This window comes from Salarias fasciatus, chromosome 6 (assembly GCF_902148845.1).
Source record: "Salarias fasciatus chromosome 6, fSalaFa1.1, whole genome shotgun sequence".
In the NCBI taxonomy this organism is placed as follows: Eukaryota; Metazoa; Chordata; class Actinopteri; order Blenniiformes; family Blenniidae; genus Salarias; species Salarias fasciatus.
Genome location: NC_043750.1, coordinates 4,881,452 through 4,952,274, shown reverse-complemented (window position 1 = coordinate 4,952,274; position 70,823 = coordinate 4,881,452). Strand labels below are relative to the sequence as shown.

The window sequence follows — 70,823 nt, the reverse complement described above, 5'->3', positions numbered from 1 at the left end:
GTGTAAGAGCCATTGTAATATAGTCAGTTCGGTGCTTGCTGCATCATTTAGGTAATGGATTGATGTTATAGTTTAAATGAACATGTAAGTGTGGAGGCAATATTTTATGTTAAGCTGGTGTCCTGCCTCTAGCAATCAGCTTGATTCTCTACAGGTTGCTGCTGCCTGCGAGGCCCGCAGAGGGGCAGGCTGAAAGCTTATTTGTAATGGTGCTGGATGGGGGAAGGGGCTCAGTTGAAAAAAGTTTTTGACCGTGTAACACAAGTTTGGAAGAAGAGCTCACCTTAAGGTGATTGTGGATTCAGGAAAAGGAATATTTTGGTTCTGGTAGTGGACCAGTAACATTTAGATTTTTTGTAAAGCCTTAAGTTGTTCATTTTTTGATCTGAATAAACCTTCTGTCGAGCTCAATCATCTCATCTGGATTTCTGGAAGCACGCGTCTAAAAACATGACCCCCTCCCTCTATGTGGCTGTAAACAAGATTTTGGAAACCCTTAAAGAACGGCCGCAACACTTTTGTATTACTACTTTTTGTACATAAATTTTGCCATTCTGTCCTTGAGAGAAGCAAATTTCTCAATGATGATAAACTATTTATTTTATGATTTAAAGCTAGGGTAGACGATGTTGTCCAAAAGTACTTTCAGTCATACTGAGTGAAATGCTCCTTGCCCCCTGGGAGCAGAGTTTTGCTCTCGGTCTGCTTCTCCCTCTGCCGTCACAACTCTCTGATTGTTGACAAAGCGCTGACATTTCTGGATCTCGTTGCTCTTTTCTTCAGCTTTGTGGCAGAAAAGAGAGCTGTCATGACCAAGAACCTCTCTGGAAGACTCCATCTGAGCATTCTCGTGTCTCGGAGTGGAGACCTTTCTGAGCTTGTCATTTAAACTCTAAAACTCTTGTTGAAGGTCGGCTTTCTGGTGGCAGATCTCTTGTAGCTCTATTTTGAGCTCTTTGTGTTTCTGGACAAGAGGAGATGCCTCTTTGTACTGCTCTGTGAAGGCTCGTATTTGGAACTGGAGCCTCCTATTTTTTCCTCCAAATTCCTGCACTTTTTCTGCTCCAGGATTGAAAACTGAATTTTCATTTGCCTCTCTTCTTTTAGTTTTCCCTTCAACTCCTGAAGCCGCCGCTGGAGCTCTTTGTTCATTTCCTTTAAGTCTCGGGTTGCCTTCTGCTCATTCATACGTTTTTCTTCCAAGTTATCCGTCTTGGAGAGTTTCAGCCAGGGGTCTTTAGCGGTCTTCTTCAGTGCCTTATTCTCTTGGCTCAGAGTTATATTCTCTGTTGTTGTGAAAGTTAGGATACATAGATATGTTTTGTACCCTACTCTTGATAAATCTAATAAAATTTCAAGAAGGTTGACCCCATATAATGAGAAATAAAATAATAATGTTTGCACCACCTGAGCCAAAGTAAACACCTCCCACAGTAAACTGTCAGAAGTTTAATTCAGTACAGTATAAAGCTGTGATTAAATGCCCCCCCAGTAGTTATCGTCCATTTATCGCCATCGAGGTGAACTGCTCAATATATCGTGATATTGATTTGAGGCCATATCACCCAGCTCTAGTCCGTATCATTATGTTGAGAAGAAGTGAGGACATAACACTTGCTGATGTGTTGAACACTTTCAGGCTGTAGTAAGTGAGTAAATGAAGTGGATCAAGGACCCCAGGCCGTGTTTAAGTTGTAAAACACACAGCGTTCTTCCTGCTCCAGAGCCAAATGGATCGGAGGTGCGCTGCTTCAGCCTTCCCGAGTTTCCTCTGTTTAGCTGCAAAACAATAGATTTCACTGGCTGATCGAACTTCAGGGGTGAATATTTGTATTTCATTATAATCCTATTGTACTGACATTTTAACAATAGTTTGAGTCATATCAGGGGTCACCAACACGGTGCCCAAGGACCACATAAGTCTCTCGCAGGCCTGTTCTAAAAATAGCACAACTCACTAAAATTGCTTGTTGTTTTGTTGATTTTTTTTTTCAAATCACACTTGTATTTATGTAGATTTAAAAATGACAGTATCTTAAAAATATGTTCATTATAAATGAACTTTAGATCAGTTTAGGTGGCGTCCGTGGACAGTAGCAGCACAGCGCAGCTGTTGGGTTTCATCCGGATGGTGTTTGAAGATTTCTCCTCATGACTCCCATTGTGACAATCCTGAACATCCGCTCCAAAGCGAAACAGCACGGGGTTTTCAGGGTGCTGTCGGAGGAGCTGTCAGCTGAATATGGAGACCCGCTGCTGCACAGAGAAATCCGACGGCTCAGCAGAGGACGAGTTTTACATCGTTTTTTTCTCACTTTTGGCTGAAATCAAAGAGTTCATGCAGTCCGAAGGCGAAGACGTCTCACTGCTAGAGGACACAGAGTGGACTCTTGACCTTGCATTTTTGACGGACATTACTGGGAAACTAAACCACTTGAACTGCGAGCTGCAAGGCAAATATAAGGCTGTTGGTGATATGATAAGTGCTTTAAATGCATTTAAGATGAACATTTTCTCAGTGGATGTACAGAGACAAAGCGTGCTGCACTTTCCCTCTGTGCAGTCGGTGCTGAAAGACAATCCTGCATCTGAGACATTTGACAAAGTGGCAGAAAAGTACTGTTGAGTCATAAACAGACTTGGGCAAGAGTTTGAGAATAGGTTTTGTGACCTTGAACGGTTGGTGACCATCCTTCACACAGCCACTGGAAACAAATGTAGGCGAGTTCAGTCCGACAGCACGCCACCGGGAGCAGCATTTTACGACGCCACGTGCTAGTCCTCATGGGAACTGTAGTATTCGTTCAGGCAAAACACTACCGCTTTTGTCCACTGGCGCCGCCAAAATCAGCGAAAACTGAAAGTTCCTTAGTGTCGCTTTAACAGTATTAATCCTGGCAGCATCAGACAAATGAAGAAGGGACCACCGATCAAAATCTTGTTTAATTTGTGCAAGAAGAGAGATAACATTTTTCTGATTAAGATTATGTAAAGTATCTGCCTCGTATACACTAGGGATGCAACGGCACACGGCAAAATATAAACTCCTTAAACTGCCATAGTGAGGAAGGCAAACGCATAACGCTGCTCCAGAAGCGGGAGCAGCAAGTCTTGAAGCAGGGGCTCTGGAGGACCGCTGTCAAACATATAATCGCAGCAAAGCTCCATCTGAGGACGCTGCTTGAATGAGGGTCGCTGCTGGTGGTAAGCAAACACAGGGAAGGTGTTGCACACTTGAAGGAATGACCCGACTCGTGTGGGTTTTTTTAAAGATGAGCTTTAGTGAACAGTTCTGTAAAACACGACACATGATACATGGCTGTCACTTCTGTCTGGGTGCGTTTCACAATCTTGGCCCAGACAGGATTCCGTAGGACCCTACTCACTTTTGGGGATACTCCCTCTGGTGGTGAAGTAGGGGTACAAGCCTATGTGTCTTATTTGGTGGGGATGGGAACACAGTTTTAGGGATTGAAACAAATTACAATGGGAACAAATAAAAGTAAACTAATAATAATATGGGGGGGGGGGGCCTATGTTCCCCTCACACTCTCCCCTCAAAAATTACATGGCGTCCCGACATGACACTACAACCTTATGCAGCAAATAATCAATTGCATTCAAGCAGGTTACAACTAAGTAGGAGTCAGAGTTCAACAATGTCCATCAGAATGCTTGGCTGTTGCCACGAGTTCATATGACAGGTATCTCCCATTGGTGTCATATGCTTGCAGGAGGTGTCATTGTGCACGATGACAAACCACTGCCACTTCCATCTTTAGCATGGGTATCTGCATTCTCTCTGAGTAAGGCATCTTAACACAGTTCCAACCTCTCTTTAGCATATGGTACTGTAGTCCAAGTTGGATTCCAAAATCTTATTCTACATTTCAAAACCAAATCAGCATATCACAACATTCAATGAGCTTATCAGCTAGTATATCAACTAACAACAATGAAAATTCTGAACTCTTTACAACGTTACTTTCATCTTTGAGTTACATCTCTATGAAATGTTTTAGTCAGATGCTACAGTAGGCTGTCCTAACTGATGATAAGTAAACCTCAACTTTGGCTTTCTTATTCTGAAAGGATACTTTCTTTCTTCAACAGGCGATGATTCAGCATCTTCTTGATCACCGTTCTCATTTTCAGAAAAGTGATACAGGATGGCTGGTTGAGAGCTGTCATTTCCTTGGGTCTCAGAATCTGTGTCATGTTGATCCCCTTCGCTCTCTTGATCACCTCCTGCCGTACCATTTTCTGGGTCTGGATCAGGTTCCCTTGGCCACTGATGCTGGACACCTTGTTCCTGGTGATCTGCTGACCACTCCATTACTCCTCTCCAGTCGTCATCCTCTTCTGAACTTTGTTCTTGCACAAGTTGTTCATGTCTTCTTTTGTTTATTTGTTTCTTCTTCCTTGCTTCTGTACGTGTGTTTTCTGTTTCGAATGGTAAGAAGTTACATGGCAGCAGAAGATTCCGGTGGACCACCCGGACTCGTCCTTTTCCATTTTCCGGCTTAATTTCATAGACCGGGCTGTCCTTGTATTTTTTTTGTGTCACCACAAATACCTGGTCCTCCCAGAATGACCTTAGTTTTCCTGGTCCTCCTTTCTCATTTAAATTTCTGACCAGTACTCTGCATCCTGTGTCCAGTTCTGCACCATGTACTTTTCTGTCATAAAGCATTTTTCCTCGCCTACTCTCTTTGTATGCTGTCTCTGAGGCAAGTTTGTAAGCATCACTCATGCGAGCCCTCCACCTTTCAGCATAATCTCTGTGTGACATGCTTTGCTCTTTCACTGTGAGGTCAAACATCAAGTCAATGGGGAGTCTGGGGTTTCTCCCAAACAACAGAAAGTAGGGTGCATACCCGGTGGCCTCACTACGTGTACAATTGTAGGCGTGGACCACTTTTGAGAGTGACGCTTTCCAGTCTGCTTTTGCCGTCTCCGGGAGGTTTCGGAGCATCCCCAGCAATGTTCTGTTAAATCGTTCCACCTGACCGTTTCCCTGGGGATGGTACGGTGTGGTCCTAGACCCTTTTACTCCACTGCACTCTTGAAGCTTGGCAAACAGCTTGTTCTCAAACTCCCTACCTTGGTCATGGTGGAGTCGTGTGGGAAAACCAAACCTCAACACAAAATCCCCAAAGACTTTCTCAGCAGCTGTTTTGGCACTTTTATCTCTGCAGGGGTAAGCCTGGGTGAACCGTGTAAAGTGGTCCATCACGACCAGGATATATTCATATCCCCCCTTACATTTTTCCAAATGCAAGAAATCTATGGACACCAGTTCAAACGGGTAGGTGGTTTTGATGTTGGTTAGAGGTGCTCTGGTGGGCCTATTAGGGCGCTTGTTTTTCAGACAGCTGCATTCTTTTGTGACATAGTGCTCAATGTCTTTCTGCATGTGGGGCCAGTAAAAGCGGTCTCGGATGAGGGTCACTACTCTCTCAACTCCTAAATGGCCCATGTCTTCATGCAGTTCTTTGTACACCAGTTTGTGAAACTGCTTCGGCAGGAGGAGTTGTGACCGGCTGTGTGTTTTTCTGTATAGTAAACCCTCCTTGTCCAAGTACAGTTTGTGTTTATCTCTTACCAACACAGCAATTTCTGTGTTGCAGATCTGTTTTCCACCTTTCGGCCAGCGGTTTGTAGTGACATACTTGAGTACTTGACCAATTACGGGGTCTTCTTGCTGTGCTTGTCTCAGATTGGCTTTTGGAATCTCCACCACTGACAACTTTGCTTCACTGGGCATCTCTGCTACTGCATTTGCGATGGTTAGAGGACACAGCCATGGCTCTCCCTTCTGCAGCTGAACAGCAACAGCCTCCGTCACACTGTTCATTACCTCAGGTGTCATGGCTTCTGTACAGGTCTGGATGTACTGCTCTATGTTTAGAGGCATGCGTGAAAGGCCATCAGCATCCCTGTTGGCACTGCCTGGTCGATACTTAATGGTGAACTGAAAGTCTGCAAGTTCCGCTACCCATCGGTGGGTTGTTGCATTGAGCTTCGCCGCTGTGAGCACGTATGTGAGCGGATTATTGTCAGTGTAGACAATAAACGGAGGGGAGTAATAGAGATAGTCTCTGAAACGCTCACATATGGACCACTTAAGGGCAAGAAACTCCAACTTCCCTGAATGGAGATGGCAGTTTTTTTCTGGAACAGTCAGAGTTCTCGACCCATAAGCAATCACCACCAGTTTTCCCCCCTGTCGCTGATATAACACAGCCCCAAGCCCTTCCTGTGAAGCATCACAGTGTAGGATAAAGGGTTGCTCAAAATCAGGGTATCCCAGCAGGGGAGGCTGAATGAGGAAATCGACCAAATGACAAAGCACCTGCTGGTGTTCGGCAGACCACACTACTGGGTAGGATGATGGTAACTGACCCCCTTTGCTTTGTGTCTTTTTGTCATGTTTTCTCTTTGCATCTTTCCTCTTTCTTGCATTTTCTCCCGAGAGAAGGTCATAAATGGGTTTTGCTATCCGTGAAAAGTTGGGAATGTAGTTGCGGTAGTATGAGATGAACCCAAGCAACTTTCTCACTTCTCCAACGGTGGTAGGATTCTTTTCTTTTAGAGCTTGGACTGGGGTGATGTCGGCTGGGTCCATAGTATGACCATCTGGAGTTACTAGCCTCCCCAGGAATCTCACCCGGTTTTTGAAAAGCTCGCATTTTTTTGGTGTCAACTTCACTCCATGGCTTTCATAGCGCTGCAGGACCTTTCGCAGATCGTTTAAGTGATCTTCAAAAGTCTGAGAGTGAACAAGATTGTCGTCCAGATATGGTAAGCATATGTCATCCCTCAATCCAGTCAGGCATTCTTCCATCGACCTCTGAAACTCAGCAGGAGCGGATGTTAAACCAAAGGGGATTCTGACCCACTCAAAGAGTCCCCATGGTGTGATAAATGCTGTGAGGGGACGGCTTGATTCTTCCAGGAAGGCCTGATGGTAAGCCTTCCCTTGGTCGAGGACGGAGAACCAAGAACTTCCTTTCAGGGTGTTCAGCATATCTTGTATTCGCGGGATGGGATGCCGATCAGGGATTGACTTCAGATTTAGCTCCCTGTAATCACAACACAAGCGGAGGTTCCCGTCCTTCTTTCGTACACATACAATAGGGCTGGAGTAGGGTGATTTGGATTTTTTTATCCAACCTCTGTTTAACAAATCTTCAAGGTATTCTTTTACCTCTTTATGTAGCGGTTTTGGGACTGATGTATATGTTCGTCTCACTGGTGTGGGGTCACTGAGGCGAATCTTGAGTTGCAGAGAAGGTATAGTGCCAACATCATATTCATCCCGTGCGAAGACTCTGCACTCTTCTCTTAACAGCTTTTTCACCTCTTGCTGCTGTGCTGGGGGGAGGTGGTCAAGGGGAACAGGAGGGTCCCAAGGATTATCATTACCATTGTTTATCCTTCTATCCTGCTCTGATGTTTGATGATTCTGTACTGTGTGTACTTCTTCAGTGGTTGGTTTTTTCATCTCTTCCTGTTTAGTTTCCATTACTTTTGCATCTGCAGGATAAATTGTCCTAACTCTCTGGGTTTGTCCAAACACAGTTTTGGGGGGCAGTGCAATCTCATGAGCTGTGTTATTAGTGATTGGGAGGCTGATACGGGACCATGTACCTTGCTGTAGCTGTACGACACCTTCCTGGACCTCCAAACCCTCCAGCAGCTGCGATGGAAGGTTAGGCTCAAACAGGGCATCCTGACGGCCTGGGAGTGGACCTGCCCTCACCGAGCACTTCACAAATCTTGTTTGGCCAGCTGGGATGTTCATAAGTTTTTTTCCTGTTTTCACTGTGCCCTCTTCAAGCCCATCATCTCCACTCTTCATCACTTTGAGAAAAACTTCAGCTTTCTTACAGTCTATGGAGAATGCTGCGCTGATGGCATCTGTAGCAGTACGTGGTGGTTCAATTCCCTTTTCCACCAGGTATTCAATCACATTGAAACCAATGATTGGTTCTTCTGCAACCCCATCTTCCTGGGAGACAAGAACTGGAACATGTAACTCCAACGGCGCAGATTTTGCTGTGGGCAGACTAAATTTGACTTCAACCCACCCTGAAAAGGGGATTGTGGTCTGGTTTACTGCTCTTCCATCAAGTACACCAGGCCCAATTATCTCAGTCAAGCATCTCACCTTGGTGTGTGGAATGTTCTGCTGTCTCCATTTCTCATTGATCAGGCAAACCTGTGACCCAGTGTCCCACAGTGCTCTGGTTTCTATGCCATCTAGCAGACAGGAAATTATGTGCTTTTTCCCAATAAGGTTCACGAGCTGAGCCCTCCGTTTTGGGGAAAGAAGGTTAACAGTGACTGTTTCATGTTTCTGGTTGTGAGTGTTAACCCCAAATTTTGCTTCCAGGTGCTTGATGCTGTCTTTGATGAGCTGCTGTGTATTTTGTTGCTGCTCATTCTGAAGAGATGTGGATTGAGGTGAGGTCACTGTGTTAGCCAACATATCAACCTGTTCGGACCTGTCTGTGGGTTTGCGTCGGACTCTGCATCCTTTGGACAGATGACCACTCTGTCCACATTTGAAACAATGATCACACTGGTCTCCACTGTTTCTGTCCTGACAGTCTCTGCAACCCCGTCTCCTTACTGTCTGACGTGGTCTGGGGAGTTGGTATGAATTCTGCATGGCACCTTTGATTTCAGCAATTTCTCCCTTTAACTGACTGATGATCTAAAGAAGTTCTGTTTCTTTACGAGTCGGTGTTGGTGGTGTTTTAACTTTACTCTTTGTTGTCGTGGGAAATGATTGTTCTTGTCCACCTACTGCGCCAACCGTTGTTTCGTGGACTGGTTGTGACTCCACTTTTACCTCTCTCACCCTTGGTTCTCTGTTCTTCTTGAATTTCTGTTGTCTCTCCCACTCAAAGCTTGCTGCTTCATTTGTCTTTGCTATCAGAACATCATCAGTGATGGATAGATCATCGAGGTAACATTTTAACTGATATTTCACATTGTCACTGATTAGGCCAGTACCAACAGCTCGCAAAAATTTCTTCTGGATCAGTTCAGCGCTGTACTGTTCATCTGTGCCTGGTTCTTTGGAAGATGCTAGAAGTCTCTCCTTAAGCTCGATCGCCCTGAAGAGAAAGTTCTGTGGAGACTCATTACTCTCTTGGGTGATGTTAATCAGTCGATGAAAGAGATCAGTTGAACTGTCCTCCTTGTAATGTCCCCTCAGAATGGTGCGAAGCTGACAGAGTGTGAGATCTGTTTTGATCTCTAACATATCACGGAGGCTTAAACCAGGGCTGATAGCTCTGACCACAGCTTCAATAATTTCAGCCTCACTGTGGTTTCTTTTCAGTCCAATATCAATTTGATGCATCAAGTTTGAGTATGAAAGTTTATCTTTTTGGCCTCTTTCTCCAATTTGGCCATTGATCTTAAACTCTCTTCGAATGGTGAATTCAGGTGGCTGCATTGCTGGTGAAGCAGTGAAGCTATGAACTGGACGTGGGCCTGCTCCACTGGGAGACATTTTTTTTGTCAATTGTGCCATTTCCTGCTGTAACTTATCTGTTGCAGTTTTGAAGCTCAACTCTAATTCTGCATACTGCTCCTGCAGACTTGCCAGTGCAGCAGCATCTTCACTGACATCTTCACTATCCCCAGGATGGCCACCTCTTTCTTTGACTTCTTTTGCATGTTTTATTAATCTATCCAGAAATGCATATGCAACATCCTCATCTTCTTTTTCAAACACTGTGTCAACTGTTTCACTTATAGCTCTGATCAGCGTGTGCTTCTTTGTATGTCTTTCTGTGGAGATCTTAGCATGACAACACACCTCTTGTAGTTGGTCGAACTTCAGCTGCAGCAGGATCTCAGTCAGCTTATCCTGCAGTTTCTCCAACTCCATCTTGTCGGTTGCCCTGTGATCTCGTCCTCAGCAGCACCGCTGATCCCACCGCTGCCACCAAATTTTGTTGCACACTTGAAGGAATGACCCGACTCGTGTGGGTTTTTTTAAAGATGAGCTTTAGTGAACAGTTCTGTAAAACACGACACATGATACATGGCTGTCACTTCTGTCTGGGTGCGTTTCACAATCTTGGCCCAGACAGGTTTCCGTAGGACCCTACTCACTTTTGGGGATACTCCCTCTGGTGGTGAAGTAGGGGTACAAGCCTATGTGTCTTATTTGGTGGGGATGGGAACACAGTTTTAGGGATTGAAACAAATTACAATGGGAACAAATAAAAGTAAACTAATAATAATATGGGGGGTGGCCTATGTTCCCCTCACAAAGGGCTGGATGACAAAAACAGCCCACACAGCATCAGAACATTAAAAACTGAGAGGAGCAGAACCTCGCACAGGGCTAGTAAAAACCACAGTAAGAATGGCCTTCATTAAGTCAGCAGAGTGCTTTTCCTGATTTCATGAACATCTGTATGGAAGTTTTCACAAATCATGAGTGTCGGTGCTTCGAAAGCAGCTCCCTAATTTTTATCTGGAAAGTATTTACATCCAGGTTTTTAATAGTAGCAGGATCTTGTTCTGACTGCTTTATTCGCCGGTTGAGGGATATTTCAATTTCAGCACTCAGAGTTTTACAGCTTGATGAACTTACTGATCAATAACAGATTTGAAAACATCTATTTTTCTCTTGAAGTTACCTTTACAGCCACTTCCTCATGCATCTAAGCGGTCTTTGCTGCTATGCTGGGACTCCTGTAGTAGCTGATGGGACAGCATATTATTAATGCTCTCAGAGTTTAGGCTTTTCAGATGCATCTCTTCGGCCTTGCACTCCCCCTGCAGGGTCAGGGTTAACATGTGGGCCGCTTATTATATACTAGGGCTGCACGATATTGGAAAAAACTGACATTGCGATTTTTTGGGGGCTTGCGATATATTGCGATATATATTGCGATATTAAAAATAGAAGAATTTTCATCAGATGACCTGAATAGCTCTATTTGGGGAGATGGCCACTTGAGAGAAATACGTGGTGCTTCATACCGCTTGTCGAGCATGCGGATCATTTTTTAAAATCCCTCTTTAACGATCCACGGTGTTCAACGGCACCATGTTTTTCGGTAGGTAAAAAGTTATTGCATCCGTGATTTGTCGATGCTGTTTGGAGTTCCTATCATACGGTGTTATGCCGGCAAAGGCTTCTGTAATTGTTTTTTGAGAAGATGAAGTTTCACCTGGGGTCTTTGGTTTTGCACTGGAAATACAGGAGCTTGTGATGGCGTTTCAAATAGTCCAACAGGTTTGACGTATTACCTCGTGTTGAGGCAACCACGACGAGGCACTGTCGGCAGAGGACGTTGTTTTGCTCCGTATCGTCTTTTTTTTATTGCCGAAATATATCCAAATTTCACATGTTGGCCTTCTCTTGGGGACTAAATCCTCTGTCGCTTCCTCCTGCATGTCGCCTGTGTTCAGAGTGTAGCCCGAACCCCCCCTCTCTCTCTGCTGTGGAGGAGGGAGGGAGGCGGTGAGTGCTGAGCAGGAGGGAGGGAGAGAGTGGCTGTGCGGAGCATGGAGCAGCTTGCTGCTTTTATGAAGCAAAACAAAAGTTAAAAATAATAATAATAATAATGATAAAAATATTGCACATCCTGCGATGTGACTATTGCACATGCGCACATTGCGATGGCAATGTTCAAACGATATATTGTGCAGGCTTACCCTGAACATGAATAAACCATGCGCCTCACGTGACCAACTGCAGGGTGCCAAAAGGAGCTTCACTAAGCAATTAAAACATAAATAATAAACACAAGAAACAGTACAAAACATAATCATGAACCTCTTAACAAAATATATAATTATTTTAAACAGCTTAATTACTCTAATCAAATGCACGGAATGAACAGTTTGTAAATGGCTCTAACATTAAATATAAAATGAACACAGCTGGTCTAAAATTACACAATCTAGTCAGATAGATATAGACACAACTATCTATATCTTTTGGAATTCACGTATATTAGGAAAAAAAAAATAGACTCGGCGGTCTCTTATAGTTGAGAGCAACACAAGGCACATTCAAATAGGCAGGTGTTTAAGACCACAGCATTCTGATAAAGATAATATTTTTGAAGGTTTCACTGACTCACCAGTGGCTCCGATGTTAGGTTTTGGGTAGTACCGCTAGCGGCTAGCATAGTGTTTAGCATACTGTTTAACTTCCCTCCAAAGAGTTCAGATCAGGTGCAAAGAAAAAACTTGTTCATGCCACACAGCCAATCAGCGCTGGCCTACAGCTCTGATGCATTCATGGACAGTCGTAATGTAAGAATTAGCAAATTGGAGCCCACACTCATATGCGCATACCTTCTCGCACACACTGCACATTTTATTATAATAATTTATTTCCGATTAAATATGAACACATCACATGAAACGGGGCCCTATGACCTTGTGGGCCCTGGGGCAACCGCCCCCTTACCCCCACTCTGGCTCTGCTACAGCTTAGACCTGTTTGGAGGATTAACCTTTTGGAGCACCTTTTGGAGTTATTTTTCATTAAAACATTACTTAAGCTTTGCATCTCTGCCTCGGCTTGCATTCTGCACCTGAGCCTCCAACCCACTCCATGACAGAAAATCAACAACTCAAGTCATTGTGTGTCAAATCAAGTCCCAAGTCTTTAATTTCAAATCAAGTCACAAATAACAAAACAGAGGCTCTTGTTGACTCGAGTCAAAGTCACAAGACTCAAGTCTTCATCTCTGTTTCTGCCGTTTTCATGTAAACAGACATCATTATCAAAACATTTGTTGTGTAAACCTGGCACATTTGAAGTTGGCTAACCAAATGAGCTGTTTTCTTTTTTTGTTTTTCTTGTTGTGGTGTCCCAGGCAGCCCTGGAGGGGGCGCACCTCACACTTTCAAAGTCACTGCAGTGTCCACACACTTCACTGTGACAATAGTAATATGTTACTATAGAGACGCCGCTCTAAAAGGGTTCAGTAACATTATTCCTGGAAGCAGCTGTTCCAGGGTCTCTCACATCCAGTGTCAATATTGTGTCAAATAAAGTTTAAGTGCATAGAAGACATACATTTTCCTGCTCGGTGATCTGGAATGAAACCAGCTCCATCTGTCCCTCTGACTGTTTTCACAGCCACTGAAAAACAGAAGAGCTGCAATATGGCCGCCGTCCATAATTTAATCAACATCTCAGGCCGAGTCTGAGCGCCTCCTCCTCCTGGCTCGCGCTCCACCACCTGCTGTTTCCGTCACTCATCTCTACTCTCATTCATATTCCTCTACCTTCCACATTATTATGTTGTTTGAGAGTTGTTTTTGAGAGAATTAAAGATTTGTTTGGACTGGATGATGGATTAACTGATGGAGAAGTTGGAGGTTAAGAGAGCAGCTGGCCGTGTTTAGAGCTCCTCTGTTGACTCCTTCAGACTTCGGTGTTTTTAATCGATGAGCTGAAGGTACCGCTCTGTATGTAATGAAGGGAATACAAATAAACCCAGACACCTTTTTAAAGGAAAGCATAACATTCTCAGGGCATAAACAGAGGACAGCATGTGTTTTCAGCGAAGGTAGGGAAGTTATCTTTTTTTTTTTATGTGTATTTCTTTTTCAAAATAGCCTTGAGTTAACTGCCTGGCCTAGTTTACGATAGACTCAGTGTCTCCAGCAGCTGATAAGAAAAAACACATAAAAACACAAAAAGTAGCTGTATACTTCTGATTACCTGGGTATTTGGAGACGTCCACATGGGACCAGCCTGTTTACTGAGAAGTCTGCCTGGATGGATGCGTCTCTGAGGTACGGCTGGAGGTAGAGACGCTGGTCTGATAACAGATACGGCGTCCGCATCCAGAGCTGCTCAATGAAGCCTCATGTTATGTTACTGTAAATTAATAAAGGCTTAATTAATGGTGCTGGCTGGTCGAAGACTGTGCAGGCGTAAAGTGACGTCAGAGATCTTGTGCAATACTCCCATTTGATCACAAGTATTTACTTAAACTACTAGCTATACCAAGAGTTTCCAACCTTTACAACAAAAACAGCTTTTTTTTGCTACTTTCCTTCAAATAAAACATGTTTTGCCATTAAAATAAGAAAACCACGGCTCATAAAGATGCAAACGTTCCTCTGCACACAAAAACAATTTTAGGTTGCAGTTAAAATGTATTTATCACAGTGGACGTCTCATTACATTTTCGAGCCATTTTCAGTTGTTTAAGTTTCTTCGGCCTTTTTTGAAAGTGGGCGTTAGCTATTTAGTCTGTGTGGCTAATAAAAATAAGTTTTAATGTCTCTTTCTCTGCAAAATGCCAGAAAGGCTTCTTAATCTCCCAGTAAACAGGAGTTTAGTGAAACAGTGACTATTAAACAGCAGCAACAGAAGACAGAAAGATTCTCATTTCTTATGGAAAGGGAGACCACCCAGACTTAGATTAAAAGTACTTCAAAACTGCAAATTTGAGGGTGGTCTCTCCCTTCCAAATTTTCAATTTTATTATTGGGCGGTGAATATAACTAGAATTGCATATTGGACAAAACTGTTAAATGTGCCATGGTGTCAATTGGAGGCCCAATCCTGTACCTCATCATCTCTATCAGCCTTGTTGACCGGCTCTATTACAACCAACCCCTCTGGTCTTACTTCTAGCCCTGTGGTCATTTCTACTCTCAAGATATGGTTTCAGTTCAGGAAACAGCACGTTCTATTTCATTTCAGTGAACCTGTAACCACGTGACTTACATCCCCTCGGGTCAGGAGCATTATGCCAAATTAACAACACCTGTGGGTGCGCGCTACACAGTATATAATGACGCGCGTGCACACACTCACCCTCTTTTCTTCCTCCTGGTCGTTGAGCTTGTGCCGGTGTTTCCTCGTGCTCCCACCGCGACTCATCGCTGTTTTGGCTGCTGTTTTCCCTGGCACCCATTAAGCGTTCTCCGGGTCGTGTGTTACTGTTTGGTGAGTGGTTGCTATCCGCTGTCGGCTGCTTTGGCCGACTCAATATGTGCCGTGGCACTTAGCCTTGTTGTGCTAATGTTACTCTGCTTGCAGCAGGTCTAGTGTGCGTGTCTCGAGGGCGCGCTTTCGCCGCCTCGTGGCTTGGAGAGGTATTGCTGCTCTTATTAAGGTCTGCTCTCCTTGTTTCTTTGATTGCTTTGGCTTCTATTCGGTCCTGGCTACTGCTGTATTCAGTGTGTGTTTTTCTTTGTGCTGTCTCTGACAGTCTCCTGCTGCATCATGGCTTCTGAGGAGGACCACATGGATTGTGCTCCTGAGGACTCCTTCCCGCCCGCTCAGGACCCTCCTCCTCGTAAGGCGGCGCGGAAGTCTGGGACTAAGCGGAAGGTGGACCAGGTCTGTGACCCCAGGGTGGACTCTCTCCAAGCTCAGTTGGATGCTATGCGTAAAACCATGGACACCATGGCTGCTGCACAACAGCGTTTTCTGGATGCCCAGGCCCCCTTTCAGGCCGGCCCTCATCCTGATGCGATCTCTCTGGCTGCTTCCGGCAGGATGGGTAAGACCAACAGCTCAGGCTGTGGCTCCTCAGCCCTGGTGGACGATTATGGCGTAAAACAGGGTGTTTTACTGGACGACTTTCCTGGTGACGGGCATTCGTCAGTGACTGGGGATTTCTCTGCGAAAGCCCTGCTGACACTTGCTGCTGGTGCTGCAGGTCTCCCTGCTCCGCCCTCTCCACCCAGGGCTTCGGCTTTGGATAGAGGCCCTAGTCGCCAGGGTCATGCCCTTTTGCCTGTTTATTCGGATTTTGTGTCCCGTCTCCGGGAGTCGTGGGCACGGCCACAGGATGCTTTGACCCCGCGCTCTGCACTTGGTGCGCTCCATGATGCCGCTGAGCATGGTTTGGATGGGGCCCTACATGTGGGTTCGTCGTTTGCACTCCTCGCTGGGGCGTCTCCTGGTGGCAGGGCTGTTCGCCACCCTAATAAGAAGTGCAGGGCTACTGATGGCTTGGTGGCTAAGGCTTACCAATCCACTGCTGTGGCTGCACGGCTGGCAAATACTAACGCTCTTTTGCTTGTGTATTTGGAGGGCCTCATCCGGGATCTGGATTCCAAGAGCCCATCTGAATTGCTCCCGGAGCTGTCCACTTTCGTGGATACAGTTATCCAGGGAGTGAGTGCACAGGCTAAGGCCCTTGGTACCTCCATGGCCCAGATAACCCTCACTCGACGGCACATCTGGCTGAGTCAGACCAATCTGTCAGATGCTGAGCGTGCAGCTGTTATGGGGTCGAGTGTTTCGCCTGGTCACGTGTTTGGCCCTGCTGCTGAGGCTGCATTGGATGAAGCCCAGAAGGTGAGACAGCGGACCCAGTCTATGCGTCACCAGCAGCTGTCCAGGCCTGGCTCTCGGCTTGCCCCAGAGAGACGTGTGGGCTTTCAGAGATCCTTCTCACAAGGTCAGGGCTCATCTCAGGATTCTCGGGGTGGCCGACCTGTTTTTCGCCCACCTGACCGACGGCAGGTGCGTGGCCGCTCCAGGGACCGTGCTGGTCGGGGTCCGTCTGTACCCGGTCAGCGTTCCTGACCCCCTTCCCACACTGGCGTTTTTCCAGCACCCATCTTCACGCCTGGCGCCAGTGCACCTCATGCCCATGGGTGCTTTCTACTCTAGGGAGCGGCTACCGCCTACAGTTCAGACTTCATGCTCCGCGCTTTCGGGGCGTTTTGCTAACGAAGGTGGCCGACGGCTCTCTCTCTGCCATTCTGGCCGACGAAATCTCAACCTTGCTGTCAAAAGGGGCGATACGTCCTCTGGTTCCGCAGGAGGTGCAGGGTGGGTTTTACTCCCCCTACTTCCTTGTCCCGAAGCGCACCGGGGGCTTCCGGCCCATTCTGGATCTGAGGCGATTGAACAAGTATCTGAAGGTGCTTCCCTTCAAAATGCTCAAACTGCGAACCCTGTTTCAGGTCGCTCGCCGGGGAGATTGGTTCACTACCGTGGATCTTCGAGATGCTTATTTCCACGTGCCCATTCATCCCGATCATCGGCGATACCTGCGGTTCGCATTCCAAGGCGTGGCCTACGAGTACAATGTGCTGCCGTTTGGCCTGTCCCTGTTGCCTCGGACTTTCACAAAGTGCGTCGACGCTGCACTTTCGCCACTCAGGACACAGGGAATACGCATCCTCAACTATCTGGACGATTGGTTGGTGTGTGCTCCTTCCCTAGAGCTCGCTCACAGGCACACTTCTGTCGTTCTGGCCCATATGGCCTCCCTGGGTCTCCAGCTCAATGTGGACAAGAGCAACCTGGTGCCCGGCAGGTCCGTGGTGTATCTGGGGCTGGTCCTGGACTCTGTCTCAATGACGGCGTCTCTGACGCCCAAGCGGGTGTCTGCCATCAGGGACTGCGCAAAGAGCTGTCTGGCCCGCCGTGCTGTTCCTGCTCAGCTGTGTCAGAGGCTGCTGGGCCTCATGGCAGCTGGTGCTCCAGCGGTGCCTTTGGGGCTGTTGCACACGCGGCCACTTCAGCGTTGGTTTGTGAGCCGGAACCTGTCCATGCCGAGAGACCGATTCAAAATGCTAATCTTGCCCATGAAAGGTCGGCGGGTTCTTGCCTGGTGGATGACCTCTCCAGCTGTCATGGCGGGGGTCCCCTTGGGCCTCGGGCCACTCAGGGTGACTGTGACCACGGACGCTTCCCTGACAGGATGGGGCGCTGTGTGGGAAGGACGGTATGCCAGGGGGACCTGGGATCCTGTGTGTTCGACTTGGCATATCAATCTGCTGGAGATGGAGGCAGTCCGTTTGGCCTTGCAGCATTTCCTGCCAGTTGTGAGAGGCAGGGAGGTGATGGTGAGAACGGACAATACGGCAGTGGTGTCCTACATCAATCGCCAGGGCGGCCTGAGATCTCCGTCGATGCATGCCAGGGCACGTCATCTTCTTTTGTGGGCCCAGTCGGAGGGGATGTCCTTGAGGGCTTTCTACCTTCCGGGAACTCTAAATGTCGCCGCAGATCTTCTGTCGCGGGGTGCCCCTCATCCCGGAGAGTGGCGCCTGCATCCGCAGGTGGTCGACCAGATCTGGCGCCGCTTTGGTCAGGCCGACGTGGATCTCTTTGCCACAGCGGACAACGCTCATTGTCCCCTCTGGTTTTCGATGATCGGCCCACCGGGGACGTTGGGGGCGGATGCACTGAGCAGTCTCTGGCCGCGGGTGCTTCTTTATGCGTTCCCTCCCTTGCCTCTTCTCCCTGCTCTGCTCGGCAGAGTGAGGTTGTTGCAGGCCCAGGTGCTCTTGGTGGCCCCGAACTGGCCTCAGAGACCGTGGATGTCCGAGGTTTACGAGATGTTGGAGGGGGACCCCTGGCAGATTCCAACCAGACCGGATCTGCTGTCTCAGGGGCAGGGCAGGATTTGGCATCCGAGACCCGAGGTGCTCAGCCTTCATGTGTGGCCCCTAAAAGGCAACACTGGAGCTCTCTTGGTCTGAGTGGGCCTGTCATTGACACTTTGGAGGCCTCGCGGGCTCCCTCCACCAGACGCCTTTATGCGTGCCGGTGGACGGTGTTTCGTGAGTGGTGCCGCGGTTCTGCTGTAGACCCTGTGACCTGTGACATGACAGTGGTGCTGTCCTTTCTTCAGCACCTCTTGGACAAAGGTCGGTCTGAATCTACACTGAGAGGTTATCTCGCTGTCATATCTGCCGCTCATGTGCATCATGAGGGGTGGTCGCTCGGGGCTCATCCTCTTGCAACTAGGTTTTTGAAGGGAGTTAGGCGGCAGCGTCCCCCCAAGAGTCGCTTACTTCCGTCATGGGATCTGCAAGTGGTACTCGGTGCTCTGTGTCTTCCCCCGTTCGAGCCTCTGTCTGTTTTGGACCTGCGGCTCCTCACAATGAAGACGGTTTTTCTGCTTGCCATCTCGTCTGCCAAACGAGTGGGTGAGCTTGCAGCTCTCTCTGTTGGAGAGGGTTGCCTTCGTTTTGGCAGCGAGGACAGGGTGGTCCATCTCCTGCCGAACCCTGCTTTTCTGCCAAAGGTCTTGCCTAGAGGCTTTGTGGCCAGGCCATTGGTGATTGAGGCCTTCTTTCCCCCACCTCATTCTTCGGAGGAGGAGACGAGGCTTCACTGTTTGTGTCCTGTGAGGGCCCTGAGGACTTATGTGACCCGAACTAGCGCATTTCGCTCAGTGGACAATCTTTTTTTGTGTTACGGTGTGGCTGCTCAGGGCAGGCCTGTTTCAAAACAGCGCCTGGCGCATTGGCTTGTCGACCTTATTGCGCTGGCATATGAACATTTGGGACATGCCCCCCCACGTGAGGTTGTCGCTCACTCCACGCGGGGCATGGCGGCCTCCTGGGCACTATTCAGAGGTGCCCCATTGGAGGACGTGTGTAGTGCCGCTGGATGGGCATCTTCCTCAACATTTGCCAGATTCTACAGGTTGGATGTGCCTGCTTCCACCATCCCCTCCTCGGTGTTGGGGGCTGCGATGGATGGATGACACTTTGTGTTACGTTGCTTCTCATTGATTGATGCCCACTTTCTGTTACCGTTAAGCAATAAAGACTGTTTGACCATTGTCAACTGTGCTTTTGTGATCTGTTTTTGTCTCTGGTGTCCCTGTGGGGTTTATGCACGCCTTTTCTCGTGACTTCTTTGGCATACTGTTGTCACGTGGTTACAGGTTCACTGAAATGAAATAGAACGATGGTTTACGTATGTAAACTCGGTTCTATGAATGAAAGTGAACCTGTAACCTTAGTAGTCACTCGTTCGGCGTTGCCTGGTTACGTCCAGTCGTTCGAAAGAGGGTGAGTGTGTGCACGCGCGTCATTATATACTGTGTAGCGCGCACCCACAGGTGTTGTTAATTTGGCATAATGCTCCTGACCCGAGGGGATGTAAGTCACGTGGTTACAGGTTCACTTTCATTCATAGAACCGAGTTTACATACGTAAACTATCGGTTTTACTGGTTTCAGCCCTCTCACTCCTCTCTTGGGAAATCATGCGTTTAAACCTACATTTATTGACCCAGTTTTTTCCATATGGCATGAGAAAGGGCTGAGGTGTTTTAAGGATTTCTATAAAGATGGTGTGTTCTATTCATTTACAGATCTAGCTCAAGAATTTACTCTTCCATCGTCCCATTTGTTTAGGTACTTTCAAATGAGACATTGTGCAAAATTATTATTCCCCAGTTTTCCACATCTCCCGCCTGCTCAACCTTGGGCTGAGCTCCTTCAATTAAATCCCTCTCAAAAATCACTTATTACAAAAATCTATGTCAACATTCAAGCCTTTAACAGCAATATGACAACAAAGATAAAGGAGGCCTGGGAGAATGAGTTGGGGCTCACTCTTGATAATCACTGGTGGGATTCTGTATTGCAGCACATTCATAAGAGTACCATTTGCGCCCGCTTGACGCTTTTACAATTTAAAGTTCTGTTTAGGTGTCATTACTCCAAGACCCTGCTCGCCACTCGCTAACTTTTGGCGGACTTACTTTGACACTATGTCTAAAGTTCTCCTCAAAACTGTTGATTTTTCTCCTTGTGTTGCCATCTTTGGTCTCCCAGTGGACTTCTCTAATTACTCCCCTTTGCAGTTGCAGGTTATTTCCTTTACTTCCCTTATTGCCAGACGCCATCTTCTCTTACAGTGGAAGTCTGTTACAGCACCATCCAGCAAACATTGGATTTGTGAAGTTATGTCTTTTTTGAAGTTGGAAAAGATCCGATATTCCAGAAAAGGTTGTGTTGACAAATTCTTTAGGAAATGGCAGCCTTTTATTGACTTCTTCAAAACATCCTAAACCATCCCCAGCATCCCCTCTTACTTTTTTTTTTTTTTTTTCTTTTCATTATTATTTTAAGGAATGGCATTGTTCTTATTATTTTAATGTCACTGACGTTTTTCTGTAAATATGTGTAGCATTTTGGGTGGGTTTTTTTTTGGTTTTTTTTTCTCTCTCTTTTATTTTTGGGTTTGTTTTGTTCTGTTGACACCTCTGTACAAAATGGGAAAATATAGATATGACATTTGTTGTTGCTAACATTTTGATTTGTATTTGTTAACACACCAATAAAAATATATAAAAAAAAAAAAAAAAAAAAAAAAAAAAAGAAGACAGAAAGAGACAGCAGCTCTGGAACTTGTTTAGCGTGATAACTTAGCGGCTCACAGCCCCAGTGCTGGTGTCATAGCATCATGTAAGAAAAAGACAAGCTGTTCCCACTATGAATCAGAGACACCAACACTTTTTATTTAACAAGTCTCTTCAAGTCCATTTGGAATAAACGTCAGTGTAATTTAAAACACGCTGTACAGAGAACACGGTGAAGGTCACTCATCGTCGCCACATCTTATTGAAAAGCGTCTTGATTAATTGCCACTGAAGCCCCCCGGGGCCCGCTTCAGCACTGTGGCTGTGCTTCACCGAGCAGAACCGCCATTATGGTTTACAACCTAATGAAAGGCCAATTACGCTGGAAATGGGAACTTCAAAATATTGAAATGTCCCCGGAGGATTGGGGCCAATTTCCAGAGTGAAAAAGATGAGCGGGAGAGAGAGGAGGGAAGAGAGCGCAGAGAGTTGAGGACGCCTCACCGCCTGGATCCGGATCTGGCCTCCGAGGCCAGACCCTTTGTGTCTCCGCTGTGTTTACCAGCCACAGTGACTCACGAACATCCAGCCGGCGGGAGGCGTGCCAGGCGCCGCCACCTGCTCCCGGCACCCCCGAGAATATCGTTGTTGCTCATCATGAAATGGGCTGAAAAGAACGGCTGCGTCTCCTCGGAGGCGCCGATTCGCAGAAACATGGCTTCCACCCTGTAAAGCCACCTGAGGGAGAGTGTGTCGGCTCACACACCCGCACAGCTCTTTCTTCCCCAAGCCGGCTAAAACACACAACCGAGACTTCAGTTTGTTTGGCTTCCGTCCAGCGGAGGAGCTCCTGGCGTCTCTCAGGACTTCATGTTGTATCATCGTCGTTGACGGATAAACTCGCAGGACTGATCTGGCTTCTTCTCATGGGCTGATTGTTCACATCGCCTGGCGGACAATAAGTTTACAGATCAGTGTAGATCCTGGATGTGACTGATCAGGACATTCTGATCGAAGGCCCCATTCACACGACGTTTTCAAGGTTCCAGGTTCACTACAGTGCTGAATCTAAAGCAGATAAACAACGGAGCACAAGACATTTTTTAGAAAGTAAATGAATTAGCTTTTAGTATTTATTACATTTCAATCGATCAAAGAAATTCATGTCGAGTCTTTTAACCACTTTCATTCTTGGTTTTCAGTTTGGCATATTTCCTTTTGCTGCACACAATTCAACACGACTTTACAACATCCACCGTGAGAGAAGTCACATAAAAAAGGTTCCTCGTCCCCAGAATGACTTCAGAACGAAGCCTTTTAACCAGGAAGCAACCGCAAATCATCAGCAAGCACTTAAAGTCGTTATCTGGGCCGTGAAGCAGCGGGCGTAAAGATGACGGAGCTCCTCGGGGTCCTAGGCGCCGCTGATGACCTTCTTGATCCAGCCGGTGAGCCTGGTGATGCGGGTGTAGACGCCGTAGTAGTCTGGACGGCCGCAGCCTCGGCCCCAGCTCACCACGCCAGCCAGGAACCACCGACCCGACGGCTCCTGGCACACCAAGGGCCCACCCGAGTCTCCCTGGAGGAGACAGGAAGGGTTAACGGCCGCGGGCCAGCGGCCTCATGGCAGAGGTGATTATCATTATGACCAGTGACGCAGCGCTGTGCTGGATATCGAGCTTTTGGCTTTTAGCGCTCGCTTTATGGTCTGTTTATGAGGCAGACTGAGTGTCGGAGTTCATTCGGGGTGAGCGCTAAATCCTGACAGGGAACATGTTTGAATCCGGGTCTGCCTGTGTGGATGGATCGATGAACAGAGCCAAACAGATCTGGATTTGTTTGGCTAAATTTGACCCTCTCGCTGTCTCTGTGCTGCAAACCCAAAACTTTGTATCCCTTTGTAATCCCTCTGAGATTAATAAAGTATCTTCTACTTTATTTTCTAAGAAAAAAAAGTATCTTCTATTTTATTTTACACTGAAAATCCCAATTGTTCCATATTTATGATCTAAATTTCGAAAACGCTATCAAACTTTAATTTTCTCTAAAATAAACCATAGTTCTTCGCTCTATTTTAAATGTGTTCTTTCTTCATAAATACATACAGTGGAAAATTAAAATACAGTGGAATAATCTTCAATTTCTCCAATCAGTCTCCCAAAAAAACTCTCAGTCCAGGCTGAAGTCAGAAGTTGATCATTTATAATGTATTCGATCACATCGATGCAACATTTCAGCCGTTAATGTGTCGAGTTTTGTGATGTTTTGCAAAATTAGGAGTGTTTTAAAACCTGCTCACATGATAACATTTTCATGTTTGGAAAAACAGCTTTGTGCTGCTGTTAATGTTTATCTGCAGCTTCATCACAAAAACAAACAGCAGCGCCCTCTTGTGTTCTTCATGCTAGCTGCATTGTTTGCAGCGTTTTCGTGTGAACGGACATCGTTTTCAAAACGTTGCCATGTAAACATGAAATATATCTGAAATTAAAGCGCAAAAAAGAAAACTTTTTCATTAAAATGACCTTTTTGTTGCCAGCTGCAGCTAAGTTGATGGCGTTTGTGTGTTAAAGCTAGGGTCGGCAATCTTGGAAAACTAGCATGTATTCGAATGTAGCATCTCCCCAAGCCTAGCTCCCACTGTTACGGGGGGAACGCACTGGACGCGGAAGCGCTGCGCACGGAGTTTCTGATCGCCTCCCATGTTAACCTGTCTGACTGCCCGCACACAACGCGTATTGCAGGCCGTTCGAGACAATAATCGTCATTGACTTACTCGTCAGTAAAGAGAAAAACGCTGCAAAAAATGGCCGCGGCTCGCGCTCTGTGCTTCGTTCTATTTTTCGGGGGGCAGGAGCATCTGATTGGTTTCTTAAAAGCGGTCCGCGCCTTACGATTGGTCGGAATTTTTACACTCCTGTGGCCGCTACAGTTGTCAGAGTTTTTTCCGCACCTTTTTCCGTACACATAATGTATTGACTTCTCCCAGGGGGCGAGGAGCATTTCACTCAGTATGACAAAAAGTGCTTTTGGACAACATCGTCTACCCTAGCTTTAACTGCTGCCGATCGGTAGGAGCGTCACCCTAATGTTTATTTAGAATATGTCTTCACGTGCCTCTCAGTACCTGACAGGCGTCTTTCTTTCCGCTGCGATAACCGGCGCAAAGCATTCTGGGAGTGACCAGGTTGCCGTAGGAGCGAACGCAGGCCTCCTCGCTGACCAGGCGGACGTCCACTTTCTGAAGCATGTTACTGGCTTTGCCTGAAAAAAAAAAAAAAAAAAGAAAAAAAAACCTGTACTTCAACTGGTTTTTCCCACAATACAGACATTGAAAACCAAGTGGAACATATGGGAAAATAAAGAGAATAACACACAAAAATGAAGTTATGGCAGGAAGAGTTTCTGTCGACAGGTCAGATTTTGCTCCTTGGTGCATTTACAGGCAGACAGTTTCCTAACAGAGATCAACAAAGTGCATTGTTTCTTGTTGAAATCAGACCTGATCCTTTCATATTTTATGCGCCGTGTGAACAACGTGTGTTCAGCTAAAAGCTCGATCACTGCTCCTCTAAACACTCTTCACAGTAAACACATCAAACACAGTAATGTATGCTAATCTCTCTCAAAAGTTGAGTTACTTCTTCTAAAAAGAAATGCTTCTCAGCAGCTTCTTTATCTTCACATCCCTCCTTTTTTAAAATTCGAGTTATCAAACCAGAAACAACTCCCTCCCACACGGCTCTATCTTCTCCCGCCTCGTTATTTCGAATTAGTTCATTTCATGTGTTTCCTTATCAGTCCTCTGTAGAACACAAAGCTTATTTTACAGATAGCAAAATGTCTTCCCTCACAAATGACTGATTTTACTTTGAGTAACGTTTTGGCCAGAGGCGGAGAAAAAAGCTGACTTATGAAGGGTTCCGAGATTTTTTTAAAAACAGTAAATAAAACTGCATTTTTAAACTTTAAATGTTCATAAATCCACAAGGTTTAATTGAAGAGTCAGTTTGCAGTGTGCTGGATGTCCTGCAAAGCGGTGGTCTGTGGTGAAATGATGGAAAAAGGAAGATGAAACATTCTTCACTGCAGGTTGCAGAGCGTAAACCTGCACACGGCGACCGACTGAAGCCGAGCTGCAAACCAAACTTTTATCCCTTTAAAGACGTCACCGAGGAAATTTTTTACAAATTATCACACCATAAAACCAATCTTTAAAAGGTTCCAGCTTCTCAGATGCCCGATTTCATCTGTATTTAAATTTAAAGTGAGAGTTTTCCTCTCTCTTCCTCCTTTATGTCCTTTCTTCTGCCGCTGTAAAAACGCTCCTCCGTTCAGTTCGGTCACAGTTCAGAGAGTTAAACTGAACCGGAGTCGTTCCCTGCAGAGTGCGTTTATTTTAACACCACCACGTTCCCTGTGAGACTTTCATTAATATGAAGCGGTTTTATGCGATTTGTGATATCTGTAACGGCTAAAACGACATCAGATGGAAGAGTGATCAATTCATTAGGTTATTCTCATGAAGAAACCTCAAAAATTCAACATGTCATTTCATATTATCTGCATAATGTAAATAAAGCGAGGCTCATTTCAATCTTCTGCTACAAGCGATGCATCATGGGAGTTTTGTGTTGGTTGAAAGGCACAGTGTAGATATAAAAGGCCAAAGGAAACCAGGAAAACGGAGAAAATGTTTGTTAAAGTTCTGAAAAGTCACTTGTTAGTAAAACTGTATCTAATGCTATAAAGCAGGACAATGCACTCCAGGACAGAATAAATGTCACAAGAGCTTCTTCTGATGCTTCTTCTGCTTTTTTTGGACTTTTTTAATCCTTAGAATAATGTACTGAACCAAAAATATGTTGTTCCTAGAAAAGAGAAGTATGAAACTCCCCTGAAAACTCCCTGGAGTTCAGGTCATGTGTGCAGCGCTCCGTTAGTTGAGGGAAATCCCTCCCGCCTCATAAATCCGTCCCGTTCAGCAACTTTCACCATTTAGCTCTCCCTGCTGTGATTAAAGCCACTTTCACAATAAACCAAACAAAACAAATCAAACGAACGTCCTGAGGAGTTCGGTGTCACCCGGACGCGCTTCCCCTCGCGCCACGGCCAGCGTTTCAGGCTGTGTTCTCACTTTCCCCGTGCTCCGTCTCCCCGCCAGTGTTTTGACATTTCATAAGCTCTTTATGAGTTCCCAGCTGCTAAAAATACCGCGGCAGTAATCCCCGGAGAGCATTCAGCCCTGCATGCACTCAGGATTGTTGTGAAAGTTTAGTCAGACAATTATATGCCGTAAAAGTAGTGAAATGTGCCATCTGTTGGTTCAGTGCCTGGAATCCCACCGCGCATGCTGAGCAACAGAGAAATGAAGGCGACTTTCATCTCTGCTTTGTTCTGCCATAGAGAGCGAGACGACGGTAAAAACACACACCATCGTACGCCTGAATTGATTGTTTTGGGCATTTGAAAAGCAGATATTCCCAAACTCCAGAAAGCCACACTGGAATCATCAAACCTTCTGGGATCCAGTTAAAGACACGTAGACACGATCCGATCGGAATGTGAGGCGGAGATGGAATTTATCTGGGGCTTTTTTAGAATGATTAATTCACTATGGGCACACTGATAAATGTTTAAAACATCAATTTGTCCATCTGCCTTCATTCCATCTGATCACAGCTGAGTTGTTGAGACTCTTTAATTGTATAACTTTTTGTGGAGAAAAGCTTGTAACCCGTAAAGAATTGCAGCAAAACCTGGTTCAAGAATTCAAACTTTCTGGTAGATCTGCTTTGCCCTCACCTCCCTCACGCAGCGCCCCCCAGCCGGTGACCCAGCAGAGCAGGCCCGGCTCCAGCTGGTGGGTGGGCGGCGGCAGGCAGGCGGGCCGGGCGTGTCCGGCCAGCAGCGCGGCGGCCGGCCGGTCCAGCCTCAGCAGGGCCAGGTCGTAGTCGTGGGACTCCTCGTCGTAGAAGTGGTGCAGGACGATCTGCTGGACCCGAGCCACCTCCTCGGTGGGGCTGCTGCGCCTGAGCGTCAGTTTACCCAGGTACACCGTCCACATGGAGGGGGAGTAGAGCCTGCGGCGGGCGGAGGAGACCAACAGAGTTAATATGTTCGGCGGCGTCGGGGGCAGAAGGCAACTCGCTGGCAGAACGGCAGGAGGGAAATGAAATCTAACTGCATTTATGATGCAGCTTCATTGTATTTTCTTACTTCCTCTTGGAGGCATCAGCTCTGTTTTGAATCTAAAAGTCAAAATGAAGTGAATGTTGCCTCACTGCCTTGCAATACCGGTTTCTACCACAAGATGGTGTAGTGAGCTCTGACAACGTTTTCAAGTGAAAACAAAAAACTTTTGTTGTGTTTAGTGTGTCTGTTCACACAACCATGGCGCTCAGCGCCACTGGAAATTATACTTCTCTTTTAAATATAATAATAATAATAATAATAATAATAATAATAATAATAATAAGACATATAATAATAATAATAAGACATAATAACAATGCACCATAGAAAAAAAATCAATTTTCACTTTAAATATTGTGTGAAACAGAAGACTGTTTAACTCTTACCAACTACTAACTAAAGACCCTTCTCTGTTTATTAAGCAGTAACTTTATCACAAATCGACATATATGTAATGGATTAAAAAAGAAAAAAAAAAAAGAAATCTTTTCCTATGTGTTTTTAAAATCTCCATTGTCTGAAATGCCAGGACACCCTTGACGGCTGGGAAAGCTTTTAATCCCCATGCAGAGAAAAACACTTAATCCCCTACGAGATATTGCAGCGGCAGTTTTGGACATGGTCCAGCAAGCCGGCGCCGGGTTTGACAGACAAAGGCCTCTAAATCCAGAAATTCTTGGTTGTCCAGGATTGGATTGTGCCTGTCAATCTATCCCAGAGCCCCACACACTCTCTCTCTCACACACACTTTTGAGAAGTTTGTTGGAAACAGATTAATATGTTCATGTGATTAAATTGTCTTATCTGTTTACCAGTTTTTTTTTTTGGTTTTTTTCAAATTAGCCTCATTAAAGCGAATGAAGCTAATGGCTAATAACACACATCCTCCCCTCCATCTTCTCACACTTACTGGTCGTCATAGAAACAGTGAGCGGCGGACACCACCCACTGGTCGGAGATGAGAGCCCCCCCACACAGGTGGTTCCCCCGGACCTGCAGGCTGGCCTGCCAGGGCCACTCCCCCTCCGAGGCGTTGGCCCCGCCCACGATGCGGCTGGAGAACTGCCTGAGGCCGCAGTCTGAACACACACACACACACACACACACACACACACACACACACACACACACACATACAGTCAAACATAAAGCTGTCAGCTGAATACACATGTTGTATGATTAACTATCAGAAACAATCTGAAGTAAAATCTGACAGTTAAACTGAGAAATCTCAAAAGCAGACGCCCGTCTTCAAATGACATATTTGCTAATATCACGTCTAAAAAAAGGAGAATTATGCTTTCAGTTTGTGTTTTTAGTGGGTCATGAATATTGGAATGCGGCTCTCAGATGGTTTGGACCAGATCTGGTCCGGTCCGGTCCTCGAGGGCCGACGTCCTGCATGTTTTAGTTCCCTCCCTGTCGCAGCTCACATGACTGAAAGAAGAGTTTGTTCCTGATACTGGGATGGTTGAAATCGGTTCAGAAGGAGTGGCGAGTTAAACAAAAAGGGAGAATAAGTCAGAATAATAAAGAAATAAAGGATCTCAGTGTTGTCGTGTCTTCTCACCGCATCGCGTCTCGTCTGACTGATCTGGACAGTCGGTGACGGAGTCGCACTCGGGATTCGGCTTCTTCAGACACGTTCCATCAGAACACACATACGTCATGTCCGTACACTCCACACCTTAACAACACAAACAACATCTTTCAGTTATACACAACGATGTAACACGACGCCTTCAGAGTGACGTGCGAGTGTGTGTGTGTGTCTCTGTGTGTGTGTGTCCTCCATCGGTCCTGGAATTGGCTCCAGTTCTCCTGAACAGGATGGACGATGGACGGAGGGAACATGTTGAAATATGAACAGCGTTATTAAGTCTGGCTTTCTGTAAGAGTAAATAAAGTTTGGAGAGGGGGAAAGAGTGTGTAGCATGAGGGTTTGTGGGTCCTGGGGGAGCACAGCGCGGTTTAAAGCTCATTTCACCACACTTTGGAAAGTCAAGAGGGAATCATGTAAACCGCAATCTGAAGCAGAAAAAAGAACTTGTAAAAGAAAAACTCCCTGAAATGTTCCTCGTGGGGTGAATGTCGTGTATTATTGTGGTCATGCTGATGTTGTGTGCTGCTGATGTGATCCAGACGTTCATACACACAGTGTGTGGAGTGTGTTTCTGACTCTTCCGATGTTGAAAACATACGATAGCGGAGAAGAGCTTCATCCTAACTGGACACAGTTTGTGCAGCGGCTGCACTGCATGTGTTCACTGCTGCTTGTATTTCTGCCATTTTCAGCATGTTTATACTTTGCTGCATTTTCTTGTTATTTGTTTCAGCACACTCGAGTCTCTTCACTCTATTTATTTTATTTTCTCCTTCACAATAAACCTTCACCGGCGGCGGATTGTGTTGAAGTGCGCTTCGCAGCCACTTGGGATGCAGGAGAGGAGGCGCCGCGGCCGCCCGTCTGCTGACGAGATCAATTCAGTGGAAACCAGACGAGAATACTGAGAACGCTCTCCAACCGTTCAAACACGGTCTGAAGAAGATGAAACAACGTCAGTCCGTCTTCTGTACGGCTTCATCCCCGCTACAAGACCGCCATTCCGGGTTCGACCCAGAGGATCCCCGTGTCATGGGGCGGCGCCGGACTGTTTACCGTCGGTGCAGTTCATCTCATCGGAGGCTTCGGGGCAGTCCGGGTGTTGGTCGCACACTTTGTAGTAGTCCACACACTGGCTGTCCTCTGGACACTGGAACTGCGCCACACACACTGCCAGAGAGCATGATGGGATTCAAACACAGGCGAGGTTCATGAGCGGAAGCAAGACGAAGCCGAGACAGAAGGTTGCATCAGAACAGTCGAGGGGTATTTAAAAAAAGATGATGAAAAAAAGGAAAATTACTACAATCTGAACATCAAGCCAATTTTGATGAAACCTTTTAGTGGAAAAACAGTGAAATGTCTAAAAATCTTCTCCTGCCGCTGTTTCATCATGCTGGTTTTGCCAAACTTGGCCTGACGGCGTGGCTCTGGGGCTAATGCTAATATGCTACCAGTGAGGTGGAGCTGTCTTTAATGGCAGCATCACTGATCAGGTCTCAGTGTTTTGTGTCAGCTACTCTGATAAAATTAAAAATAAAAAGTATTAAAATTTTCCTTTAGATTTTAATAATTTGCTTGATGGGCCTCAGTGGAGCCTCTTGTGGTTCGGTTCTGGCTCACAGGCCTTATGTTTGACACCCCTGCTCTAGTTCCTTATTCATAGTACTGAATTTAGACTTGAACATTTTCAGGAAGTTTTTTTTTTCCTATTATTTTATTGTGTGTGAGTAAAACAGAAAATAATTTTTTGAGTTTAAAACGGTAAAATGTCAAAAAGTCTTTCGCCACCTGCGGACATAATGCACATCTAATTAGTTGACACTCCTGACCTAAGTTGACGCTTTAACCTAAACCAAAGCGATTTTAACATTTTGTCCTGACAAACTGCTGAATCTCAGCGGTTCTAAATCGTGTCTGTCGAGGTTTTGGATTCATAGAATTTAGACTGATTTCATTCCGGCCGGCTTTCGTTAGCAGAACACTGTCGAATCTCACATGATGGATGTTCTGCTTGAACTCGGTCACATAAATCTGATGACTTCAGATCTCCTAGATCAGAAGCGTCAAACCCCAGGAGGTCTGAATTGGCCCAAACCAGTCATTAAATAGAAAAGTTACACAACGTGACCTCTCAGGTCAACAAACCTGATACTTCATAGAGGAACAGGGGATTTTGAAGAAGTGCCTGTTTTTTCTCAGGTTACAGTTTTGCACATTTCCAAACTCATGAACAATGTCTACTGCAATGACTTTTTAACATTCCTTCTGCTTTCACGGCTGATTTGTGAAATCAACGATCAGTTCTGAGTGTGAAGATGAAAACATGTACCGCAGTTCCTCTCATCCAGTCCGTTGGGGCAGTCCTTGATTCCGTCGCAGACGGGGACACACAGGCCGTTGACGCTGCAGAGGAACTGGCCTGGACACGCTGTGGAAACACCGCCGTCAGCACCGGCCTCACGACCATCCAGTTTTAACACATTCGGTCGAACTTTGGCGTCGGCGGCTTACGATCGGACAGGTTGAAGACGCCGTACTGCAGCTGGAGGCCCGGGCCGGTGAGCGACACCTCAGAGGTCAAGGTCACCGTGGTGGTTGAAGAGAGGAGGGAGAGGCGCTCGCTGTAGGGCTGCAGGCTCCTGGTTCCACACAGCCTGGGAAGGAGAGCAGAGAGACTGAAGACCACCGCAGGCCGGAGAGGCCCGCTTCGCTTAACCATGACTTCCCCTCAAGCGTCTGACTGTCAGCATCTCTTATTTCAGACCTTTTCGGCAACAGCTTTATCAGCATGAACAGAAAATGCTTTTTACTGAAGATAAAATAACCTGTGACAAAAAGTCACAAGGTAAGGTAACCTGAAGCAACACTGACCCCTGCTGCTCAGTAGTGGAAAAATATGTCTTCATTAACTGTGTGTGTGTGTGTGTGTGTGTGTGTGTGTGTGTGTGTGTGTGTGTGTGTGTGTGTGTGTGTGTGTGTGTGTGTGTGTGTGTTCTCGTATTTCTATCCTTGTTGGGGCCAAATGTCCCCACAAGGATAGCAAAACGTGGAACGACGTGCCTTGTGGGGACCTTTTTCCAGTCCTAAGTAGGAGAAACAGTGTTTTCTTGACCATGTTGTTGTTACTGAAAAAAGTAAAAGTGCAAAAACATTTCTTTAGGGTTAGGCTTTGTTGTGGTGTGGGTTAGGGTTAGGGTAAGGGTCAGGGTTAGGGGCTAGACATGAATGGGAGTCAATGGACGGTCCCCACAAGGATAGAAATACAAGACTGTGTGTGTGTGTGTGTGTGTGTGTGTGTGTGTGTGTGTGTGTGTACCTGCGGTTCTGGATCAGCCACTGGCCCTGGGTGCAGACCTGGTTGTAAGCGGCTCTGTTCAGCTCGTAGCCCTGGAACTCCAGAGACAGGCCCATTCCTGCGCCGGGCGTCTGAAACACAACGCAGCACAGAAACAGTAACTACCGAGAGATTTCTGGCCGTCGTCCTCATCTAAAACATGTCCCCACTCGCCTCTGATCACGTGTCCCACTATATTTACAGAAAAAACGTTTTTGCTCACTTTTCATGTTTACAGGATGTTCCAGGTGAAAATGCATCATTTTTGTGTTTTATTTCAGAAATACTAGTTTTAAGCAGCTTTTTCATGACAGCACTGATAACCGAGCTGATGTGTGATTAGCATTAGCATCAAAGCTATACACTGAAGGTGAATTTGAAATGAATGACAAACTCTGCCAATGGGAATGTAAACCTAATGCTGATGGGTAGCAGCTGGATATAAGGGTGGAAGGCCTACAGTGAAGCTCCAGGTGCAGTTGGTGTTGGGAGGGTAGAAGCTGGGAAAGAACGGCGTCCTGAGCGTCCCCTGGACCCCTGATACGGCCTCCAGCTGAATGGTGGCGTTACAGTCTGAGAACCACGGAGCAAAGGGAAAGAAACACAACAACAACAAACACGTTTACCTCTGTGACAGAGGAAAGAGTGAAGAACCACAAAACACGGAGAAGATACTAAAACTCTGCAGGGCCCAGGTGTAACAGATCTCTGCCCTCCAGTAAAGCCAGGATAGATCGGCGTGCTGGACGGCGCTCTGTCCAGACGCTCCATCCGTCTGTTTCCAGACAGAAGCCAGAGGAAGAATCTCACCGTCAGCAAACCTCAGACTGATGGGAACTTTTACAGACGCCTTTCTGCAGGTTTGTCCAGATGACCCTGGTCATTCCCTGATTTTTCCATCAGTTTGGTATTTATGTTTTTAAATGAAGTATTTCACCTCTCCGGTTTGACTTAAAGAAAGCTGAAGAACCAGGAGGTCTGTTTGATTACTTCCTCTATTGAGACATACAGGACTTTACGTAGCATAGCTGCTGAAATTTACTCAATCTATGAACTTCTGTCTAAATCACCTGATTTTCACTTTGAAGGGTTTTTTCCAGCTATTTCTCCATCCCGGACAGTCATCCTGGTCAGTGTTGAAATAGCGGCGTTTGAATTAAGAGTCACCCGACTCTGGTTTGTATCTCCGAGCGCGGACACCTGGGACTGCATTCATCAAGCTCATGATCCCAAATGATGTGAGCAAAAACTCAGTCTTCAAGGAAAATTAACAGTTTAGCTGTGTAGGTAAAACAGTCAGGATATTCAACTGAATATTATCTTAAAATCTAGAAGCTCACAGAAAAGCTAAGTACTGACAGATCCATCCTGGGTTTTTTGGATTTAACTTGTTTGGTCTAGAGTTGAGCTTCTGTTCCACCTACAGCAGTATCTGGCTGCTTGAGCCTCTGTAGACCCAAACTGAACATATTTTCAAGTCACAAAACTAAATTGAGTGATTGTAATTTGACACCAGCCTCATTACCTTCCTGGCTGCTGGACACTTATTGATAGAAAAAATCTTCTATGAAAATAAACCATAAATTCCCTTTAAACTTTTCTGTATGACTAAACTTTTCCTCTTGACATTTTTGCTGTACTTGAGAAAATCCTTCTTCCACAGGACTCTGCCTACTGTGTATTTCACTCATTTGCTCATCCTATTTGGATGAAATCTTGAGAGAGTCTTACCCGGGTGATCCCAGGCCTGAGCAGACAGGGAGAAGGGGTCTTTGTAATTGTGCAGACCCTGTTTCCAAACGACGGTCATCCACTCGCCTGACGACAGGACTCGAACCACGTGCTCGTGTCTGCTGCAGCCGTACACACTGGAAGGAAAGAGGCCGGAGGAAGATCGTCAGCCTGAGCCGCAGCTTCGTACGTGAGGTTCTTGTTCGTCCGTATCAAGCCTCAAAGACAAAGCCTGAAACCCGTCAGACACTCACGACGTGATGAGGTGGTCGTCGGAGGGGGTGATGGAGTCGTACACCACCAGCCTGTCGCGACACTCGGGCAGCAGCCACTCCATGTGCAGCTCCAGCTGGGAGCCGGCGGCGGCCTGGAGATGCCACATGCAGGACGAGCGCCGCGTGTCGGGGCCGCACAGCGCCACGGGGCTGCCGGACGCCACCCTCTGGTAGCGGTAGCAGTCTTCCAGTCAAAGACGGCGAGAGACGAGCAAAGAGGAGGATTGGTTCGGACATCGTCTGGAGCTCCAGTTCATGAAATTCAGGAAATTCATGACTGAAATTCAAGTTTGTTTTGATTTAACATTGGGCTCTGAAAGATTTCAGGTGATCATATAGTGATGAAACACAAATCAGCCAAAGCAAAGAGACCACTGTTAGTCGCTGGAACACAGATTATCAGGATTATTTACAAGGCAATGATTAAAAAGGTTTTGAGTTAGAAAACAAAGTGAAATGTTGTGTAAATGTATAGTTAAATATGGTGGCTTTAAACCTTTTTTTTAACTAGAGTTGAGTTAGGAACATCAGAGTTTGTTGTTGAGGATTTGCAGAGAAAGAGGAAACTAGACTTTATGAGGCTGATTGGTGTTTTCTGTGGCGTTATCTAATGACGAAGCCATTCTGATCATGTCCCACATGCAGCCCGACTGTTTGGAAATCTGTCTTCGCTCCCGACTCTTTTTTTAAATCAGGTTTTGATCAATTACAGTTCACTGAGCTGCATGCTAATTATAGCTCAATCAGAAGAATTTACAATAAAATGAGGAGCAATAGATGAAGAGTGGTACCGAATGAGGCTTTCAACAGTTCTACAACTTTTGCATCAGTTTCTGTAGGAAGCAGAACAGAAGGTGAATCAAAGCCAGTGAGTCCTCCCATCATCTGAACCCTTGGCCTCTCCTCTCTCTCACCGCTGACGGTCAGCGTGGCGAGGTGGAGGAGGTATCCCCCGACGCTCGCCGTCTCCTCCCCCTCCGGCCGGCCGAGGCCTCTCAGGCCGCCCTGCAGGCTGGACGCCACCTTCTGCAGCGTGACCCTGCCGGCGTGGCTGCCGGGGACGGACATCAGCACCCAGAAGTGAACCACCACGCTCCCCTTGCTGCACACACCGGGACGGACGCGCCGTTAAAAACCACGACCGTTCCTATAAACTTTACGACATGCAGCGACCGTCGGCTTATTCACCCACTCACCCGAAGGCGAACACTGTGGTGGAGTTGAAATATCGAGAGAGCTGCGAGCCCTTCATGACTTTCTCGACCTGAAAGACAAAAAAAAAAGAAGCATGAGGACATTCAAACAAAAACCCCGAAGCGCCGGGCTCCCGCCGCTCCCTCCTCACCACGCCCTGCACTCCTCTGGCTTCCCTCTGGAAGGCCGGACTGCTGTGAGACGACAGGCCGGCCGAGAAGTTCCTGTCCAGGATGGACACGTAGGCCGTGTACTGCTGCTGGACACGAGGCTCCAGCCTCCAAACCCGGTACTCTGAAACACAGCGGAGAAGAAATTTAACATATTTTCTTTTGACTAGTTTATTACCTTCTTCATTTTCTTTATCCATATATTGAAAAGGTTCTTTGCTATTAGTGAGTTTTCTGAACAGAAGGAAGAAGGAGGATTTCTGGTTGCACATTTTGGATGCTTGTCGGATTTGGAAAGACGGCCGAATGTAGTCAAACACACATTCACACCTCCGGGCTATTTTGAGTCAACAGCGGTGCCATGGAAGGAAATCAGCAGATTCAGAGAAAACCACACTCATGCATCCTCTGTTCTCAGAGCTTCACTCGCTGAAGTCAGGCTGCGGCTTCCGTTTGCCAACCGACAGATCCAGCAGAGACAAGAAGGGTCGGGTCAACAGCGCTGAAGGTGAAGTGTGTGTGTGTGAGTGCTGTCTATGTGTCAGGCTGCTGGATAAAAGTTAGAATGCTTAGGAAGAACATGCAAACTCTACACAGAAAGGCTCCAAATCTCAGACATGAAGGAGGGACATTCAGCGCTGAGCACCTCACTGCAAGGGGAAATAAAATGGACGAACCGAGGAAGTACCAGGCCAGCGTGACGCCCGTCACTGTCAGTGTGACGATGAGGATGAGGAGGAAGGCCAGCAGACACTTGCAGGGCCGCGTCCTCCTGGGGGGCGAAGCCGCCGCCTGATTACTGGGTCCGACCTGGAGGAGAGCGAAGGGCAAATCAGAGAGAGCGGCGATTCGTCTGCGCCTCCAGTCAGAGACGAGCTGCGTCCGGGCTAAAAATACCTGAGCTTGAACCTCCTCATGTGGCTCACAAACCTTCCCCAACGTCAGGAAGAAAAGGCTTTCAGACGCTCTGATTCTCCCTGATCAAGCAACTGATTCAGTATCAGTCCATTTTCTGCTTTTCATGTTATTTATGGAGGAACGAAGACTTCCGACTGACATGCAGCAGCGTGGAGGGGTCAGCAGTGACCAGGTTCACTCATTCAGAAGCTTTCAGAGGCTTCAAGCAAGCACGACTTATTCACTCTGTACCAACAATGTTTCTGCTTGATGCTGACTTCCTCATATTTTGCCATTAGAAAAGGGCTGGAGAAGTTAAAAACACACAGTAATGCTGACACTGTCTTTATCACATGTTTTAGTAGCAATAGCCTAATCTGTTAACCTATAACCTAAAATACTTCAATAAATAAAAACATAAAATCACAGACAAAATGCAAAATTACAAACAACTTCTGCTTGATGACAGCAACTATTGGCATCAGAAGAACCGCTCCTGCTCGGTAAAGATTGTTTGAAGAGTGCATTTTGTACAAGATTCAGGGAGCAGGACGATTATAAAATGTGATTCTTGAATACACACCCACACACACACCCACACATACACACACACACAGAGGGGTTCACACGAGAGGAAGTGTGTCCAGTCCAGAAAAGTAGAATTGAAAGCCGTCATGAAACCAGAAGTCATGTGAAAGCAGTCTCTTTATGTGGAAGAGGATTGTTGTTGTGAAAACCAGCAGAAACTCGGATCACGCAGATTTCCAAACGCCTCGCTCTTACTGACCCCGTTGTTGAGGACTGCAGGTGCGACTCCCTGCTCACATGAAACCGACTTCTTGGAGCCGTGGCCGAGCGCCATGGGGTCACTCCGCATTTCCGTCCGCTCCAGAGATCATCTCCGTGTCCGAGAACCTGCAGTCCACCCGCTTTCACCGAGCATCTCCGGCCATCATGTCGCTGCAAACCACCGACGACGACCCGCTTTCTGTTTGCAGGTCCAAAGGTACAACGGCAGCCTGTCAATATTTCCCGAAGCCCCGTCGGATTTGCACACCGCTCGCAGGCGAGCTCTCCGCAGCGCTGCGGGAAGCCGAGCTCTCACATGCACCTGCAGCAGGTGTGGAGATGCGGTTGCCAGGCAACAGTGATGCACAGGGTGAACTCACCTGCACAGGTGAGTCAGCAGGGAGAGAAACCGGCGCATGTTTATTGGAGAGCAGGTTCCTCCAGAGTTCACTTGACTTTCCGAGCAAACAGCGAATCCCAGCGGGTCTGACTCGGGATCATCTGTCTTTTCATGCGACGACGCGACCACGGCTGCTCATATGTTCAAACGTGAAGACTGGTGGAGGAGCACTGACACTGCAGGATGCACGTCAAGAAGCAAATGAAACCAGGTGATGACCAAAATAGTCGTATTTATTTGAAGCTTTTTGTTTTGAGAATTTCACCACAGCTTAGAGTAATATGTAGAAAAAATATATGTTTTGTTAAAAAAATAACCCATTAACAGATACAGTATATAGACATTTTCCATGAAAACACACAAACCAATCAAATTTAAAATAACGGTCACACACACGTAAATTAATAATGTGAATAAATATTTCACACTTGACCATCGCTGTTCTCAAAGTTTATTTCCTTGTTTTATTTCACCACGTTTATTAAGTATCGCTACAGTTTTGTTCACTGAAAGCATGACTGTCGCAGCTTTGTTGGACTTTAGATGAACTTTAACCAATCAGTCAATCAATCAATGGAGTTTTCATTCACATTCTTAGATTGAAGCATACCCTGTGTTGTGAATACTGTCATGCAACTGAGAACACAGCGAACATATTATTGACAAAAAAAAAAAAAAGTCCCCAACAGGAAATCAGCAAATACTCACAATCCGTTAACATAAAAACAAAGGGAGGGAGACAAAAATAGTTCAATAAAACAACAAAAACAACATTTGATTCCTCTATTAAAAGAAAATAAAAATATAATAATAATATAAAAATATAAAATAATGATTCAAATTAGGACCTGCCTATTTGTTTTTCTCAGAGGTTAAAGGTTATTATGATGAATTCAGGCCATATGTGGCGACTGTTTCACATCCCTGCTCTAAACTCTTTTTTTTTTTTTTTTTTTTTTTATAATTCACATTTTTTATTGAATTTTTCATTTTTTCAACAAGAACAAGAACATTCACAACAAAAAAGGAAAGGAACCCCCCCCCCCCCAAAAAAAAACAAAAAAAAAAAAAAAAAAACTAGAACTAAATAACTAACCTAAAAAGGCAGGTTTTTTAGCAGGCAATGTCCATCACAAAGTTTCTAATGAAAAATTGAGAGGGTTTAACATATAATGGGTGTTTAGCAGATGTGGCACATTCTTCATATGCTTATATTCACAATAATATTCACTTTTTAGCTCCTTACATATACAAAATCTCTAAAACTCTCCCATTCTTCATTAGCAGCCTCATTCCCACCATTCAGTCTCATCAGCATTTTTTCATAAGTAGCCATTTCCTTCATTTGAGCTTTCCACATTTCCATTGTAGGAGTTCGGGGTTCCTTCCAGCACGTCAGGATCAGACGCCTGCTCTACACTCTTTGAACCACATAAAACATGCTTTAAAAAGAAACACAAGCGAAGCACTGAATGTTTATGTTAATTATCATTTTTCCTCTTCTTGTGAGAAAGTGTCCAAAAACCCAAAGAATGTGACCACAAAAGGAACAAAATCAAACAGTAATTAGCAAAAGCAGTTTAACCTGACAAATTACTGCAGGAAAACCTCAAAATGCACCAATAAGAAAGGCTTGTGTACATTAGAGGATATAAGAGATCTTGTTTTAACACTGTTTTACTGTTTGGATCCAAAAATTCTAATAATGCAGCTGGTTAAGTCATCTTAGACCTTTTCAAGTACGCCGTATGAAACTGAGAATTTTTCCGCATTACATTTAAATGAAGTAATCTGACAACAAGAAAATCGAGTCTACTTAAAAAATAAAGATGAAAAAGGCCTACATATTTCTCCTGATGAGACGCACCGACCACCACGCATCGATCCACAAAAAAACAAGTTTAAAATGTGTTATCAAGAATTGATATGCATTTTTTCAAGAAGTCAGGTCATTTTCGAGCATCAGGATTTTCAACATGCATAGCAGCTCGTGAGCGATGAAGGACCCAAACTGCTGTAATTAGAAATAAATACAGAAATATAAAAATGGCTCAAGAAACAAATTCTTATGTAAACAAGTTAAAAGAAATATACTATTTTTGCCATGAGAAAAAAAAACTGAAAAAATGTGATTAAAAATGTATATTTGTTTTCACTGTTGTGAGAATCCCAGTTATACCTTTAAACCACGCCCCCTCATTTGCATAATTAGGCAGAAATATATATAGAGAAATATAAATAAACATTCTTGGAAAAAACAGAAGAAGAAAATGTAAGATTGTGTGTGTGTGTGTGTGTGTGTGTGTGTGTGTGTGTGTGTGTGTGTGTGTGTGTGTGTGTTCATCTGAAAAGGAAAACAGAAAAGCAACATAATTTATGTTATTTTATGTCATTTTAATTTGAAAATTGACCGGATTCTCTCGTATTTTCCGTTCCCGACTTCCTGTGTGGTGCGATCTGCTCTGTCCAGCTTTACAACTGGCGGTGCACGGCGCGCGGCGCCGAGAAAATAGAGAGGAGCGGAGCGGCCGCGGTCCACGGCGCAAGCCGCTATGTGCGCGGCGCTGTCCCGTGCCTCCTGTATGAACCGTCAGATAGGTTAACAGGGGCGCCGATCAGACAGTCGGTGCTCGGCGCTTCCGCGTCCACGCGCGGTGCGTCCTGTGTGAACCAGTCGTTTGTCGCCCCCTGTTGGCGGGCCTGCCCAACCATGTGAAAGACTCCCTATCTGTCAATGATAAAGAATCCTTTAATAAATTCCTGGATCCAGACAGTGATCCGAATCTTCACCAAAATTGAATGGACTCTAAGTTAGCCCAAGACCCACCTTCCCACAAAGTTTCATTGCAATCCGTCCACTACTTTTTCCGGAATCTTGCTGACAGACCAATCAACAAACGGGCGTGATTCCATGACCTCCTGGCGGAGGTAAAAAACAAATGGAACTGAAATGGGAATATCATCACAAATTTACATTGAAACTGTTGAAAACGACAAAAGAAATATACAGTTTTAGTCATATTTTACAGTTTTTCTCATTAAAAAAAAATATTAATCTTTGTATAATGTTTTGGCATAAAAATATGTTTATTGAGCCATTTTTATCTTTCTGTATTTATCTTTAATTGTAGTTTCAGTCCTCCATGGTGAACTCTCATTCTGTCCAGTATTGATGAATAACGTGATAAGAATACTACATTCATAACGGTCATGGGGCCCTGATGGTTGATCGGGTCAGGGGTCAGGGGTCAGAGCTGCTCACTGGCGTGTACCCGTCACCAGAGGGCTCCACTGAGCTGCCAGCAGCCATCAGGAGAGCATGCTGGGAGAGGACGGAGCAGGGCGGGAGGAGCAGAGGAGTGGATTCTGGGGACTTCTCCTCCGGCTCCTCGCGGCTGCTGGGCGGGTTCGAATCCCGGCGGGGCAGAACCGGGCCGCAGCTCAGCTTCTCCACCGCCTTGTAACCCGAGCAAACCAGGATGGAGCCCTTGCTGAAGACGCTGCTGCTTCCCAGCAGCGTCCGGAAGTCGACCTTGATGGCGCTGCCGCCGTCGGCCTCCTCGTCGTGGCCGCCGATGCTGTCGGCCTCCATGCTCTCCTGACTCACCTCCTCGCCGCTGCACACCCCCGAGTCCAGGCTCTGCAGCCGGAGGCGCTCCACCTGCAGCTTCTCGCCGTCCGGCGCCGACTCGGCGCCGCTGTTTTCTTTACAGAACAGCTTGAGGATGTCCACGTCCTTCTCCTCCTCCGCCCTGGGCTCCTCGCCGCTCCGGTCCGCCGCTCCGCTCCCGACAGGCCCGTACGGCGAGTCGGCGGCGCACGCCTCCAGGCTCCCGGCGGACAGCGGGAAAACGGGCGGAGGGCCGCCGCACAGGTCGGAGTAGCTGGGGTTAGAAAAACTGGAGCCGGTGGAGTCGAAGCCGCCCTTCTCTGTGGACGCCTTGGTCTGGGGCTTCCAGGGGACGACGGCGTCCACGGCGGAGGCGACCTCCACCGAGACGACCTCCACCGGCTTCAGGACGGAGTGGAAGGAGTCGCTGGTGAAGTACGGCTGCAGCCAGCTCTGAGGGGGAAACGGGGACAGGAAGGGGGGATGAGTGTCAGCAAGCAGGTCGCTTCGCCAACGAATCAGAGCGCTGCCGGGCTCCTTCCTCCACCGGAGAAACTGAAAATAACAGATCTTTTCACAACTGTCAAAGTCTGGGTGCAGAAACCCACAATGCTCCTGTTCCTCTCAAATCGAAGGACTAATTTAATGTTTTCAGTTCAGCGTCTGACGGGGAACAAACACTTCCTGGGAGATAAATTTAAGCACGAAAAAGGAGGAAACGATGGAACTGTGAAAGTGATTCTGAGTTCAGCCGACATCTGCCTCAGAGGTGAAATCTGGCCGAACTAACGGCGAAAACAGAAGAGTGAACGGAGGGTTAGGGTCGAAACTCTAACAGCAACTCTCCATTGCACAGATTTTTAAAAAAATAAGAATAAAGAAACAATAATGCATATAACAATAATTAAAATGAGAAATATTTTTAAGCTAGGAATTCTGAACAAAAATGCTAAAGTAATTCTAATTCCAATTCAGAATTCCAGAGTGGAGCGGTGCGCTCACCTGGAGCGTGTCGTCCTGCAGCAGGGACATGGGGGGGGTCAGGACCGGCGGGCCCCGGATCCTCTTCACCACGTAAACCCTGAAACATCACAACCACTCTGATATTCCTGGAAATACATTTCTTTTTTTTCTTTTTTTTTTTAAAGAAACCAGAAAGCTCTGTAACAGAACCGACCGGTTCCTCTGGCCTCACCAGGTGGGTCTTTTCAGCATGATGACAGCGCCGATCAGCAGCAGGACGGCCGCCGCCGCTACGACAACGCTCATCTGCCAAACGCTCCCAGCAGCCTCTGAGAAACACGCCGGACGGCACCGTTCGTTTATAGGCTCACATGTGGACCGACCAGTGAAGGAAAACTGGGTCGGGTGAAAGCTGCTTCATATTTCTACCTGGCGGCTGTTTGGATCTCCCGACCGGCGACACCCAGGACGCCGCCGGGCTCCAGTCGGACCAGGGCCCGGAGCCTTCGCCCACCATCATGCGGACGCGAGCCTCGTAGCTCTGGCCTCGGTCCAGCCACTCTTCCTCCAGTTCCACCTTGAAACGCCCCGACCTCAGATTCTCCTGTTTCAGCACCGTGGCCTCCTGACGGAGTAGAAAACGTTTGGGTTCAGCTCTCGGTCCAGCTCCGCGGGTCGTCCTACGCTCACACTCTGACAGGAATCTACGAAGCACACATACACTCCACGCTTGGTCTCCACGCTTCCACTGAAGCTCGTACTTCCAACTCCCTATGAGCGAATGATGCATGGACCAGGAAACGGTGGTGGCGTTGACGGCGGGCTTCCCAGGATTCACTTTTACTGCAGGATCACACAAACACGGTTTGAGGCCAAATGAGCGGCGGAGCGGCGGAGCTGGCAGCGGTTTGTGAAGTTACTCACTGTGGCAATACGGCCTGTAGGAAATGGACACGATGTGTTTCTCATGGCCACAGCTTACTTTCAGGGATACATTATCAGTCAAATAGAACTGAAACAAGAACAGAAGGCTCATCAGTGCAGGAAAGCTTTCAACTTTTCTTCAGGTCATTGTAATTTGCCACCAGCTTCATGGAAAAAGCTGTTTTGAACTCAAATCCCTTCATTTTAGCCTTTTATTCAGAAGGTCCCACTCATTTTGCTTTTCCTTTATCATTTGAGACTTTGACCTGACTGGGGACATTTCAACACAATAAAACACACATACGGTACACAGATGACCCTCACTGCTGTGTTTTCGGTGCTCACTTACGATGTATTCTGTTTTGAAGTCCACGGAGCACGCCATCAACGCTGGCCTGGAGCTGTCAACAGGCTCCAGCTCGCAGGAGCCACTGAATCCAGTTTGACAGGGACAGAAGTGGACATGATGATATTTGCATTAAACACTGGAGACACTTTCTGTTTTGTTTTGGTTTTTTTCTTCTTGTGCAGTCCTTACCTGTAAGAATCCGGATAATTATCTTCAGCAAACAGTGTGCACACTGTGCCTGAGCGATCGGACGCGCTGTTCCACTCGCAGGTCATGGTGTGGTTGAAGTCATTGAAGCAGGTGAGATCTGAGAGAAAGAGCGAAGAAGAAGCCACATGAGAGGAATCATCCGCCCGCAGGCCTCCACCTCAGGGTGAATCAGACACTCACTTGGGTCCGGACTGCTGGGACACTTGTGACATTTCACCCTGCAGGCTTGAAGGAAGAGCAGCAGCAGCAGGACGGGGGTTTTCTGGTTCCTCTCCATCTCGGTTGGGTTCAAGCGGCGCGGTGGCGGTCGGGTGGATTCTTCTCGCTCAGTGCTTCCTTCTTCTCTTCATCCTGCGCAGGTGGAAGCAGGCGGATGCTGACAGGTCTGAGCGTCGCTTCTGCTCGGCCAGGTGCAAGAAGCCAAAGCACCAGAAATACCAGCGGCTGAGGGAGGCTGACCGCGGCAGATATAGAGGCGCTCCGTTTAGAGCAGGTGTGTCAAACCCAGGGACCCGTGCAGCGCCGCCAAGTCCGCAGCGGCAGCTTCACAAACGTGCATGAATTCATCTTTTTCTCATGTTGAACAATGACTCTAAATCCAGTGAAACAAATCCTCTATTTGCAGAAGTTTTACTAACAACAACGCATCACTTCTGCAAGAGAAGCGCTTATTTTGACAGATCTGCAAGAAGATAAAATACCACAACTTTCCAAAACTCAATCAGTCTGGAACCTGCGCTGATTGAGCAGCAGCAGCAGCAGCAGCATGCATCGAAAAAAACCACATCTGGTGGTTTATCTGGTGCCTCACGACAGCATAGAAGCATCAAATTAGAACATGACCCTGTTGCATGCTGGCCCGTTTTGGTCTGGTGACCAGCAGTTCACAAAAATCTGAGAAGTGGGAGTCTCACCTGAGGCCGAAGCTGCACAGATTCAGCTTCAGACCAGATCTTTCTCCGCGAGCCGTGTGGTTTGTTGCTCGCGCTGCGATAACCTGCAGAGAGATGCGAGAGTTCAGAGGCGTCTGAAGGTCATTCTTCGGAAAGCAAACCACAAACCAATCAGAACCTCACATTTCTGATCCTCCGCCTGCAGACAGGCCCTCACCGGCGTGTTTTTGTGGAAATAAGAAGTTTCCGTCTCAGAGCAGTTTCCCATTATTTTTTCTGATACATTTGAACATTTTTCCATCCAAGCGTCTGATTGCGTACAGGGTCATTGTTTTCATGCGTCACATTAATCTTGTGTTAAAACACGACTTCTCCTCAGATTAAGTGACTTCCTTCATCTGAACCTGATTTTTCACCTTAATTTCAGCCGTCACGGTGCAGGGCTCCCTGTCTCCAGCACCATGGACCCTCTCAACCCACTCTGGGTCCATGAAACGCTCCTCTTCCTCCAACCAGACCCTCCAGGCGCTGTTTAGTTCACGGCTCAAAGATCTGGTTTTGAGTTTGCATGTTACCTGGATTTTTTTGCTTCCTCCTCAAATCCAAGTGTGTTCCCCAAATAATTTGTGACTCTCAATCACCTGTGTGTGAGGGCACACGAAGGACATGTTCATCTCTTTTACTCTTCATCACAACTTTAAGTTTAATTTTGAAGGGGGCAAAGTGAGACACACCCCTCTTTAATGTGCTTTAAGGAAATACAGGAAGTCCTGCTGACATCCAGCCCTTATCAGCGCCTTTCGCTGTGAACCTGAATCCACATCAGCTAAAATAGTAAGTTCTGAGAATGTAAGAAGTCATATTTCTGTACAAATAGAGTAAAATTCAAACGTCCCAAATCTGCGGAAGACGGACGAGAACTTGTTCTTTTTTCAAATGGACTGAGGTCTCCAGCAGCAGATGAGAGGAGACGGAGGAGTTTGGCCCGTTGGCCCTCCAGACTCCGTCCTCCTGACTCTGACACCCCAGGCTCGACCTCTCCCATGACTGACCCCCTCTCTCGGTCCATGCAGTGATCAGTGGAAGATTCCACTCAGACCGACTCTGTCCCAACCGAAGAAAAACAAACTGAAAAAACAAAGAGTGTGTGTGAGAGTGCGTGTGTGTGGTGAAGCCCCCCTGACACTCGAACCGCAAAACACCTACTGATCCAAAAAAACAACTTTCACTTCACAAACTACCCGAGCAGAGCGATTTCAAACTTACTCATTTCTTATCTGTGTAACCAGCGTGCCGTTAGGAAACTGTTTACTGGATTAAAGAGAATTAATGATCTTTAAAGGTTAAAAAATATTTAAAAGTTCCGACAAATGAAGCGCCTGAAACGTCGGATTGAATTCACTGAGCGTGTGAAACACAGTGCCTGCATGTTGACTGTATTCAATACATTACAACACATCCCCAAAATACTGACATGTTCCCATGATAAAATATGCAATTAAAAACAAATGCACACATCGCAAAGAAACCTGAAGTTACTGCATGAATGTGTTTACAACAGAATACAATAACTGCTGCTTAAAAATGTGAATACTGATGCTTTATGCACAGTATTATTACATATGATATTTTCCATTTCATTACATTATGTTATAAGTTCACTCTTTTCCAATCGTCGTGAGACGTTTTAATTTGTTCTTTTCAAAAACAGGAAGGCATAAAGTTTCGGACATTGTTGAAATAATGCTGATTTCTTTTGCTCCTTTGTCTGAAATCCAACGCTGACGCCTCGATGCCTCAGACGTCTCTGAAATCTCCAGATCTGTGAGGAGTTCATCAAACTCGTCATTCTTCCATCCATCCTCTCAAACTCACGCACTGTCTGATAGATCAACAACGCCTTGTTTTGCTTCTTTCTTCTTTATTTCTTTTCACCTCTGTGCACAGAGGAAATGTCACATGTTTTCTCTGGTCAAATGTTTTTGAGGTTTTCATAAAGGTCGGGCTGTTTCGCTTTTTTTTTTTTTGTCAAACCTCATTGTTCCACCCTGACAAAGAGCACTTCCTGTCAAACAAGGTGTGAAGAGCGTCATCAAACCGAAGGATTTTAAGGTGAACAAACATGGGAAACGAGCAGAAAGAGTCATTTTAAAGATGAGGAAAGAAAAGCTGAGCTGAATCAATCCGTCTTGCAGATGATTCGTTGGTTTTTACTGCAGTTTAACAACACGGCACAGCAGAACTGTTCAGTGTTATTGACCATTTCTCGCAAAGATGCGGACGCTACCTGATTAAAGCGACTTCCCCAAAAGTTTCTGTTACTTTGCTGCAAACAAAGCGTATCCAGGTAGTGACTTCCTGCAGGCAGCGTTGTTGCCGCAGTGCTGCTGAGCCTGAGCTGAGGATCAACCCGAGTCAGAGTGAGGAAGATCTTTGATCTGGATGTTGGAGCTTGTTGAAACAAATGCATTAATCAGGTGATGAACAGCAACAGCTCCGGAGGTAAACAGTAAACTGGGCTGCCCGCCTGTGCAGTCGCCAACAAAAGTGAAAACTGTGTTGAAATCGTCGATGGTCAGACGGAGACACTTTCACTGCCTGCTTTCACTGAGCGCCGGCAAACATTACGCCACGGATTTGTGTGTTTTTCAGTCATACCATGAACTCTGTGTGTGTGTGTGTGTGTGTGTGTGTGTGTGTGTGTGTGTGTGTGCATGAGTTGAGTGTGAGTTACAAATTTTGAATATCCTAATGCATTTGACCGGCAGTAGATCAGCATGAGAAGCGTTTTAAAGCCTCAGGATCAGAAACGCAGCAGATAATACAGTAAACAGAAGAGAGACTGAAGCTAATCAATAACTAAAAAAAACAAACCGTGAAACTGAGAGAAAATCTAAAGAGCTGAACTGAGAGAAAACCCACAGTGACTGGCAACAAACAGGCGCATTTCCTCAATTTAACAAAGTGAAGAGTTCCTCCAGAGGGCCGCTGCGCTGCATAAAGCAGATATTGTGCCACTGTCAGGCTGCTCACACCCTTCTCAGTATTGCTCTCGTTTTAATTGTAATTTCCTCGACATGAGCTTCCTCTTTCCACTTAATGATGATCATCGCCGTTACAATAACTTTATCTACTCGAATCATCACTGAGTCATTTCACAGCGGTGAGTTGACTCTAGAAACTTCCACCGAGATCAGTTATCTCCAGACTCTCCGTCTCCGCTTTCGAGAATTGCTTTAAAAAAGGACATTTATTTTTATGTTATCTAACGTGGAAGCACAGGCTGGTTGTTACACGGCGCTGAGAGCTGCTGGAGGCTTCAGGTCATTTCAACATGGACAGACGGGGATCAAACTGTGTGCTGTTGTGCTTGAGACCATATTTTCATGATCTTGGCATCGGCGCCTTAAAGTCTTGGTCCTGTCTCAGTCCGGGGATGCTCGGATCTTGGTCCTCACTCAGTATCAGGCCCACAAGTCTAGAGATAATTTGATCTTAGTATCTCCAAATGCTCTGGTGTTCCTCTGGTCTTGGGATACTCTTGGTCTTGGTCTGGACTACAACACTAAACCCAGTAGATAACCATCCTGGAGGAGGTTTTTGTCCTTTATCAAGATGAAAGATCTTGGTCGTCTCACTTTCTCAGATGTGATCTCAGCGTTGTGCCTCCCCGAAACCTCCTACCCAGAGCTGTTTCTGTTTGGTTTGTATCCGGCTGCTGCTGACATTTGGACTTCCCCCGATATGGGCCGACAGCGAGAAGGACGAGCCTCTTCTCTCTGTTTCCTTTCTGTGTTTCAGGCAGACGCTAGCACGAAGAATAAAAAAATAACCGCACACACGCACGCGCATGTAGGCACCTACATGCGCGCACACACACAGAAACTCAAACCACTTCCTAAACCCACATCTCTTCCCAGAAAAGCAACAGTTTCCATTCAGAACAGGCAGAAGAAGCTGCCACGCAGGAGAGAATCGGAGACTCACAACATGATGCCACCAACCATCAAGTCTGATCATTCTAAATTGAACATAACTTGAGAAATACGTTTTATAAAAAGAGCCTAACATCATGACCGACTGGTGCGATCATGAAGGGAATCGTCTGTGTTTGAGAATAAAACAACATCAGCCGTTAAATTATCAGCAGATCATATTTTAGTGCAGTTAAAGTGAACTTTTTTAGCCATCAAATTAGTGTACAGAAGTCATTCTGGGGGAAAAAAAACCTTCAGTATTGCTTGAAAACTCACAGTATAGTTTGAGGCTTTCAGCTCCGAGCTGCAGTGCTGTTGACTGACGGGTAGTTTGAGGGTTATGCCAATGGCTGAGGGCTGTTTTCTGGAACACACAGCCGCAGTAAATGAGGCCACATCATTTCATTCACTGACAAAAACAGTTTACAACAGTACTGTTTCACCATATGGTGAATTTTACTTTAAAATAATTAAAGCAAGCTGGAAGAGATGAAGCCTTTCTGAGTGACTGGAACATGAAAGAGCATAAAGAACGTTTTTCTTTGTGTTTATCTGATTGATATTCAAGAAATCTTGACTCTATCTTTACTCAAAACAGACTGAATCGCCTCTCTGATGGTCACTGATCGTGATCTTCTCAGAAAACTGGGCTTTACCAGCCTCATCAGCGCTAAGAGAAGGAAGAGCTGTAAAGGTGAAGTGTGTTCACTGAGCTGCTGCTGCATTGAGACCACTGCGAGCTGATGCTGCTGATGTGTTGCTGTTTGCTGCTAAGTTGATGTTTAGTCATCCGCTTGATTCTCAAGAGTGTGTTTAGCTTTGGGAAAAGAGGCTGGACTGTGCTGCTGCTGCAGACGTGTCTTGCTCTGGCTAAAATGTGGTTGAATACCTCAGCTATCCAGAAGAGGATCCAGAAGACTGATTTGACATCAACGGCTTTATTTGGATGGCTTCAGTTGATTTAGTTGCAAAGCTTGACTTTTTGTATTTTACAGGATGCAGGTGGGTCGATGGAGGGAGGATTCAGCATGAAGCCAGTATGCAGCATGTGGGAGGAAGGTTCATAGGCAGGAAACAGCAGCAGCGTGAGCTAAAAGTGGACTCGTCTCAATCATTGGAGGCATTCTGCATTCAGATCGCTGAGGATCCCGTCTCTCACTGAACATCCAGACTCTGTAGTTTCCCTCATTCTTCGGTTCCTGGCTTCAGCTTGTTGTGCAGCATGCTGGCCTGTTGACACACTTGAAAGCGCAGGCTTGGTGCTTTATGTGTTTCCCCACTCCTCCACTCTGCTTCATGAGTGTTTCTCATGTCTGTCTCCTTCCCACACGCACCACAACCTACTTCGTCACTCTTTCACCCACGCATCCCCCTTTTTTTTTTTTTTAACTCATCTGTCTCTTAACCTATCTCCTCTCCTTCCATTTTGAAACAAAGGTTTTACCTTCATGAGGAACTGGTAACAAATATACATTCCTGTCATCTGCATACAGCTTTGCACCTTGAGAGTTTGACCCCTGCGGGTGTTGGGTGGGTGACCTTTTAGGCATCAGAACTGACCTGAATCTTCATGGCAGAGAATCAGGGAGATGTTTTCTTGCTAATGTTGATTTGGGAGCATCACACATTTGCTGGAGTTGATCATGAAGCAGAGGTGGGAGATTGGAGCCTGATCAAGTCATCTCCATGTTTTTGCCCTCACTATGTACCACAGACAAGCTGAGGAGCAGGGTTGGTTAGATTCATCTGGTGCTATACATGGTCAGAGCAAAAACATGGCATGGAGATGACTTGATCAGGTTCCAATCTCCTACCTCTGTCATGAAGTGACAGAGAAGATCATAAGTACCGAGGAATCGCTCAGTTCTTGCTTAGAATGACGTCAGTTTTTGACCCTGAAATGTGAGTTTCAGCAGCAGTCACGACGCATCAAGATGAAACAACAAGCTCACGACGCAGTCATCAAGCTGCTGGAGCTTTTCCCTGCTCACATTCAGTATCAAGGCCACCACATAAAGCATATGGATGGATATGAAGCTATGAGCGCACGGAGGCGTTGTGAGCACCGATGCTCTGCTGTGGATCTGAAAACACAGAGCCACGACCAAAGAAATGAAAAGTCACGGAACAAGCTGAGACAACAAAGGGAACGAAGCATAGTTTGAAGAATGTTATGTGATGCGATGTTCCTTTGGGTTCCAACCACTTCATCCCCAATTCTGATTAAAGGATTCACTCTTCTTGTCTACACGAGAAATGCAATCAGGGTCTAAATCAACCGACATTCTCTCCATCGGAGTTGTCAAAGCGGAGACAGGAGATACAGTGATGGAGATTTTCTAATCATGACATTATCATCGCCATCAACAGACTGTCTTGAGCTCAGCCTCGTCATTCTGCTGGCGTCTGACCGACCGTCTGGTCTAACCACGGAGAATCCTACCTCTGCAGTAGCTTCCGGTGGACGGCTCTCTCCGGCTGTCCCCACTTTAACTCCCTGACCCGTCAGTCGGCGTCGAGCCTCTGGAGTCGCCCAGGCTGCTCTGAGACCCGTCGGCGTGTAAAATCTGCCTCGGGACCTGAAGTGACGTGCACAGGAAAACTTTGAGTAAAGTGAAAAAGCTGTTTTGGTTGCTGTGGTTTCCTTTCACGGTAGTGCCTCAGTGGTAACACTATCTATGTTTCAAGAAGATGTGAAATCGTGAGGTGAAAACCCCAAAGCTAGCCTACTTTCCATTCCCTCTGCACCATTCCTCATGCTTTGCTCAGTTTCAATTACTTGTAAACGTCAAAAGTGGCTATTTCATCCTCCACACTGAATCTTACACACTCCTAAAATGCAAACACTGATTGAAAAATCAAATTTTAAGACTTAATGTCTTTTTAAAGCTTTATCTGCCCATTAATACATGATGCATCATTAGTTTTAGAAATAGATTTTACAAAATGTTGAAAAGTGTTCAGTTATTGTTATAGTGGAGTTCATTTCACTTCACTTCATTTTGTTAATTTGTCCCTTGAAGGGCAATTTGATTTGCAGCAAACAACCAAGGAACAGGTTTAAAAAACACATAAGAAGCCATATAAATGTACAAAGTGTGAGCAGCAACTTGTCAAAAGCGCAAAATGTGCAAAGTGCACAGCTCCAGTGCAAAACCGAGCACAGAACCCAGAGAGGATGAGTTTGATCTGTGCAGATGGACGGAGCAGCGGAGGTTTAGTCAGACTGCTGGATTTCACCACAGCTGCTTTAGATGCTGAACGACTCTTCAGACTGAGTTCTGATTGTTGTTGGCGAGGTTTCCATGCCAAAATATGGCAGACAAAGAAAGGACAGAACCCACCTGAAGACGGTGGACGAGCTGACTTTATGATAACACTGGCGATGGATGAAGAAATATAGCTGAAATGAGCAATCTTGCAGAGATTATGTCCCGTGCTGAAGCCCCCTTGCCGTGGCCCCCGCTAAAGTGCGGCTAAATCGGTTGGATCTAAATAACTTCTGGAGGACTCCGAGCTGCACCATGTTTGTCTGAGTGAGTATATGAGCATGCACACACCTAGAAATAAGGTCCAGGTGTCAAAAAACCAGAGTTGCCCTTTAACTGATTTAAAATTGCAATTTTACTTTGTTCTATCTGTGTTTATTTACAGGACGTAACTGTACTTTCAACAATCCTCAGTCAGCAGCTTTTCAGAATCATCTATGGATTTCTTCGTTCATCTTTCAGTCTAAAATCATCCTTTGTTTTCTCCAGTCCTGTAATGCTGCTGCTCTCAGTAACCTCAGTAAGCTCAAATCTCAAAGCACTGCAGTTCATCATGAGCGCTGTTAGCATTTCTTTTGAAGTTCTTTCATTTTCCTTCGAGTCAGATCAGGAGACTGACTCCTCTCACTTCAGAGTCAACGAGCAAGAACTGAAGTGGTCGAAGCGTTGATCTGGCTTTGTGGTGAAGACGATGAACATCTCACATGATGAACGCTCCACCGCGTTTATGGAGCTGACTCCGTGCTGCTCACGCCGGGGTTTAGACACACAACACACACACTGGCACACATGTCAGCATAGCAGACTGTTCCTACTGGAGCGACCAGGAGTGTGAAACACGTTTTACTCCAGAAGCCTCATGCAGTCACAGAAATCTCTGTATTTTTCAAAAAACAAACATTTCCTTCAGAAAATGACTAAAATCTCAACATAAAGCCAGTTTCAATAAAACCTTCTGATGCAAAATGCAATGAAATGACTGTTTTCATGCTGATGTCTCACCTCAGGTGTTTTTACATGAGACATTCTTCAGAAGTTTCATAAAAAATTGATGTTTTCATCAACTTTTTCTTTTTTTTTTTTTTTTTTTACAATTTTCTGAGTCGTTTGATGGACCAGATTGGAGCCTCTTTGCAGGCAGGTTTTGGCCCACGGGCCTTATGTTTGACACCCCTGCTTTAAACACATCCTTTTGAATTTCAAGCTACTTTGAAGCGGCTGAATGTCAAATCTCTCCGTCTGACAGAAAAACAGACATGAAAATGAAACTGAATTTGTGGTTTCTGAAGGATTTTCCCACATCGAGCGTGAATGAACTTTAACTCTAAACTCAGACACATTTATCACGGCTTTGACACTCTCTCAGTGTTGTGTTTTTCATCAGGAAGGCGTCTTTTCTTCACTTTAAGCCGTCTGTCCTGGTTGTAAAGTGATCTGAAGCTGTGCTGCCCTCATGTGGAAACTGCCTTTAACACTCCTGTCACCTCTATCAGGAACCCCAGCATCACCTCATGTCGAATTCATCTTGAATCAGATGTTTTCATCAGCAAAGCGGAGGGAAAACAGCTAGAAACAGTGCTGTAAGTTGTCAGTGATGTGTAATAAAAGACTGGAGACCCTGCCTGGTTACTGTCCCCCGGCGGAGCGGCTGCACCTGCTGTTCACGGCCTGATAAGACACAGAACGGGTTAATCAGACGGACACACTCACCGGGTCCTCCCCCGGCCGGGACGCAGGAGATGGAGGGTTCAGGCGACTGGCCTCGCTGGTCCTCCTCCGTGAAGAAGAACTCGACTCAACAAGGAAGGACTTCAGCAAGGCTTCACATGAGTAAAGAGGAAGGCCTTCTGGTTTTACTTCCTCCTGGCCGTGAGCCAATCCTGTGATCAGTGAGGGTCACTCTGAACCCAGATCAGCATCACATGTCTTTCATCACTCTGCTTTACTGGATCACACATTTATCACTGTAGAACAAAGTGGATCAACCAGCAGATGCTTTGTCATTGTTTCCCAATTGAGAAAATTCTTTGAAATGACGCAAATTTAAAGGGAAATGCCCGGCTGTAAATTTTAGTTCCCGTGGAAGTTTCTCTCTGTCACTTCAGATGAAGGATGAATAGTCAACTTGATTTTTTTAAAGATAACAATGGAGGCTGACTGGGAAGTAATGAGCTCAGAAACTTCCACAAATGGACGAATCATGACAGCATGTTTCTGTTCTTGGTGGGATTTCCTGACGTATTTCTGGAAACCAGAACTCTTGATCTGCTTGTAGAGCAGAAGGCGTCAAACATGAGGTCTGTGGGGCAAAACCGGGCCGCGGGAGGCTCCAATCCGGTCTTATTTTTTGATTATTTTGTTAATAGACGGGTTGTTTTCCTCCTTTCTTTTGGCGCCGCTGCCGTGTTGTTTCTGGATCAGGGTGAAGGTGACAGCTCCGTCTGTATGGAGATGAGTTCACATGACTGAATTTACTCAGGTTGAGTGATTAGTAATTATTTGCTGATAGATTAGATTTGTTTTTGGTTTAAATAAGAAAAAAGTAGAGATAAGACAGAATGTTCATGTTTAAAAACTGTGATTAAAGAAAAAGATTTAAAAGTCATCTCATGAGTGTTTAACATGAGAAAGTAAAATAAAGTGGTGGAACGAGAACCTGATTGATCATTAAACTGAGATCAGGTGTTTTATGTGTTGATTGATCAGGTGTTGATGATTGAGTGAAAAACTCGTCCCTGTGATTTGCGTGCACAGAAGAGGGGAACTCCTTCCTCGCTCGTTTAGTAGCGCTCAAGTAAGATTGAAGTTTCTTTTACCTGGTGGAGTCTGTGCTGGAGCTGTGGCAGTGCCAGAAGCCAGTCTTTTCTTACTTTCTGGAAGATCCTGCTCAGTTGTTGCTCACTAAGCATCTGGCGGAGTGATGGCGGACAAAACGAAACCTAAGCAGCCGGAGCGCGCATCACGTCATTCCTTTCAAATTCTCCCCAAAAAAACTCTGGTGCCGGACCGGCACTGTGACTTTCAAGTGACAATTTAGCGCTGTTAGAGGTACTGGTAATGAATATGTCAGGGCACATTGTACACATCATTAAAAATGTGTAACATATTTATGGTGGAAAATAATGTGGCGAGATGAATCAGATTAAACGCCACCTTGGGGATTGCACCCAAGGAAATAAACTGAAATTAATGATTTGTGAGGACACTCAGGTTCGTGGCTTAAGAAGCAGGAGACGTGGGTTCTGGCTAACAGAAATCTCTTTAATAAATATCAAAAACACACTCACTCTCTTTAAAAGAAGGGGAAGAGGGGGGAGCCCGAACAGGAGCTGAGGCTTACCGGTGGGACACAGGTAGTAGGGGAAATGAAGGCCTCGGAAGGATCACCCCAGACACACGTGGACACTTTCACTCGCTGAAAATAAAGGTGAACACACTCAAACCAAACGGGGTGCACAGCACATCACACGGGAGGGAGACACCATCACCCAGGAACACCGATGCCACCACCGTTGCTCTCAGCTTCTGGAAGGGAGGGAAGAAAGACAAGGGGAGTTAAAAAGGGCTTTTCGTTCCCTCTCATTCATGCATTCTACTCCAGACTCAGCGGCAGCGCTGCACCAGTCAGCATGAGCTACTTTTATACACAGCTCCCCCTGCCGGGATTGGTTAATTATTACAAGTCAGGAGAGGGCCTCCTCCTGCAACAATAAGGATTTTTAAAGTTGTAAAACTCTTTTATGCACCTTTAAAGAAACCTGAAAAACAAAAGCTTTGTTCAGCGCTCTCAGTTGTATGGAAGCCCATTTCCGCCACTTGAAAAAAAAAAAACACCACACGGTAAGTCATAATTATGAGATAGTAAGTCGAAATTATGAGATAGTAAGTCATAATTATGAGATACTAAGTCGAAATTATGAGATAGCAAGTCATAATTATGAGATACTAAGTCGAAATTATGAGATAGCAAGTCATAATTATGAGATACTAAGTCGAAATTATGAGATAGCAAGTCATAATTATGAGATACTAAGTCGAAATTATGAGATAGTAATTATGAGATACTAAGTCGAAATTATGAGATAACATCTGCGCATGCGCCCCATCACAACCGCTTCCTGTATGAAGATTGTATGAAGATTGAGTATTGAGTATCTGAATCTGAGTACTGAGGTCTGAGTACTATTGAGATCTGAGTACTAAACGTGAAAAATCTAAGCTACTGAGGGGCTGCTCCCGGAAACATCGAGTGGACGCGTCATTCGTGGTTTTTCAAAAGAAGCCAAAGAACATTTATGTTCAGAACGTATTTATTTTACACATAATTATATTATCCATACCTTGTGTGTAAAACCAGAAACAGACAGCTCAAAGTGAGGCCACGAAACAGCGGTCAAAAAGTGTGTGGCTCTCTCGGTAAGCTGTGTACCTGACAGGTAATAATCAGCACGCCTTTAAAAGTCATGCGTGACTCATGGTCTGGATGCGCCACCTACTGTGGAGACCAGGTACAACACGCTCTAATAAAGATGTGTCGTATTGGGTTGTGAACGACGGACAGCAATCTGTTGACAGTGACAACAGGTTTCCAGATGCAGTTGAAGTTGCAACCTCAGTCATATTATGGTTTTATCCTTTCCAACTCAGAGCTGCTTCTTGCTTAAAATCCATTCCAGGGTGTGTTTGCTACTATAATACCACGTGAATCAGCAAGCACATCAAGTATTTCATTTATTTCAGCCATAAATCTCAATGTACAGACAGTCTACTTCTGTGTTCATTTAACAGCTCCCTGGCAGCTCACAGCGCCAAAGATCTTGTGTGGGAGGCGGCTGCACTGGAGCGCATGTGCAGATCCTATCTCATAATTATGACTTACTATCTCATAATTTCGACTTAGTATCTCATAATTATGACTTACTATCTCATAATTTCGACTTAGTATCTCATAATTATGACTTACTATCTCATAATTTCGACTTAGTATCTCATAATTATGACTTACTATCTCATAATTTCGACTTACTATATCATAATTTCGACTTAGTATCTCATACTTTCGACTTACTATCTCATAATTATGACTTACCGTGTGGTGTTTTTTTTTTCAAGTGGCGGAAATGGGCTTCCATACAGTTGTACTGTTTGCAAAAGTAAAGCAGAAAATCCAAACAGCTCCACATTAAGAGTCACAAGGACAATATTCAGTCATTTGTTTTTTTTCCAGTTTTGATCTTCTGTATTCATGATTTGGAAAACTTCTCATGATCAACCAGCTGATTGAATATTCCTCTTCTTCCTTCTGTATCTATTTTACATTTTTCTTCCATTTCTACACTGATGGAACTGAAAATGACCATATCGACTCTGTTCTGGGTTAGTTTGGTGTTCTTTGTGTCAAACCCGAAGCCTGAATGCATGATGAATAAAAGTCACATACACTACAACTCCTGGCTCAGCAGTTCTTTTACTGCTATTTTTGGAACAAAGCTTCACTTTGAAGTTCACTCGAAAGCATTCGGAACAGGAGAAGGGAAAAAAATCAAGCTTCTTCGTGAAGATTTGAACATTTTTGCAAAGTGTTTTTGTAATTTTTATATGATGATGTTGAGTTAAAACACAGTGAGAGAAAGGAGAGAAGAAGCAAACCAGAATCTGACCCACAGCTAAATACAGAATCAAAACCTTCATTTCATTTTTCTCTTCTTTATTTGCAAAAACCCAGCATGAACTTCCTCTGATTGGAGGAGCCTAGAGCCATATGAAATCCGTGTTAAGGGAATCGCGGACGGAATCGCGGAAATGACCAATAAAAACGGAATTGGAATAAAACGCGGAATATTGCGGAATTCGTCCTAATCTGGTCTGAAATTCAGTTTCCGGGAGAAAATGGAACCTTATAGTGCAAAGCAAACATGCCGGGGGGACCGCCGGAGCTGCTGCAACGTGTACGTCACTTCCACAGCGCTGCTAACATGCTAAAGCTGCGTTCACAACGCCCAATGCTTTCCGCGATTTTGCGTCAAAATACAATTGAAAACAAATGTGAACGTGCGTTCCAGCCACGACGAGACGCGACGCAACAACACGATGTCCAAGCGAGCTGCTCCCTCCCCTCTCACACATTCAAAAAAGTTATGAAACTCCACGCTAAGCGCTAAATACAGAGCAGAACAGTACACGGACTTTTATGCCTCAGGGGAAAAGCTTTTTTGTAAATACTGTCAACTTACTGTGGACTGGACTCGCAAAGACGCATGCGACTAATTGAAAAGTATTTCTTTGTTACAGGACTTTAAACATTAAATGGACTGTTATATCCTATTAAATTGTGGACATTTATTCATTTCCACTTACCAGACACCTTTTTTTATGGTAAAAATGAGCATAAAAAACAAAATACCAAATTCAGAAATATTTAAACGGAAAAAACGGAATTTGGGAAAAAATAAAACGGAATTGGGGAAAAAATAAAACGGATTTCATATACCTCTAGAGGAGCCATAGAGCTGTTTAAACCACAACCATTCCAGTGAAAACACATCATTTTTGCATTCTTGTTTCTGAGAGAAGTTTGACATTTACATGATAACAGTGACACTGAATCACGGTGTAGTTAGCCTGATCGGCCAGGAGGAGGTGCTGTTGGTTCTGTGATAATAAAATATACTGACTTCAGTTTGCTGTAAACATTAACAACGGCGAGAACATTTGTATGAGTCCGACTGGGAGTCACGACAGTCTGGACGGAAATGTTAATGTCCATCTACGAGGACATGAGAGGAACCATGTCCTCCAGCCGAGGTTCGCAGCCGCAGAGCTTCAGGAAAGTCCCGTTTTCCCCCGTTTACACAGAAACAGTCGCAGCGATTTCGAAAAGTTGTTTTTTGACCCAAATGACAGTTTTGTGTTTTCACTTGAAAACATTGTCGAGTAAACGGTTTCTGAAACTGAGAATTCAGAGATGTCCCAGAATGCCTCACTCTCTTCCTGTTCATGTCTTCACGTTTGTCTGGAGACGTCTGCTGAGCCCGTCACAGGTGCTTCCCGCTGCCCTCGGAGATGACGTGCTCGGGCGCCGCCCGGGTGAACCACTCCGACCAGCCGCCGTCGTACACCGCCACGCCGGGGTGCCCGCACTCGTGGGCCGCCAACGCCACGTGGCAGGCGGTGACGGCGGAGCCGCACAGGACGCAGGCGGGCCGCCACAGGTCCACGCCGGCCCGGGTGAACAGCGCCCGGAGCCGCTCCCGGGGCAGGAAGTGGCCCGACGGCGACAGGAAGGACGGTAAGGGGACGCTGATGGAGCCGGGGATGTGGCCCGGCTCCCTGTCTGTGGAGCAGAAGACGACAGGAGATGGAGGAAAGCTTCAGGCCCGCGCGTGTGTGTGTGTGTGTGTGTGTGTGTGTGTGTGTGTGTGTGTGTGTGTGTGTGTACCTGCGGTTCAGGCCTACAGTGAAGCTCCAGGTGCAGTTGGTGTTGGGAGGGTAGAAGCTGGGAAAGAACGGCGTCCTGAGCGTCCCCTGGACCCCTGATACGGCCTCCAGCTGAATGGTGGCGTTACAGTCTGAGAACCACGGAGCAAAGGGAAAGAAACACAACAACAACAAACACGTTTACCTCTGTGACAGTGGAAAGAGTGAAGAACCACAAAACACGGAGAAGATACTAAAACTCTGCAGGGCCCAGGTGTAACAGATCTCTGCCCTCCAGTAAAGCCAGGATAGATCGGCGTGCTGGACGGCGCTCTGTCCAGACGCTCCATCCGTCTGTTTCCAGACAGAAGCCAGAGGAAGAATCTCACCGTTAGCAAACCTCAGACTGATGGGAACTTTTACAGACGCCTTTCTGCAGGTTTGTCCAGATGACCCTGGTCGTTCCCTGATTTTTCCATCAGTTTGGTATTTATGTTTTTAAATGAAGTATTTCACCTCTCCGGTTTGACTTAAAGAAAGCTGAAGAACCAGGAGGTCTGTTTGATTACTTCCTCTATTGAGACATACAGGACTTTACGTAGCATAGCTGCTGAAATTTACTTCATTTATGAACTTCTGTCTAAATCACCTGATTTTCACTTTGAAGGTTGTTTCCAACTATTTCTCCATCCCAGACAGTCATCCTGGTCAGTTTTGAAACAGCGGCATTTGAATTAAGGGTCACCTGACTCTGATTTGTATCTCCGAGCACGGACTGCATTCATTAAAGCTAGGGTAGACGATGTTGTCCAAAAGCACTTTTTGTCATACTGAGTGAAATGCTCCTTGCCCCCTGGGAGAAGTCAATACATTATGTGGACGGAAAAAGGTGCGGAAAAAATCTGACCACTGCAGCGGCCACAGGAGTGTAAAAGCTCCGACCAATCGTATCGCGCGGACCGCTCTTGAGGAACCAATCAAATCCCTTCGCCGTTCTACCGGCCCCCTCGCGTACATTTCAATGGCGTGCACTGGCCCTGGTTCAGATCGCACGCGCGTTGCCAAGGCGCTCGCAGCTCGCGTGAAAAATAGAACGAAGCGGAGCGGGCGCGCTGCGCTTCTATGTGTGTTGTGTGCGGGCAGTCAGAAAGGTTAATAACATTGGAGGCGATCACAAACTCCCTGCGCATGGCGCGCGCGGCGCTTCCGCGTCCAGTGCGTTCGCTCCCAACGGGAGCTCCTCCAATGGGGTGGGAGCTGGGCGGAGCCTTGGGGAGATGCTACATTCGTGCTACATGCTAGTTTTCCAAGATCGTCGACCCTAGCTTTAAGCTCATGACCCCAAATAATGTGAGCAAAAACCCAGTCTTCAAGGAAGATTAACAGTTTAGCTGTCAGTAAAACAGTCAGGATATTCAACCGAATATCATCTTAAAATTTAGAAGCTCATAGAAAAGTGAGACACTGAGTGTACTTTTTTTTGGATTTAGTTTGTTTGGTCTAGAGTTGAGCTTCTGTTCCACCTACAGCAGTATCTGGCTGCTTTAGCCTCTGTAGACCCAAACTGAACAGAATCTTCATATTTTCAAGTCACAAAACTAAATTGAGTGATTGTAATTTGAAACCAGCCTCATTATCTTTCTCGCTGCAGGAGTTTTCAGCTGATGATCATATTAGTAGCCTGTGATGAGGTTGATGGGAGCTTATTACTCACACTTATTGATAGAAAAAAATATTTTTCTATGAAAATAAACCATAAATTCCCTTTAAACTTTTCTGTATGACTAAACTTTTCCTTTTGACATTTTTGCTGCACTTGAGAAAATCCTTCTTCCACAGGACTCTGTCTACTGTCTATTTGACTCATTTGCTCATCCTATTTGGATGAAATCTTGAGAGAGTCTTACCCGGGTGATCCCAGGCCTGAGCAGACAGGGAGAAGGGGTCTTTGTAATTGTACAGACCCTGTTTCCAAACGACGGTCATCCACTCGCCTGACGACAGGACTCGAACCACGTGCTCATGTCTACTGCAGCCGTACACACTGGAAGGAAAGAGGCCGGAGGAAGATCATCAGCCTGAGCCGCAGCTTCGTACGTGAGGTTCTCGTTCGTCCGCATCAAGCCTCAAAGACAAAGCTTGAAACCCGTCAGACACTCACGACGTGATGAGGTGGTCGTCGGAGGGGGTGATGGAGTCGTACACCACCAGCCTGTCGCGACACTCGGGCAGCAGCCACTCCATGTGCAGCTCCAGCTGGGAGCCGGCGTCGGCCTGGAGATGCCACATGCAGGACGAGCGCCGCGTGTCGGGGCCGCACAGCGCCACGGGGCTGCTGGACGCCACCCTCTGGTAGCGGTAGCAGTCTTCCAGTCAAAGACGGCGAGAGACGAGCAAAGAGGAGGATTGGTTCAGACATCGTCTGGAGCTCCAGTTCATGAAATTCAGGAAATTCATGACTGAAATTCAAGTTTGTTTTGATTTAATATTGGGTTCTGAAAGATTTCAGGTGATCATATAGTGATGAAACACAAATCAGCCAAAGCAAAGAGACCACTGTTAGTCGCTGGAACACAGATTATCAGGATTATTTACAAAGCAATGATTAAATAGGTTTTGAGTTAGAAAACAAAGTGAAATGTTGTGTAAATGTATAGTTAAATATGGTGGCTTTAAACCTTTTTTTAACTAAAGTTGAGTTAGGAACATCAGAGTTTGTTGTTGAGGATTTGCAGAGAAAGAGGAAACTAGACTTTATGAGGCTGATTGGTGTTTTCTGTGGCGTTATCAAATGACGAAGCCATTCTGATCATGTCCCACATTCTGATCATGTCCCACATTCTGATTGTAACCCGGTTTGGATTTTAGTTCATGTAATCCAAAATGTGCATTAAATAAGTTAAAAATGTAGTAAAAAGTCTATGGGTTGAAAGAGTTAAAATTTATTGATGTGATGAAGTGATGAAGTTAAGTTGTTTTGAAAAAAAGAGAGATGATTTTGGTTATTGTTTTCAATGAAAAATGTCATTTAAAATGTTCATGTGTTTGTGTAAAAATATATTTAAAACTGTTTGTAAAAATGACCACTGAATGTCCATGATTATGTTTTGTTTTTATTATTTTATTGATTAATTTAACGAGTTGAGAGGTGAGATGGGTGGAGTCAGGAAGTGAAACAGGAAGAGAAGGGAGAGGAGGACACGAGGCGTGGCCGTGGAAGAAAAGTCGGTAAAACACCGAACTTTTGAGCTTTCTGTAGATGTCCGCCGAGAAACAACAAGTTACTCGCACACGGATGTTTATGGTGAATAAGAGTGGTTGTTCCTGAGTCGGGAGGACCGTGTGAAGACTCTTCGTGCTGGCAGCTACGGGCCAGTCAAAATGAGGGGCTCGGCGCGACGGGTTGGACTCATGGAGGTTCGCCTGCTCGGCGGATCGTTAAGCGTGTTGTCCTGCCTCTCCAGCTGCGAACCGTGAGTCTACGGGCGATGAGGACTGCCTTTAGCTTCTGCACACAGTATCACACCGAGGACGTTCCTCCCTCGTTGTTTTTGGAGCCGCGCTGCAGCGCGGAAGGACGCCATCTTGACTGTAAGTCGATCTTTTTTCTTTTTTTCTGCATCGCGCTGAAGCGCAATCCAGCCGTGTTTTTCTTTTTTCTCGGCTGCAACGCACTCAAGTTTTTTCTTCAGGCCTGCAACGTGAGTTTATTTACTGGGTACCCACATTTCAAAGTGTTTGAATTTCAATATAAAGGACAATAGATTTATTTTGGGGCTGATTGTATTTTGTTTGACTTTTATTTTTCTAATACTTTTTATTATTTTAGTAAATACTTGACAGTTCAAATATTGTGTCATTTTTGTGTGCGAAAAGGTGTTATTTGGCCGATTATTCATAATTTGGGGAATTTAAGTGTACATGAAAGAGTATTAATTAACCATAGGATACAAGAAGAACATTTATTTTTAAAGAACTCGGGAGCGCACTCCACTATCAGGTCAGATCACCTAGGGGGCGCTACATGATCATGTCCCACATTCTGATCATGTCCCACATTCTGATCATGTCCCACATTCTGATCATGTCCCACATGCAGCCCGACTGTTTGGAAATCTGTCTTCGCTCCCGACTCTTTTTTTAAATCAGGTTTTGATCAATTACAGTTCACTGAGCTGCATGCTAATTATAGCTCAATCAGAAGAATTTACAATAAAATGACGAGCAATAGATGAAGAGTGATACCGAATGAGGCTTTCAACAGTTCTACAACTTTTGCATCAGTTTCTGTAGGAAGCAGAACAGAAGGTGAATCAAACCCAGTGAGTCCTCCCATCATCTGAACCCTCGGCCTCTCCTCTCTCTCACCGCTGACGGTCAGCGTGGCGAGGTGGAGGAGGTATCCCCCGACGCTCGCCGTCTCCTCCCCCTCTGGCCGGCCGAGGCCTCTCAGGCCGCCCTGCAGGCTGGACGCCACCTTCTGCAGCGTGACCCTGCCGGCGTGGCTGCCGGGGATGGACATCAGCACCCAGAAGTGAACCACCACGCTCCCCTCGCTGCACACACCGGGACGGACGCGCCGTTTAAAACCACGACCGTTCCTATAAACTTTACGACATGCAGCGACCGTCGGCTTATTCACCCACTCACCCGAAGGCGAACACTGTGGTGGAGTTGAAATATCGAGAGAGCTGCGAGCCCTTCATGACTTTCTCGACCTGAAAGGCAAAAAAAAAAGAAGCATGAGGACATTCAAACAAAAACCCCGAAGCGCCGGGCTCCCGCCGCTCCCTCCTCACCACGCCCTGCACTCCTCTGGCTTCCCTCTGGAAGGCCGGACTGCTGTGAGACGACAGGCCGGCCGAGAAGTTCCTGTCCAGGATGGACACGTAGTATGGAATGAAATTCCTATCAAAATTCAAGAGCATTTTAAATTGATTTGAGAGCAGCATTCATCGATTTCATTCTCGGATTTCGTGATATTCTCTCTCAGAACTCTGCTCTCGCGCTCAAATTTTCTCTGCGCTTGCTCAAACTGTGTCCTCGCGCTCAAAATTGCTCTGCGCGTGCTCAAACTGTGTCCTCGCGCTCGGTTACGATGCTGCTTGCGCAGATTTCCTGCGCTCAAACTCAAACTCCTCCTCTTGCTCTCACGAAACTTGTGCTCACGGATCTCTGTTCTGCTCTCGGATTTTTCATGTACCAACGCTGTCAACCAATAGGAAGCCGGCTCGCTCTGACCAATCAGATTATCCCTGTTTGCATACGGGTGCGTTCGCTGTTTTCTGAGGAGCGTCGCGTACGGGCGGACACTCTTTCAACAGGCTTTATCCACTTCCTCCCTCCGGGGCTGTAATAAATGTTATTTCTTTTATTTTTTTCACCACTGTTGGAATAAAATATCATTCAATACATACAGCAGCGTCCAAGCTTCACGTTACAACGACTGTAATAGCCGCATCGAACAATGCTTTTTGAGGTGTGCTGGTGAAGAAAACAATGCCACCATCCTGAAGCTAGCGGGGCAGCAGATGGCGTGCTAAAATGGAGCGGCAAAGTGAAAACGCACCTCAGGCAAGTTATTTTTAAATTCATTTTAACGAAAACTATAGAATATTTATTCAATATTTGATTTCATAGATGGTTTCTTGTGTACAAACGATATGATTTGCATTCGCAAACAGGTGGAAAAATACTGCTTTGGAGTACACTAAAATCAATGACGGTTCACCCTTCATTGCAATTGAATGTTATTTTACTGAAAAAAATTCCTAATTCCTATCGCATTACGACTTAGAAAACACTTGCTGAAATGTAAAAGTTTTTCACTCTACTACAGATTATTTATTTGATCATATACCTGGTTTTAAACATACCTGAACACCATACAACATGTATTTATATATCCATGTATTTTCTTTGTTTTGTTTGAAAACATTTTATATCAATAATCAGATGCTGTCTTCATCAGGAAGTGGTTCTGAAAATGTTAATATAAGCATTCTTGTTTCAGGTCATGTTTAATGTGCAAAATGAGGTCGGTACACTCAGATATGCACTGCTTTCTTTTCCAACAGAACCTGCTCAGACGCCATATCTTTGAAAGACTACAAACCAAGTTTCATTATGTCATCAGTCATCCTGACTTGGACCTTGACTACCTCAACTTCATGTGCACCCATGAATGGATACTTGTTGACACATTAGCAGATCAGATAGCCATGCCATTGGATATAGTACATGGCTTAAGAGAACTGTGCTGTCTGGTTAGACAGAACATAGAAAATGAGCAAATAATTCCATCAGCTGAAATTCAGGCCATGCAAGGTGTGAGAGGGCGACCCAAATTTGTGATTGAACCGGAGAAATTACTAGCTTTGATGGATTCCCAGTTACCCATTCCATGTATAGCAAAACTGCTGGGTGTCAGTCAGGCTACAGTATTCCGCCGAATGGCCGAATTTGGAATCTCCGTTGGAGGGTCTTACAGTGCTATGTCTGATCAAGAGCTTGACACTTTAATTTCTGAAATAAAAGCTGATATGCCTCACATTGGCTATGGGTTAGTGATGGGCAGACTGAGATCCTTAGGCCACAGGATACAGTGGAACAGAGTCAAGGCAGCTATGCATAGAGTAGATGCTGTAGGGATTCTTGCTCGTTTGACACAGTTAGGCTGTGTTGTTAGGAGAAGCTACTCTGTAAGGGCACCCCTTTCTCTTGTCCATGTGGACACTAACCACAAACTCATAAGGTACGTTTTTTTCAGAATTAACAGGTGTTAATTGAAGCTTCTAGAGCAAACACATCTCAGTTCTACTTTCTCTTAAAACAGGTACAACATAGTCATTTTTGGGGGCATTGATGGCTTTTCCAGAAAGGTAATCAGATTAAAAAATGTTTTTGTGAATTATCACAGGTTTTATTTTGTTATATTTTATTACATATAACATGACCGAATTCAAATAACTTACATTGGGCAGATGACATATTTTAGGGCTGTAGCTAATGATTATTTTATGTTTGGTCAATAAAATGTAAAAAAGTATGAATCAGTTTTTCCATATACACAAGATGATGTCTTCGTCCACAAACCAAAGACAAAGAACAAACATGAAATATCCATTTAAGAGTCTGAAATCATATTTATTTCCTTTACAAAACTTTTCAAAATGATTATTAGGTTAGTGTAGTATTAAAGTCGTTGATGATCCATTTAATAAAAGATTATTAATCAATTAATTATTACATTATGTCTTCTTCCAGATCCTGTACCTGGAACCCGCCAACAACAACAAGGCATCTACTGGGTTCTCCTTCTTCTTAACAGCTTGTGAGAGGAATGGTTTACCCTCAAGGTATGTACAAGTGGTGTTGTATTCTTATGTACATCATGAAGCTGTATTATATTCAGCACTGTGATAAAATTAATGCTCATAAAAATCTTTTTACTAACCAGGGTCAGAGGTGATCAAGGTGTGGAGAATGTTGACATTGCCCGTTTCATGTTTACTGTTCGAGGAACTGACCGCGGCAGTTTCATTTCTGGAAAAAGCGTCCACAATCAGAGGTAAATCTAACCATATTTTCAGGAAAGTTACATTAATCACTGACTCAACCTTGAGTCATTATTTCTGTATCCCCATGCATTTGTTTTTCAACATATGATGCAAAGCCAGCGGAGGTAATTCAGGCATACAATAATGATATTATTATTAATAATGATAAAGGTAAAGCTGATCAGGATGTGCCCATCCTTATCAGCTGATTGCTGTCCTGCATCCAAATAGGACAGGCTATTTGAATCCCTAGCTTAACTGATCATCTATGATTATGTTTGTGCCACTACTCTGCCGCTTCCTCTGCAAAATGTCACTGCTGCTGTTACCTGTGAAGTGTTGCAAACCCACCAACTCCCCAGCATCTACTGTGGGTGGATGGGCTCTTCTACTTGATTCCCTGGTCTGGTAAAGCAGATCAATAAGGGAACAGTTGTCTGCGACAGAACGTAACCACAACTATGCTCAAGAAGAGGCTTTTTTGCTGTGCATCAGCTAAATGCTTATGCTCAATAAAAGATTTGTCATTCCTGAGTTGTCTAATTAAACTTCAGTTACGATTAATTGAATTTCATTTAATTCAGATGGACCAACAAGTAAGAGGGTTGCTTCTGACTGTGAAACAAGCATGAAGCATGTGCTGTTTTGATCCTGTTCCATTGCATCCTGTGGCCATGATGGAAGTCAATATGGTACATCTGGATTTTAGGGCACTAAAGTGTCAAGTGCGTGGTCTGACATTGTACTGTAACTACGGTATTGGCCCGAATATAGGACGACTCTCATTATAAGACGACCCCTATTTTTCAATTATCATTTTGGGAAAATAAAAATATGTTGACAACAATAAGGTTAATACGAACTTTTTATTGGACAATTATTCTAAACTCAGAAACTCATAACAGAGATAACGTTTCACGTCATTTCAGATAAATAAATACTACTGCACCATAAATACATAAATAAAACATATATTCTTTCTCAAAATAAGCAATAATTAAGTAGCCTTAAATGTTCAATGACTGCATTAATGATGTAAATAACTTTATAACCATCAAATCCAAGTTATATTCAACTTCATGAACATTAATAATTCAGTCTAATATATATTGGCTGCTTGGCAGTTGTTTGCTGACTCTGCTGTGTTGAACCATCAGTTTAAAGTTGCCATCAAAACTTCACCTCTGTTGTTTGCTCACTTGTCAAGCGTTCAAGCTCCTTCTTTCCAGATGGTCACATTCCTCCATTTTTCATCAGATCACTGTAACTCTGCATTTGCTTCCTGGTCACCAGTACTTTGGTTCCATCTAGTGGCGCAGATGTGTAACGACAATCTAGTCCTCAATTAAAGCACAACCCCATGTTTGAGAATACAATTTCTGGAAAAAAAAATATCATTCTATATTTGAGCCAATACAGCATTTAATTTGAGCAGGAACTGCAGAGTGGCAAACACAACTCTTTATATTTTAGTTCAATGTGTCAATATTTAGATTTTAATGCTGGATGTGACCAGATAGCTGTGATAATTTAAGTACCCCTTTCACTTTGTGTCTACCATTTTTACCACAACAGAATCGAACGGCTGTGGCGTGACGTGTGGATCGCAGTAACTAGTACTTATTACGATGTACTGCACAGTCTCGAAGAAGAGGGACTACTGGACATCTCAAACACGCTGCACATCTTCCTGGTGCATTTTGTGTTCCTTCCCCGTCTCCACCGTGACCTTTGCACCTTTGCTGAGGGATGGAACCATCACCCACTCCGCACAGAGGGAAGCATGACCCTCAACAGTTGTGGCAGTTGGGCAAGCTGCAGAACAGCACAGATGAGGCTGAGAATGTTGAGGTGCTCATCATTGTTAATCATACTTTCATTGGAGAAGTAGCCTACATTTCAAAATATGTCATTTTTAGACTGTCAATTTATGTCACTCTTTGAATCCTAGGATCTGCAAGAACTTGACATTGACTGGGAGAGTGTCCTTCACTCTGATGAGTTCTTACAAGAATCAGGGGTTGTTATTCCAGAATTTCCTACACCCCTAACTGAGCAAGATATAAGACACCTTCAAGAAGTTGTGGACCCCACAGGCCAATCTGACTCCCATGGTCATGACATTTACCATTGTTGCCTTCAAATGTTTCAGTGAACATTGAACAACTATCATGTTGGTAAGACGATACATAAACTACTGTGACATATACATTCAGAGGCATAAAGAGTCAAAGTGAACGTAATTTAATTAAACTGTGATTAAAACATCACAACAAGTTAACAATGATCTGCAAAACCGAAAAAATGCAATCAACAGGACCTTTGTCTCTTCTAGCTTGGCACAAAAGAAGTTGCCCTGTGGAGTGTTTCATTGGAACAATAATATTTGGCATTAATTTTCTGATCACAGTTTATCTCTTGGAATTGCACCATCTCCTGTGCAGAGTTCTTCAATCGAACAAACCAAACAGAAGCACAGAAATCTAAAATGACTGAAATGTATTTTTACTCTTCCAAAAAACTTAGTTGCCATTTTTTGATAATCAGCTGTAATAGATAACAGTTAAACTTAACAATTAAAAGGAAAAGTGTTTTCTGCTCTGGGATTCACTGACAGTCACTGTAAAATGACTGACAGCATGTATGCACAAATCTGTTACACTCTTAAGAATTCTTGCCCCTGCAAGAATGCCTCCAAAAGGACAACTTTAAAGTTGTCATAGGCTGCCATATGTTGTACAGGCAAGGTGATGGTGCTCGTGCACGCTGCCACCAAAGGATAGCATATGCTGTGTGCACCATATTCTTGCTGGCAGTCATGGTTGAACTTAATATTCACTTTAAAATGTCTCTTCTCTGCCTGCAGGACCGGAACATGGCCTTGGCCTGTTACCCACTGGAGAAATGCATGTGGAGACAATGATGGACACACAGGGTGGTGCATCTCAGGATCTGTGTCATCTAAAAAAGAAAGAATTTTGAGACAGTGTAAGATTTTCATATTGTTTTTGATTTGAAAAGCGTACCACAATATTTCTTTGAATAAAAAAAAAAACAGTTAAAAAGAATATTAGTTAAAATGACTGTTTCTGTATCAATGAAAGTCAAAGCATCGTGTTGATTTGAAAAGTGTACATTAATATTTCTATGAATTAAAAAAAAGACAGTTAAAAAGAATATTAGTTAAAATGAATGTTTCTGTATCAATGAAAGTCAAAGCATCGTGTTGATTTGAAAAGTGTACATTAATATTTCTATGAATTAAAAAAAAGACAGTTAAAAAGAATATTAGTTAAAATGAATGTTTCTGTATCAACAAAATCCAAAGCATCATGTCACAATCTGTGTGTTTTGTCCTGTCTTGTCCTGTTTTATTTTGAAAACCCTGCCTTCCCTGTTTCTGTTCCGTCCGATTGTCTGTCCCCGCCCTTATTGCTTCCACCTGTGCCCAATTACCCTGTGTACATCTAGTCTGTGTCTTCCTTTGTCTTCGTCTTGTCAGCATGTTCCTTGCAACCTCATGTCTGCCTGCCTGTTCCTTGCCTTTTCCTTGTGTTTTCTCCCCCTGCACCTGTTCAAAGTAAGTGTATTTGGTGCTTTATTTTATTTGATACTTTGTTGGTGGTATTTGTTTAGTTACTGGTTTTTAGTTTGTATATTTTTTTCAAAATTTCTGGTGATTTTTTTGTTGTGTAATAAATCTTGTTTGATACTGAAAGTCGAGCACCTGAGTTGTTTTGTTTTTTGTACCCACACTTGTGACACATCGGCTAGCTCCGGTTTATAAACTTAGAACTCGGTGATAGAGCAGTAAATTATTATACCTTGCTCTAGTTCCTGTAGGAAGTCCTGCAGGTGGTTCATTATTGTCTGCTCCACCTGTCTCTTGTTGGAGCCAGTCTCGCTGAAGTCCGCTTTGCAAATGGATAAAATGAAGTCTGCATCAGCCTTAAGGTAAAGGGAGATGGTCCGTTAGC

At 45.2% G+C, this 70,823-nt stretch overlaps 3 protein-coding genes across 3 annotated transcripts; all 3 read right to left on the bottom strand.

The window, feature by feature from the left end:
• Positions 1–21,316: 21,316 nt before the first annotated feature.
• Positions 21,317–37,429, bottom strand: tmprss6 (transmembrane serine protease 6). The gene is made up of 18 exons (XM_030094013.1): positions 37,275–37,429; positions 36,268–36,400; positions 35,572–35,714; positions 35,423–35,490; positions 35,141–35,328; positions 35,018–35,059; positions 34,206–34,410; positions 33,952–34,088; positions 32,681–32,793; positions 32,203–32,312; positions 31,398–31,540; positions 31,216–31,314; positions 29,940–30,053; positions 28,851–28,967; positions 28,191–28,359; positions 26,891–27,168; positions 24,213–24,349; positions 21,317–22,664 (listed from the first exon to the last, which is right to left on the bottom strand). The coding sequence occupies exons 1-18, from the start codon at positions 37,362–37,364 to the stop codon at positions 22,500–22,502; spliced, it is 2,451 nt and encodes an 816-aa protein (XP_029949873.1). The 5' UTR covers positions 37,365–37,429; the 3' UTR covers positions 21,317–22,499.
• A 2,670-nt stretch (positions 37,430–40,099) lies between these two features.
• Positions 40,100–53,659, bottom strand: LOC115390660 (uncharacterized). The gene is made up of 12 exons (XM_030094594.1): positions 53,582–53,659; positions 51,046–51,181; positions 44,647–44,729; positions 43,913–44,083; positions 43,712–43,829; positions 43,523–43,604; positions 43,174–43,261; positions 42,971–43,092; positions 42,679–42,874; positions 42,482–42,578; positions 42,289–42,367; positions 40,100–41,739 (listed from the first exon to the last, which is right to left on the bottom strand). The coding sequence occupies exons 4-12, from the start codon at positions 44,007–44,009 to the stop codon at positions 40,918–40,920; spliced, it is 1,701 nt and encodes a 566-aa protein (XP_029950454.1). The 5' UTR covers positions 44,010–44,083; positions 44,647–44,729; positions 51,046–51,181; positions 53,582–53,659; the 3' UTR covers positions 40,100–40,917.
• A 5,246-nt stretch (positions 53,660–58,905) lies between these two features.
• Positions 58,906–64,215, bottom strand: LOC115391156 (transmembrane protease serine 6-like). The gene is made up of 8 exons (XM_030095276.1): positions 64,087–64,215; positions 63,938–64,005; positions 63,656–63,843; positions 61,449–61,653; positions 61,195–61,331; positions 59,310–59,439; positions 59,060–59,204; positions 58,906–59,010 (listed from the first exon to the last, which is right to left on the bottom strand). Exons 1-8 carry the CDS (start codon positions 64,213–64,215, stop codon positions 58,906–58,908), a joined length of 1,107 nt encoding a protein of 368 aa, XP_029951136.1.
• Between the last annotated feature and the right edge of the window lie 6,608 nt (positions 64,216–70,823).

Coding starts and splice junctions, on each gene's coding strand:
- LOC115390660 (XM_030094594.1), bottom strand. CDS start 44,009: ATGGAGAGGAACCAGAAAACCCCCGTCCTGCTGCTGCTGCTCTTCCTT. Junction 43,830..43,912: donor TCCCAGCAGTCCGGACCCAA/GTGAGTGTCTGA, acceptor TCTTTCTCTCAG/ATCTCACCTGCTTCAATGAC. Junction 42,875..42,970: donor GTGGAGACCAAGCGTGGAGT/GTATGTGTGCTT, acceptor CTACTCCGTCAG/GAGGCCACGGTGCTGAAACA.
- LOC115391156 (XM_030095276.1), bottom strand. CDS start 64,215: ATGCTCTTGAATTTTGATAGGAATTTCATTCCATACTACGTGTCCATC. Junction 59,440..61,194: donor TCAGGCCTGGGATCACCCGG/GTAAGACTCTCT, acceptor CGTGGTTCTCAG/ACTGTAACGCCACCATTCAG. Junction 59,011..59,059: donor TGGCGGCCCGCCTGCGTCCT/GTGCGGCTCCGC, acceptor GCGGCCCACGAG/TGCGGGCACCCCGGCGTGGC.
- tmprss6 (XM_030094013.1), bottom strand. CDS start 37,364: ATGCGGAGTGACCCCATGGCGCTCGGCCACGGCTCCAAGAAGTCGGTT. Junction 36,401..37,274: donor CTGCAGTCCTCAACAACGGG/GTCAGTAAGAGC, acceptor GCTCTCCTCCAG/GTCGGACCCAGTAATCAGGC. Junction 34,089..34,205: donor GACGACCACCTCATCACGTC/GTGAGTGTCTGA, acceptor CTTTCCTTCCAG/TGTGTACGGCTGCAGCAGAC.